The 72,089-nt window shown below is 44.4% G+C and overlaps 1 protein-coding gene across 1 annotated transcript; it reads right to left on the bottom strand.

The window, feature by feature from the left end:
* Positions 1-12,875: 12,875 nt before the first annotated feature.
* On the bottom strand, positions 12,876-50,239 carry SIAH3 (siah E3 ubiquitin protein ligase family member 3; the record flags this gene model as incomplete). The annotated part of the gene is made up of 2 exons (XM_079539202.1): positions 12,876-13,469; positions 50,105-50,239. 2 exons carry the CDS (start codon positions 50,237-50,239, stop codon positions 12,876-12,878), a joined length of 729 nt encoding a protein of 242 aa, XP_079395328.1.
* Between the last annotated feature and the right edge of the window lie 21,850 nt (positions 50,240-72,089).

Below are 72,089 nucleotides of genomic sequence, written 5' to 3'. Positions count from 1 at the left end.
ATTGCATTTTCAAAAAGAATCATCATCTCATTGTATGCATAGTATGTGGCAGGCCCTCATTAGCATCCCTGCCTATTTTTAGCCCCTGTTCTCACTATGCACAAAGTGGAGCTATGTTAAAGGATGTTCCATGCTGCCTTCCAAATGTCCACAGTCCACAGAAAGCCCTCTGCCCCTTCCTGCCTGTTTTTTTTTTGTTTTTTTTTTTTTTTTTAGGTACAAAATCCCTCTTTGCAAACAAGCAACTGCTCTGCAACCACCAGTTGTCCATGGGGAGTGGGGGAACATCACCTGCCAGCTCTTCCTCATCAGTAGCTCATTTTTTTTCTGCAAGAAATAAAACGACATTACTCCTTCTCTCCCAAAGCAGGTGTCCAAAGAGCTACAAGGAGTCATGAAATTACCTCCCTCCACTCTACAAAGAGAACTAAGGGTGATGTGTGCAGATGCAGACACCTTCCAGATAAGTGGAATCAGGAGAGATGGCATCCATACTTCATGTCCAAGAGGAGAAGTTGGTTCTTGCAGACCTTTGAAATCTGCTTTCATTTGCACATACGGTAGGGATTTTCAGATGTCTCCAGCCTGGATCAGATACATTTTTCTTTCACTGTTTTGCTGAATTATTTGACATGAGCTCAATGTCCCTTGCAGCCAGGCTCCAGGAGGAACAAATGAGTGATAATGAGGCAGAAATTTGTATGAGAGTCAACAGGTCAGCTGGAGGTACCCTGCTCTGGGAAGAGGGTGGAGGTGGCTCCAATGTGCTATGAATATCCATCTTGCTTATCTGGTCAGGTTTGATCACTCAGCTTTTTTCAAGGCAATTTCTATCAAGCTTCATGAGAGCCTGAAACAGGTTTTGGCAATAAGAGAGCAAAGAAAAAGATTGATGCTAAAAGGAATTGACAGGCAATAGGGTTAGAGATCCTTCCCAATTCTGATCTTGCAAATAGCCAACCTGAAATTAAGAAACTAATCTCTGAAGGTCCTTGACAATTTATTGGGTAATACTAATGTATATTCTTTGCCAATTCTACCAGAAGAAAAAAAAAAACAACAAACACAACTCCCAAAGCCTGCAAGCCATGAGGAGAAGCCTGATGTTTCTCACACTCACAGAATCACAAAAAGAATGGCCAGGATTGGAAGGGACCTCAAGGATCATGAATGTCCAACCCCCCCACCACAGGCAGGGCCACCAACCTCCACATTTAATACTGGACCAGGCTGCCCAGGGCCCCATCCAACCTGGCCTTGAACACCTTCAGGGACGGGGCATCCACAACCTCTCTGGGCAGCCTGTGCCAGCACCTCACCACTCTCTCTGTAAAGAACTTCCCCCTGATATCCAACCTAAATCTTCCCTCCCTCAACTTAAAACCATTTCCCCTTGTCCTGCTGTTATCTACCCTTTCAAAGAGTTGACTCCCCTCCTGTTTGTAGGCTCCCTTTAGATACTGAAAGGCTGCAATGAGGTCACCCTGCAATCTTCTCTTCTACAGATTGAACAAGCCCAGCTCCCTCAGCCTGTCTTCATAGGGGAGGTGCTCCAGCCCTCTACTCATCTTTGTGGCTCTCCTCTGGACCCTCTCCCACAGCTCCCTGTCTTTCTTGTGTTGGAAGCCCCAAACCTGGACACAGTTCTCCAGATGGGGCCTCGCAAGAGCAGAGCAGAGGGGGACAATCACCTCCCTGTCCCTGCTGGCCACCCCTCTTCTGATGGAGCCCGAAATACCATTTGCTTTCCGAGCTGCAAGAGCACACTGCTGGCTCATGTTCAATTTTTCATCCATCAGGACTCCCAGGTCCTTCTCTGCAGGGATGCTCTCAAGGACTGCTCCTTCCAGTTGAAGAAAAGAAAATGCTAAGAACCCCTTTCTTTGTTTCCCCTCATGATCAGCTCTGGGCTAGATACAGAAGCAGATTACAAAGCTCAGATGGCATGCACTTTTTCAGGCTGTTGACACCAAGTGCTGTGGGTGCTGAATCCAGCTCATGAGAACAACCGGGGGAGTCCAAGCTGGGCTTTGACTTTGCCATGTATTATGGTGATAGTGAAATTTTTCAGACTGATTGCAACTGCAGAAGATTAAAGGTAGACAACAACAAACTGTAAGGCAAGCTTTTGAAGGCAGTGCACTTTTACAATTGTTTCTTCCTAATACTTCATTTCTACCATTTCACGGTGCATCATTCTCTTCATAAAAAGTAGCTCTCCAACGCAAGTAGGTGACACAAGCTGGGAATACCAACTAGGACTTAATGGCATTTTCCTGTGCCAGATACTGTGAAGTGTTTTACAGATAGAAGGGTTTATTTCTTCTCTTTCAGGTAGTACATCATCATAAGAATTTCTAGAAAATTAAATATATTGATTCAGATTAAGCAATTCCTTCTAAGGTATCATTGCATATTAAACCAAAGCACTTCATATAATGTAATATATTAGGTTAATGTCAAATATTTGAGAAGGGACTGTGGAAAATGAACTCCAACAACAAAAGTGTATATCAAAAATATATGGAAGAGAACACTTCTTAGTACAGTAAATTTCTTATCCAGTCCTATATCACTTTCTTTACCAATGTTGCATAACTCAACTGGGTTCAGACACGTTACTCATACTTGCCTTTGTGCTTAGTCCTTCTGTGTTCACTGAAATGTTAAAGCATACAGAAAAGTCTCCTGACTAAAACCCTTTAAGAGTTGTGCACTGGACTTTAAGGAGCTGCTTAAAAATAGTGCCATCATAAGTCTCATGTGGCATAGCCATATATTGCCCAAGCAAGAAGAAGCAGATTCAGTTTCTCAGAGAATTTTATTGAGTTATTAGTAGAGTGATGATACTGTCTGAATTTTAAATAAAAAAATGTGCTTTTGAAGCTACTGTCCTTGATGCTCACAGACGGGCATATCTCGGTGTCTCAGAGGTTAAGTTAAGCATTTGGATTAGGTGACCTGAACTGTAATTAAAACATTGCATCCTCTTGTTAAGATCCCTCTTCTTCCCTATCAGCTGCAGGACTGCCCACCTGCCCACCTCCAACCACTCCTTATTGCACATCTTGATGCTTCTTTCTAATTGAAGCCAGAATCCTGGCTCAGACTCTTTCTGATTTTCTGGCTGCTGCATGCTTTGCAATGCCTTGTGCTCATTTGCCGTAGGGTTAATTGTGTCTATCCTGGGAAATGACACTGTGTTATGACATGTGGCATCTAACACAAGGCTGAAGAGATAGCTGGGATCCCTAACCCTTTGGGAGTATGCAGTCTTGTGCAATTATGTTGACAAATGCAACCAGTTCACTAAAAAAAAAAAAAGTGTCTCACAGAGTGGAGCAGGGGCTAAAAGCATCACACAATAAAAAAGGCTGGAACAGGCTCTGCTCTCATTAAGGACAGATGAGGAAAGATGTCCTGTAGCTCATTATCGCCCTGAGCTGCTGGAAATTTCCACATACCTGCAGCAGTGCAGTATGAAAACCAGCATGGACACAGCACTGAAAATCAGGGTTAACTGTGAGTGACTTGAAATTGCTTTGGTCCTTGTCTGCAGCGAGTGACAAAGTGTATTTAGTATACATGTTGTGATAATTAAGGGTAATGTCCCAGTGGGGACAGCAGCCATTGAGATTTTCTCATCCAGGAAGAAGCAGTAAAGAAGTGAACTGAGGGCCTTTGACCCTCACACATCACCATGAACAAAATCAACATCCCCCCTAGTTGAAGAGCTTTGGATAGAGTTATCACCACTGAATGAGAAGAGAGCAAAAAGCAACAGGCATTTTGATGATGATGAAAATGAGTCCTATCATCACCACTGCCCTTCCCTAAGAGGACATGAGACCAAATGTTTGCATAATGGAGGAGTTAGGAGGACCTCTCCTTACCACAGTCCCTCTATGGCATTTCTCATGGAAGACGAAAGCAGTCTCTATCTACACAGCCCTCTTCCAACCCAAGCCAGCTCAGTTAGCACTGCTCAGATCAAAGAGGACTGCCATTGAGTCTTTTAACATGCAATTATACTCTGAAAGGTCACTGCAAAACAGCTCTGCGAGGCCCCATGTTTATTGACTCTCTTCCCCAGCAATTTGCTTAGTTTACATGTAATGAGTAAATTCTGCTCTTGGCTGCTGCCCAGCCAATGGGTCTGAGAGCCAAGCCGTGCCTGCTTTCTGCCAGGCCATTATCACCAAACTGAAGGACAATCAAGAAAAACCTCCGTATTTTTAGCCTGGAAGTGTCCTTTCCTGTCATGTTTGCACTTGGGCACTGTATTGTAATCCTTCTTATCAACGTTCTCCCATTTCTTGTGATTTTCAACTGTGGATGAACTCCATCACTTCTTGTATTTGAGCTAGATTTGGGTGACATTTTGCACCATTGTTAACATTCGTGTGCAGTGTAGATCCTACCCCAGCCACAAGGGTTCCAACCTGTTTCTAGAACTGTCTGTTATGTCTGCCTAAGGCCACCAATAGAAGAAAACAATTACACCTGTGATCTGTAGGGTTAAACTAGCTCCAGGATGAACAGCTGACATACTGTGAGCTGAGCAAGTGACTGAGCCTGGTAAAGTGATGGGTCTATAATGGCAGGTTGGTTTCTGATGCTTGTTGGGGTGGCATGTCTGTAGTTAGATCCCACACATCACAGCAACACAGTGTGAGCATAATGGCTTCACAGTTTTTGAGCTGGAAAGGAATCTTTCTTGTCCTGAGTGGTTTAGGTATGTTTTTGTTTTTTTTTTTTTTTGTAGTAAGCCTCAATCTGGGGGATGCATCAGTTCTGGAAAAGAGCTGCACTCTGCCTATTCAGCACATGAATTATCACAGCCACTGAGGAACTGAAAGCCCAAAGTCTACGCCATCTTATCTGATAGCGTTGGAGTTGAGTGGGAAGTGCCACAATTCCTGCATAAGGAAATGTCATGAGCTGTAGCAGACCCTTCACTAAGGCTGCAGCTTGAGTGGATTCAGCAGTGACAAGTGCATTTAGCAGAAAGAAACCCTCTGTTTCTGCAAGCAAAGACAAGTTAAGATTTGAATTCAAGGACTTCTTAGCATCCAGGTCTGTGCTTTTTCTCTCTGTGCACAATGCTGGCCCATCTCAGACAGGTATCTCTGCCGTGCTTCCTGGCTGCTCTCAGTGGCCCAGCCACCTGCATGGCTGCTGACCCCTCTCTGGTCTGACCCTCCTGGAAAAGACAGATCACATGCAGAAATATGTTTTTAACAATAATTTTCACTATCTGCACAACCACAGGGCAACTTGTGTTGATTCACCCTATTGATAACACCATAGGACTGATGATGCTGCACGTCAGCAGCATCAGTTGGTACAGATGTACACCACTGGAGGCTCAATCTCCACTGTATTTCAACACCGGAGGTATTGCACACAACTGCCATACAACAGCAACAACATTTTACAGGCTGTCAGGAACCCAGCCAGCCTTCCTCAGACCAGGGGCTGTCCCAATCTTCTGCCAATCCGTCAGAGCAGCTGTGCAGAGGCCTGGCTGCAGGCTGTTGGATAAATCTCCTTGGCAGCTTTCACACTGGTCACACCTTACAGTGGATATTTGTCTTCTTTTTTTGCAGCTCTGGATAAATATTTCTTTGTAAATACTCCAGAAGTGGCTGAGCAGGGGCTATGATGTGTCAGAGTTCAGCCCTCTCTGGCTGCTGGAAATCCTTTCCCAAAAGCACACCACAAAAAAACACTGCCCAGAGGCAACAGCACTATATTTCTCCTTCACTCAGGACTCTCCTAGCTCGTTTTTTTTTTCTTTTTCAGTGCAGCATTTCTATGAATAATCAGGGTATAGCCCTGAGACTGCTGCTCTTCAGCATATCTTCTTCCACATCTCAATAACAAAAGCACAGGCATCACCCGAAGCTCATTTTGAGTTATGATTCCTTTCAGTATCAGCTGTTACTTTTAAGATGTTATCAGTCCTGATAGGTCTCACTGTATTATTATTTTATGCTAGTGAGTTATACTGCTATTTATTTAGATTACTGTATTTCTCAGAGACCTTTCTGTGGATCAGGACCCCAGTGTGGAAGATACAGTGTCACCTGCCATGTTTCGAGGAGTGCTCTCATAGAGATCTGAAATATGAAATTATGCTTCTGTTCAAGATTCTATTTAATTCTCAAAGCTAAGAGAGGGACTGTCATTGATTTCAGCTGCTGTTGGACTAAACATCACTAGCGCTTGTGACATCCAGCTCTGTGGTCTGTTCATTTGCCAAGATTTATTAGAAGAGAGCCAAACAGATCCCTGAGGGTATACCTAATGTTCCTGCTGTGAAAAGCAGAGGCAAAGGCCTAAGGCTTTCCTGCATTCCTCCATTTGCAAACATGCTGGTGAGACGAGCAGAGCCTCTATGGAACTGTGGTATCTCATGCTTTAAAACCATCTTAACCTGCAAGTCAATACTAGCAGGTTTGTAGAGAACAGCCTTAAAATCATCCAAAGCTTCAAGTCAGCTGCCTGACAGATGTTATCTTCAATAAATGAAGTAGTGATCAGGACATGAAGGAAATGTTTGCACAAGTCATGCTTGCAGCTCTGTATCAAGCCAAATGAGGCTTTGGCTTCACCCTGAGCAAGTGGGAGATGCAGCGCTCTCCCTGCAGTCCAGGCAGTCTACTTAGAAAAGAAGGCTCCTTTCCAGAGTTATTTCATCCGTGACAGTGTTAGCTTTGCTTTTTGGAGCAGTCTCCCTTAATTGAGAAAGCAAGAATACCTGCGTTTCTCTTGAACTCAAGCCAATGGGACTTGACTGGCACTGGAATTACTCTCGCTTAGCAGACTGTGGCAATAAAGAAAGTGCTTTTAAGACACTGCCCCACATTTCAGTTTTTGTTTGAATAAGTTTATTTCTTTGTCTAAAAGCCTTGATTTTTTTGGCCTGTGCTGCATGGATGTTCAAGTAGTTCTTCATTGTTGCCATGAAAGTTCAAAGCCATTTATCTTCAGTACGGTTACTTGATGCAATTTCTTACTGCACGTACCCTTCAGTCCTGGGGCTTTCTACAAGATTAAGTGATGTATTCAGATAGAAAATGTCTCAGGAGGATTTTCAGTATTTGGAAGATAGAGAGCTCATTCTATTTGAAGGACAGCAGCCTTTGTAATTGGTGTTTCCCATTTGCCTCCCTTGGAAAGAATGTCTTTGTGAGCACAGTCCTCATCAAGGATATGAGGTATTGGTGCGATCTAGTGTTGTGCCAAAGATTTTTTAGGGCAATTTGCCCACCTTGGGGGTAGAGGTGAAGAGCTTTTTGCCCTTTGCTCAGCTGGTGTGAGCACTCAGGACTAATTAAATCTAAAAGCAAACAAAAAAGAACCATTTTCTTGTGTCTGACTGTTTACAAGTTGCAGCTCCACTGGGAAAAGGCGTTGTGATCCAGCTGGAGCAGAAGTGCTTCTCTATGTCTGTTCTGACTCTCCCATCAAAGTGTTTTTCAGGTGTGTTATAGGCTGGAAACTCAGATAAATCACCCATACTACAGTATTGTCGATCAGCCTTCATTCCTCTGATACCCAAAAGAGAGTCATGTAGCAGTACCCAGCAATTTATTGTTACCCATTCGTTTTATTATAACCTTTTCATTTTTCAGAATTTACCACCTCTCCTTTCTTTAATAGCTTACTGGCCTGTATTCATAAAAGATAGTTTGAAATGTAGGATATGAAATCACAGTCCAGTGGGAAGGGGACTACTGCCCTACTTCTCAGCAAACCCTCCGGCTGGCACTGTTAGCTCGCATATAGCAAGATCCTTTGTCATCTTCAAGATGATGAGCACCAGAATGCTTCAGCTGATTTATAAGGAGTCATGGATATATGATGTGAGCTTAATTCATAATGGGATTGAGCTAAAAGCACTAATCCTATTTTACTGTAGACCTGGCATTAACATTCACACTGAGTCTGATGGATAGTGCAGAAGAACCAAAGTAGGATTTCTGTAGGGTCTGGTGGCAATCCAGCTGGCTCAGCCTAATGAAATTGTTGCAGTTTACTAATTTGGGCACAAGAAAGTCTGTTCATGAGCACAGATATGCAAAAACTTTAAAAATACTCAATTTTGTCTATTTAAAAATAAAATATGAAATGTAAGGACTAGAAGGAATGGCTTGAAGCTGTGCCAGTGGAGATATGACACCAAATTGGCTGGAAGCGTGGATCTGCCTGGGGGTAGCGACGCCCTACAGAGGGATCTGGACAGGCTGGAGAGCTGGGCTGGAGCCAATGGGATGAGTTTCAACAAGGCCAAATGCCGGGTCCTGCACTTCGGCCACAACAACCCCAGGCGACGCTACAGGCTTGGGGCGGTGTGGCTGGAGGACTGCGTAGAGGAAATGGACCTGGGGGTATTGATTGATGCTCGGCTGAACATGAGCCGACAGTGTGCCCAGGTGGCCAAGAAGGCCAATGGCATCCTGGCTTGCATCAGAAACAGTGTTGCAAGCAGGAGCAGAGAGGTGATTGTTCCCCTATATTCAGCACTCGTCAGGCCGCACCTCGAGTACTGTGTCCAGTTTTGGGCCCCTCACTGCAAGAAAGATATTGAGGCCCTGGAACGTGTTCAAAGAAGGGCAACGAAGCTGGTGAGGGGTCTGGAACACAGGGCTTATGAGGAGAGGCTGAAGGAGCTGGGAATGTTCAGCCTGGAGAAGAGGAGGCTCAGGGGAGACCTTATTGCTCTCTATAACTTCCTGAAGGGAGGTTGTAGTGAGCTGGGGGTCAGCCTCTTCTCTCGTGTCATTAGTGATAGGACCAGGGGGAATGGTTTCAAGCTACGCCAGGGGAAATTCAGGCTGGACATGAGGAAGTATTACTTTTCAGAAAGGGTGGTCAGGCACTGGAATGGACTGCCCAGGGAGGTGGTGGAATCACCGACCCTGGGGGTGTTCAAGGAAAGACTGGATGTTGCGTTGAGGGACATGGTTTAGTAGGAGCTATTGGGAATAGGTGAACGGTTGGACTGGGTGATCTTTTAGGTCTTTTCCAACCTTAGTGATTCTATGATTCTATGATTCTATGATTCAGGCTGGACGTTAGGAAATACTACTCTGAAAGAGTGGTGAGGCACTGGAATGGGCTGCCCAGGGAGGTGATGGAGTCATTGACCCTGGAGGTGTTCGAGGAACATTTGGATGTTGTGTTGAGGGATGGTTCAGTGAGAACTATTGGTTGGATGGTTGGACTGGGTGATCTTGTGGTTCTTTTCCAACCTTGGAGTTTCTATGATTCTATGAAAATAAACAATGATTTTTGCTGTCAGGTAGGTAAGAAATCAGAACTTTGCAACACCTTTGTAGCAACATTTTAAGCATTTTCTTCTGTACTGAAATAAGTTTACATCCTTACTTCACAGAGACGTAGGGCTGTGTTTTCCACTTTTTTCAAGGTGTCTGGAGTGACTGGATATAACGCATCAAAAAGATACAAAATATCAGAGTATAAAATTAACTCTAGAATCTAAAAATTCAGAAACTCATTTTGGAAACCAAATTACAGCTGCCTTGTATCCATGATCAGATAGCTGTAAAAAGCTCTATATTATAAGCACTGTAATAATGCGTGTAAACCAAATTCATTGTTGATCCTACTCACCAGCATTTCAGAATTTATGTTCCATCACGTAGAATATTTGCTTCACCTTTGCTTTATGGCAGTAAAGAGTTGTTCATAGGCTTTTATTATGAGGGAATTAGAATGTCTTCCATACAAGAAAGTCCTTAGATAGACCCTTAAACTTTCGAGTTTTATGTGGAAATGCTTATTAAGCGTGGTTTTTGGTACCCATAGAATCATAAAATCATAAAAATTGTAAAAGACCTCTAGGATCATCCAGTCCAACCATCAGCCCATCCCCACCATGCTTACTAATTATGTCCCTCAGTGCCACATCCGCACGGTTTTTGAACACCTCTATGGATGATGACTGCACTACCTCTCTGGCCAGCCTTTTACAATGCCTCACCAGTTGTTCTGAGAAGAAATGTTTCGTAATACCCAACCTGAATCTCCTCTGGCATGACTTAAAGCCATTACCTCATAGAGAGCAGTAAGAAAGATTTAAGAATGGGCACCCATAAGGCAGAGCAGGAGGAGTCTAGCAGCACCACAGACCATGAAAGGGAAAGCCAAGGCTGAGGGTATGAGAGAGGGCTTGAAAGGATTTCCACCAGAAAATAGGGAGGGCGTGGAAAGCAATAAGAAAGCTGAACTGTGTTTGGTTGTGTGAAGGCTCTGGTAGAAGGACATGTGGGATGTGAGGAGATCTGTGATGTGGAAGTCAGATATCCACGGTGCCTCCAGCACCGTAGGAATCAGAAAATCAAGAAATGGCGAGAGATGGAAATGCCCATCCCAGAGAACTGCTGCTGTCACATTCCTCCTGACAGAAATGTAACGGTGCTCTGGCTGAGATCATGCCCAGAAAATACCAACAGTGTACTTTTAATTTCAGTAGATATTTCAAGAGCCAAAGATGCCAGCTGGAGGGAAGTAATCTGAAACATGTGAATACCTGAGGAATATCCCTCCTGCAGAGCGGGTTGTGATCAGACAAAAAAAGCAGTACTATGTTAGATCTCTTCCACAGTGCACAAAGAGTTCGGGAAGTTTAGGCTAGAGAAACTGGGTTTGGTTTTTTTTTTTGGTTTTTTTTGTTTGTTTGTTTGGTTGGTTTTTTTGAAGCTTTATTGCTTTTTCTTTTAGTTCAGCAGCAGAATATTTGCCGGAGGAGCTGGAGGAGTTTCAGTTCACAAAAGTGCCAATGATTTATTTATTACCACCATTTAGGGAAAGGGCAGCAGTTGCTGGTTCTGAATATTTAACATTGCAGGGAAACAGCAAGCCACTCTGAAGGCTGTGCATTTTGGTAAAGTGCTGCAAACCAGAATGGCCCCGGAAAATGTGGAGACAGAAGAGCTGTGTAAGTATATCCCTGCATATATGTACTGCATACCAGACTGAGCCTTCTTGAGATCTCAGCCTCCATTCCTTTGTGGTCATGAGCAGCCTGCTGAAGAGGTCTTGGCTCCTCTCTGAGCAGCAGCCAGCTGTGAAAGCCCAAGTGAGGACATGAGGTGACTCAAAAGATGCATTACCAGCATTCATCGGAAATCTGCAATTTTCTTTATTCATGCACTATTTTCAGAAATTTCCAGGGGAGCAGCAGGTAGTGGAAATTAGCACCAGGGCTTTTCCTACCCAAAGCTAGCTATCTAAGATGCCTTACGAAATGTGGAAAGCTTGTCCTTAGCTCACTTGTCTCATTCCTTAGTTTTCCATGGGACTCAGGCAAGCAGCCTCAGCCTCTGCTGCTACTAGCTGACACAACCCACCGGCTGCTTCTCAGAAAAGCCTTCAGCAGCAGCCAGGCCGAGCACTGGGAGATGGCCAGCACCTCCCTCTGGTGCTCCCCAAGGAGACACCTAAGGGAGGATCTCCTGTGACCACTGCTGTCTGTGAAGTACGCTCAGCAGAAGAAAGGGACCACCCCCAAACCCAAGTATATAGAAGGAAAAAAATAAGGTTATTTTTAAAGCAATACATTACAGATCTCTTGGCCAATTTACAAGCAGATATTCCCAGCTGCACGGGAAAAGTTTGTCCAGAGAAGCTGTGGATGCCCCACCCCTGGAGATGTTCAAGGCCAGGCTGGATGGTGCTCTGAGCAGCTTGATCAGGTGAGTGGTACCCCTGCCTACAGCAGGGAGTTGGAACTGGGTGGGATTTTGAAGTCCCTTCCAACCTAAGCCAGTCTATGATTCTTTGATTCCAGCTGTGTTGTTTCAAGTCAATGCCTGTCAGCACAAGCTGTGGGGCTAAGGGGTAAAGAATTCAATAGATAGATTAGTACAAATTTAGGGCTATCCTAAATTTAATTTTCTGAAAATCTCTTTTTGAATACATGAGGAAATAGTAGCTAAAAGGTGAATACTCTGATTTTTTATTATGGATATCATCTCTACCCTGGCAAGTCTTTTGTTCCCCATCATGAGAAGTGAGTGAGATTTAACCATACTCACGGTGACTTCTCATTAAATGTTGTGATTGATTTAATGCAAGATGAGGCTTCCCAGGCCATGTCTTAGCAGAGGAAGTGACTTCTCTTCTACAGTGTTCAAAGTCCGTCTGGAGAGCTTTACCTCCCCAGGAGCCAAAGGGAACTATGAAACCACAAACTCCCTGGGGTTTGGTTGTGACCAGTATAAACATTACATCTCGGTTGCCGATGAGGAAAATGGGGATCATGGGGAGATAAGTAAACATTTCAAAATATAGGTGGGAGGGGAGGCACAGGCTTCCTCTGGTAGTCTGAGGCCTTTTGCAAACCAGCCCACTTGCAATCAGCTCAGTGCAGTACATCAGTTTCTCTGAAGCTGCTCCTGAATCAGTGATCAAGAAATTTATTGAAAATTGAGTGTTCTTGTACCTTAGTGGAATACTTTATGTTTACCAGACATGCAGGCCTTCTTAATACCTAGCAATTAGGCAAGCAATGGAAGAAGTGGCATTCTCAAACCAAAGGATTTTGTGAATCATCCTGGTGTACTTTCCAGGAGAGCAGCATCAAGCCAAAAGGCTCCAGTGTTGCTGAAAGGCGACAATAAATTGATCAGCCTCTTTAAAATTTCTCATAAAATTGTATTAACAAAACAGTAAATACATTACACAGAGACCGTAACCACGGGATGTTTACATAATGCCCACTGTGGACCAGTACTAAATACCATAAAAGACCTGAGACCCCCCCAAAAAGTCTGCAAGTTCTGGCTCTCACAAAGCAGCTAGAGCACCATTATTCCTCCTCCTCCTTCTCTTCCTCTTCTCCCTCAGATTTCAGCTTCACTGTTGTGAACTTTGCTGGTGGTTATTGCAATTCCTATTGCTAGGCTCCCATTATCAGCAAAGAGCTGAGCCAGGGAAGTGTTCAGCACAAGGCAGTCCCCATCTGAAATGATAGAGTCTACGCACTCCAGCACCGACCTCGGAGTTGCCTCCCACTTGAGGCGCCTCTGGTTCCTGTTGAGCTCGAGCCGATAGGTGAAGTTGTCAGCCTGGGTTTGCGTGCCAATCAGCATCATGGTGGCAAAGAACTGGGGGTGACCTTTGTACTTCTCCTGCTTCCTGAGAACCAGCAAAAACTGGTGGCCAAGGCAAGAGTGCATGATGATCCAGTCCGTGGGTGCGGGCAGGTGCATGTCCGTGGCCAGGAAGACAATCTCTGCCCCCTGAAGGATGTTGATGCGGTGAGTTTGCCTCAGGTGGGACACCACCACCTCCAGGTGCCCTTCCCATGGGCAGGAGAAGAGAGGACACATGCAGGGAACCAGCTGGGGGTCGTGCACTGCTTCATGGTGATGGCAGGGAGGAAGGCTGCCTTGCTCCGTGGATGTCTGTGCAACTGCACAACGGGTTGGTGCATACTATGAGAAGGGAGAAATCATAGAATCATCAAGACTGGAAAAGACCTCTAAGATCACCTTTTCTGACCATCAACCCATCGCCACCATGCCCACTGACCCATGCCCCTCAGTGCCACATCTACATGCTTTTTGAGCCTGCAGGGACGGTGACTCCACCATCTCCCTGGGTAGCCTGTGCCAGTTCCTCACCGCTCTCTCTGAGAAGCTGTTTTACCTAATGTCCAACTTGAACCTCTCCTGGTACAACTTATGGTCATTAGCTATCATCCTATCAGTAGTCACCTGGGAAAAGAGACTGACTTCAACCTCATGACAACCTCGTGTCAAAGAGTTGTAGAGAGTGATAAATCGCTAACAATAGTAGGTGGGCAAGGAACCAGTGCAGATATGTAGGGTGCAGACCCTACAAACACCAGTCACCTGATATCCCAACTAAAACAGCATCAGAGGGAGCCCCAAGAACACAACACTCCTGAAACCAGACTGAGATCAGAGGTGATACAAGCCTGGATTTGCACAGCAAAATATGCTAGCAGATGCCTTGTTCTCCAGAAGAGAGAAACCATTTGAGCCATGATAAGTCACCTTAAATGAAAGTGATGTATGTGTTTCAAGAGCAATTTCATTAGTTCAGGGGGAAAATCTGATTAAAAAGAAAAAAAAGCCCTACAAAACAAGGACAGCATGGGGCATTTTATATGGTTACAGCTCTTGCAGCTCAGAACAAGGAAATGAAATATGTACAGCTTTATTATGCTTTAATGAAACACACTGGCAAATACAGGCATTTCTTCTGAAATGATATGCTTTATAACACCCATAATTCGTGAAATAAAAGTCAGTTTTTATTGTATACAGTTCCTTCATTTTTTTCTGGTCAATGTATTTGTGCTTAACTGATGCACTTTCCTCCATAAATCCTAAATGGCTATTGAAGGCAGATAGATGGTAAATTTAGAATGCTAAAGTTAATTTGGATTAAAGTAAGGCAGCTAAATGGGAAGGCAGAGGCTCTAGCAGAATGATAGCATGTGATGACTAGGAAGCAGACTGCACTTCTTCTGTCAAGCAGGCATTGTTGAAGAGAAATGAGTAAGTTTTATCCAACCAAAAGAGTGTCCACATGTAATGGTATTTGGGAAGAGTAATGGCTCTGCTGCAATAACTCCATGCATAGGCAAACCCTCAGGCATCCACATGATGGTCATGATTCATCCAGCCTAATTTTAAGCATTTACTTCAGCCATCTGAGACAGAAACCTGGTTACCTTAGACTGTCTCTGTAGTCAATAGAGGGTTGCAGCCCTTTCCACCAGCTGATTCTGACCTTGGATGGAGTAATTCACCTCTTAAATGTGGCAGTGGCTGCTGCCAGAGAGACTAAAGCTAAGATCCAATTTGCCTGGTCAGACCTCAATTTTAGATGCTTCCATGTAGAGGAGAGATTATCTCCTGAACTGTTTTGGAGATGCTTGTAAGGTGCATAAGAATTAAGAGTATATATATATATATAAATGCATACATTTTGTTTCAATGTATGTTTTCTAAAGGTTCTTATAATTCCCAATACCCAAATGGTAGTGACTACGGTCTGCTATGGGTTTATTACTTAGAGTTGTTGGGTGGGATAAGTCAAGGTTTCTCTTGCCCATACACATGTCCTGCTGCTTGAGACCCTGTAATTTTGCCACCATCTTTCTCGAAAGATGTTTCTATACAGGGACTGGTGAGGGAAAAGCTTAAAAATACAAAGTGGGTATAACCCTGGGATGCGTATATCTGCATAACCGATAAAAGCAGAACTAGAAGGTGCAACCTGTGAGATGTGTGTCCATGTAATGCTGTCTCTGAGGCTCTCTGTTACTGCTGCCATCAGTTTCCACCTCCAGAATTTGCATTTTTTGCTTTCCAAGACAATTTGGAAGAGAAGCTCTTGTGTTAGCTATCCCAACTCTTAGACAGCCAGGGTTTCCTTGCCAACCAGGACAATAAAAGTTCTTGGTGCTCATTCAGAATCTCCATTTGTCTGAGGGATGTGATGGCCAGGCCAGGGTTACGATTGCTGTTGCATATTCACAGAATCATAGAACCGGAGCACAACTGAGGCTGGCAGGGCTCTCTGGGTCCCTCTGCTCCAAACCATGCTCCAGCAGGAACACCCAGAGCAGGATGCCCAGGGCCACATCCAGATAGTGCATACATAGCTCTTCCCAAGACCCTGAGCACAAAAGCGAGGTGTTTTTACGTTCTCTGACATCTGATATGAAGAATAATGTACTATTTAAATGCTATTATTGAACTTTCCAGCTTTTTCTTTGGAGAGTTATTACTTTAATAGTACTGTTCTGCTTCCTTCTTTCCTCATTTTTTATTTGTTTTGCTGTATACAATTCAGGAATATAAACTTTTCAACAAGATAATGAATTGAGGACAGATAAATGACTATCATTGTCTGGGAAATAAAGCAGGTCATTATAAGCTAATCGAGGTTTGTGGCTTTAGCTGCCTACTTATCGCTCTGGGATTGCTGCAGAGGACTGGTTCACACTTAATTCTACATTAATTTTTGCATCCCATTAAGATGAAAGTTATGGTTAATTTAAACTCTTTTGGTGAAGGAAGCTCTGCAATGGCAGATCGTAAAAGCCTTTTAAAAAATCCCTGAAATGCTAATTGCCTCGTAAAATGAATTCTAATCTCCCAATCTCATACAGTGGGTGTGAGCAATTACTTTTTCTCACCAAACTGTTAATGCAACATTAGTGATTATACTAATTAAAACTAATGAACTCATACTCACATGCTGATAAACCTCTCAACCACTCGACAAGTTCCAGCCTTCTATCAGTTTTATTTAACTCCTCTTTTGGAAGATGAATCTTAAATTAACCTCTTGAATAACATTCAAAATTGGGTTTTGAAATGTAAAGCTTTATAGACTGTGTATAATTTCTCTCCAAAGATTACCAGAGTCAGAGAAACCATTTCCACTGAGGGGCTGTAATTGAATTTAGAAATGCATTCTCCTAATTTGATAAGCATGGAGTGCATTGGTAGCTCATCGGTCTAAATTGTATTCAAAGTAAGAAAGTTGAGGTATCTCCAAAATCATGATATGACAATCATGTTTTTATGACTCAAGAACAAGAAAAATAAATTTCAGTGAGCGATTTATTCATCGTATATTGCTCCTTTCCTTCATTTGTGATTTCTTGGTGTGCAAATAAATGAGAATTCCCTCCAGCACGTTCCATTCCTGAAAGGTTCTTACGAATTGTTTCTGCAATTAATTTTTTGGTCCAGCCTCATTCAGCTCAAGTTTGTTGAAAATTCTAGAATTCCTGTGCAAACCACATGATCTATTTTTGTTCTCTGATTGTGGTGAGAAGGATTTTCAAAATCTGATTTCTGAATTATTCAACGTTCTTGCTTCCAACTTGTGAATTCTGCAATATTTTGACAGAAATATTTTAAAAATTCCCAGTCTCTGTGAAAAACGTTTCACAGAAAAACTGCTTTTTAACTTACATTTTTTGGGGTAGAACTGTAACTGCAGGGGTGCCTCTGCACTTGTTTGTCTTTCATATGGCTGTTACTTGAGCCTCTAAAACTAAAAGGTGGAACAGACATAAAACATTTCAAAAATCTCATTCTGAATAGTCTCTTATCTTCTTGGTCAATTCCAGCCAAATTTAAGCATGATAGAAGTGTCAAAGACTAGTCTCACTACTTTTCTGGGCAGATTGAGAGATTTAACCCTTTCATGTCTCCAGAGAAGTGCATCTTGCCAAATGGGCAAATAACATTTTCAGATAGGAGAACATAAACAACTGCAGCTTGAGTCCAAATATAATATCAGACACCAGAAAATCCACATGAGACAGTGTCTTTTTTAACAGGAGAAAAGCCTTTAGTCAGAATGATCCTCATTAAATGTAAGATAATCCAGTCATGAAATGCAAGCCACAGGAAAGCAGGCTCTGCTGCTTACAGACCAATGTCTTTTTAACGATGTGGTTTATTACAATGTAATTCTCTGTACATTAGGCAAAGAGCAATTTACAAATACGTGGTGCTTTTCTCTTCATGGAAGATACTTACATCTGAAGCTGAGACACAGCGTCTCTGGGTCCTGTCCCAACATTTCTATAGACTTTCTAAAGAGTCTAAAGACTTTCTAGACTGCTAAAAATTCAACAAACCACTCCAGGTATGACTCATCTGTTCTAACTTCGAAACATGAGGAGTAGGTGTCTAAGTCTGAAGTGCATCAGCTCCTTTTACAACTCAAGGAGAACTCAGAAGTGTAATTCACTTCATCTTGGGAGAGACCAAAGCAACGTCCCCCTAGGCACTGCTCTCTACATGCAAGAGGTATCATCCATCCTCAGGGCAAATTTGTATGATTTTTTTCCTTTTGATGCAGCCCAGGATACAGTTGGCCTTTTGGGCCGCAAGAGCACACTGCTGGCTCATGTCCAGCTTTTCATCCACCAGAACCCCCCAAGTCCTTCTCCATGTGGTGGCTCTCAAGTTCTCCTCCCAGTCTGGAATAGCCTCAACCCAAGGACAGCTTGGCCTTGTTGAACCTCATTAGGTTCTTGTGTGTCCACTTTTCAAGCCTGCCCAGGTCGCTCTGGAAGGCATCCTTTTCCTCTATTGTGTCAACTGCATCGCTTTGCTGAGGGTGCTCTCGATGCCACTGTCTGTGTGTCTATGTCGTTGATAAAGATGTTGAAGAGCATCAGCCCCAAGATGGAATCCTGGGGACACTACTCATCATGGGCTTTCACCTGGACACCGAGCCATTTACCACTACCCTCTGGCTGTGACCATCCAACCAATTCTTTACCCACCGAATAGTCCAGCCTTCAAACTCACATCTTGGGGTATATGACTTTTTGGGGATTTTGTCCAAGAAAAGGATGCAGCTCCCCTAGCTCCCCGTGCTCTAGCCCTTTAACCACAGCAGATGCTTTTGCTGGGAGCTTTACAGTTACTTTTGGAGACTCTCTTGCAACAAATTGGTAGTAAAATGTACTATTTCTTCAATTTTCTTACCATCTTCTTCCTTTTCCCTGGTTTTGGGGGCTCTGTCTCTTCTTCTCATCTGTACGGAAAATGCTCCAATAATTTCCTAATTCTCAGCTTCTTTCTGCCTCATAAAAGCTTCACCACCCACTAATATCTACCTCCATGCTACTTACACCCACCACGCGGGACAGATGTTCCAAAGAACTATAAAGGTGACATGAAGAGACTAGTCAGCCTTTAATCCTGGTCTTCATTTAATTTCTCTTCCCCTGTTTTTTTTTTTTTTTTTATTATGCTAATGAGATTTTGTAAATCTCTCAGATGAAAGAAAAGAGAAGAAAGAAAAAAAGCCCCTCAACCTATTTTGTAAAAAGCTCTACTTCCATATCTGAAATTAAGAAGCCCAAATCAGGGCTCATGTTGAGGATTTATTTAAAATTTTAATTACATAAAATCCTATTAATTATGAATGCATCAGTTGAATTTCTTAAGAACTGAATATTAGTTGCAGCTTTGGCAGTGGATATAGCTGTTTTCCCCTTTATCAAATGGCAGCAAGAAGACAACTTCAAGCTCATTCTGCTAATCTCACTTTAAAACATCACCAAGTGTGACTTGGTGACACAGCACATGGTATGTGTTAATGGCTCTCCTCATGCTAATGACACACCTCTAAACATGCAGTAGACGCTGCTCTAGTCCACATCTGCTCTGCAGCACCACGATTCCTGGTATCAGAGGACCCTGAATTTTAATTGGAGTCACACATCTTAAGAGATATTTTGTAAAATACAAAAAAAAAGAAAAAAGAAAATTGCTTTTAGTGATAGTTATGCATGTACAAAAAAGGAGTTGCAGCATTTTAAATGTATCCTGGATGGAAAGACAAAAGACAGACCATTTGCTTGTTTTTCAAAAAGCAAGATTTTCACAATAAACTATCTGGCAGTTTTGAAGTGCAAGAAAAAAAAAATCAAGAAACTTGAAATCCTTCAATACACTGAAACAATATCATTATAATGAAATATAGACAGGATCCAGTAAAGCATCTTAGCTGAGTACATGCTTTCCTAGGGAAACCCAAGCAGAGACATGAACCAGGTGGAACGAGGTCATGATCTCCAGCTCTCCTGCTTTAAAAAACAACTTTGATGAACCTCTCATGTGGGACGATAACAAAATTTCCCATTTTTCAGGCTGAAGAGAGATGAACCACCTCACTAGCCCTCAGCCAAGCTGCAAATGGGTTGTGACCATCCAGACAAACTATACCAATTTAGCTCCTTTTTTGATTGGTTCTTATTCTGCATCTAGTCTGAGATCACCTTCTGTGCTTTGAGGAATAAAATATCTGCATTACATACAAGCACAACTGCACACAAGAGTGATTCCTGTGGAGCATCTGTCACAGATACTTGCTAACCAAAATATATGAAAAACATGGAGATGAAAAAGAAGCAGCTTGACCTGTGGACATCTGGAGGGTTGACAAATTCATGGAATCGTAGAATCATCAAAGTTGGAAAAGACTTCTAAGATCATCTAGTCCGACCATCAGCCCATCCCCACCATGCCCATTAACCACATCCCTCAGTGTCACATCCACACGGCTCCTGAACATCTCCAGGGATGTTGACTCCATCACCTCCTTGGGCAGCCAGTTCCAATGCATTACCACTCCTTCTGAGAATAAATTTTTCCTAATATCCAACCTGACCCTCCCATGGCGCAACTTAAGGCCATTACCTCTTGTCCTATCACTGTTACCTGAGATAACAGGTTGATATATATCACCTGCTCTGCAGTAATTGTCTTGTGCAGACTATAAGGGCTTAACAAAGTATCAGTCTTAGATTTAAGATCTGCAATAAGAGAAAAAAAGGCATCCTGGCTTTGAATTGGCATGAAGAATGAAAAGAATTAAAAGATGTGCTCACAGAATCCATATAACTCTGCTCGCTTCCTACTCTCTGTTACTTGTGTTTAGTAACTGTTCAGAGGTTTCTTGAGAGCAGCTTCCTGGAAATTCTGAAGAGCTTTTGAAACTAAGAGGAAAACTGTTCTTGTTCCTCAAGAAAAACCAGCAAAGCCACATGGCCTGTATCCTTTAGCCTTTTACAGAGATATCCACGCGAGGTCAAGAGCACTCTTCTGCAGGAGCTGCTCTGCCACTGTGAGCATGCAAGGAGTGGGCATGGGCTCTGATTCCAGCCTGGGGAACTTCCCTGAGGTGCAGTTGGCTGCTCGTAGAATCAAAGAATTGATCAGGTTGGAAAAGACCTTAAAGTTCAACCACAACCTGACCATACTGCCCTAATTCTAACATCCTTCTGCTAAATCATGTCTCTGAGCACCACATCCAAACAGTTTTAAACACATTCAGGGATGGTGACTCAACCACCTCCCTGGGGAGCATATTCCAATGCTTAGCAACCCTTTCTGTAAAGAAGCTTTTCCTGATATCCAACCTAACTTTACCCTGGCACAACTTAAGGCCATTTCCCCTTGTCTTCACCTATCACCAGTGAGAACAGACCAACCCCACTCTTGCTGTAATCACTTTTTCAGGTATTTGAAGAGAGCTATAAGGTCTCCCCTCAGCCTCCTCTTCCCCAGACTAAACAGTCCCAGTTCCTTCAGTTGCTCCTCCTGGGCATATTCTCCAAGCCCTTCACCAGCCTTGTTGCCCTTCTTTAGATTTGCTGGGGACAGTTCCAGGCACAGAGCCTAAACTACAGCTACCACCAACAACAGAGGTGGGAAAGGTGGGCATTCAGAGGCCAGAACATGCTCTGCCTCCTCTCTTGGGAGCTAGGGGTGCCTTTATTGCAGCAAATTAAACTTCTGGCACAATATCCAGTCCCACAGTGGGGCTGGAGCTCTTGCAGATCTGGGAGAAGCTGGCCTGGGGAGTGGGATGCACCCTCAGTGCCTAAATTGCAACTTAAATTCCCATTGTGGTATTTTAGGACTGGTGCACAATGCTGGGACAATAGAACCATAGTACAGAGTACTTGATGATTCATTGCAGTGCTGATGGATTGGGGCATGGGGATGTCTACCCTCTTTGGGCTGGATGAATATTTTATACCTTATTGGAGTGATGGCATTGGTGGACAAAGGGAACACGTCCCATGTCATTTACCTGGACTTGAGCAAGGCCTTTGACATGGTCCCCCACCACATCCTTATCTCCAAATTGGAGAGATATGTATTTGATAGGTGAACCACTTGGTGGATAAGAAATTGATTGAGAGGCCGCAGACGTAGAGTGGTGATTAATGCTTCTATGTCCAGGTGGAGGCCAGTAACGAGCGGTGTTCCCCAGGGGTCTGTCTTGGGACCTAACTGCAGCCTTTCAGTACCTAAATGGAGCCTACAAACTAGAGGGGAGTCAACTCTTTGAAAGGGTAGATAACAGCAGGACAAGGGGAAATGGTTTTAAGTTGAGGGAGGGAAGATTTAGGTTGGATATCAGGGGGAAGTTCTTTACAGAGAGAGTGGTGAGGTGCTGGCACAGGCTGCCTGGAGAGGTTGTGGATGCCCCGTTCCTGAAGGTGTTCAAGGCCAGGTTGGATGGGGCCCTGGGCAGCCTGGTCCAGTATTAAATGTGGAGGTTGGTGGCCCTGCCTGTGGTGGGGGGGTTGGAGATTTGTGATCCTTGAGGTCCCTTCCAACCCTGGCCATTCTGTGATTCTGTGATCCCATTGGCAGGACAGGAAAAGAATTAGAAGCCAAGGCAGGTGCCATCAGCTCTTGCTCCAGAAGGGTACTGTGTAACTGCTTCTTATTACTAGATCTCTCACAATGCAGTACTGCTTGTGTCTGTGGGTGATATAGTGAGTGGTCTGCATATATAAAAAGAGATAATCCAAATTGTAGAATATCTGAGGATTCAATTCATCCTTTATCCACTTTGTATTTTGTATAATGCCTGTTAACAGAGTGCAAAACCATTTAAGGCTTTAATTAATAGCAAAGTGATAAAGTAGTTCCAGGCTTCATCTGCTGTGTCTGATAGGGAAGGCAGAGTTCACAGGAGCCCTATATCTGACCTGTTGATTTTTCGTTTTACATTTGCACTGAAGAAGATATTAATATGGAAAAGAGTAAAAGAAAAAAGAAGAAATGATTGCCCACTGTGCTCATAAACTTGCCAGTTCAGACTGGCTCTATTAACTCATCATCCAATATTCATTTACAAGTTACTACAGTAACAGCAGGTCTCCAAGAAGAGCAGATTTGCTACTGTCATCTTAGATAATTAGGCCAAATCCATCCCTAGACAATCAAAATGCTTCCCTTCCATCAGGCAACCTCCAGCTATCAAAATTACATGACATTTAAATTCACTAACTTCTCTCTCAGCAACACAACCAAGAGTACCAGAGGATGGCACATACATTGCTGATAAGGAGATGAGGGGTGGTTGCAGAGCAAATCTGCAACTTCTCATGGTGGGAGAGATGTGTCCAAGCCCATCCCACCCACAGAGACATCCTGGCCAAGCATTTACTCGATGGACCAAGTCACACTGGTCTCTCGGTGCACAGAATGCCTAGACCAGGTTTGTCACGGTTGGGTTCAGTACCTTACCATTTGCAGCAAGGAAATGGACATTTATGTGGGAACATTTGGTTTTATATCACACATACTTCTTTTAATTTTGTACAAATCATAGCCTGTTCCTTCTTCTTCCTCCCCCTCTAATTCTCAGATTATTTTTCTAGAAGTTTTCTTCACAGAGAGAGAATGCAGGTGGAGGGAAAGAACAGAAAGGGAGGCTCAGCTCAGCCAGAAAAGACAATGTTCCACCTACAGAAAGAAAATAATCTCTATTAATAGATTGGTTGAAAGGGTTTTGAAATAATCATAATAAAAATTACTTCTAAAATAACATTCACGCTTATGGAAAGATACCAGCTCAACATCTCCTGGATGTGCAATGCTCTGCCTACAGAAGTAGCAGAGCGGAGAACTGTGTTCATTTTTTTTCACCTTGCCCTGTCCGAACGCCTCAAATCTGAGACAAAAATTCTCCCCTGGCCAGGAGAGGCCTTGTGTTTCCCCTCTTGAAGCACTGTCCTTTTGTGGAAGGTAACCCCTGTCATCCCCTTGCTTCACCAGCACCTCAGCTTTGGCCTCATATGCTGCCAGTAAGAGAGTTGTCACCAGGGAATTATTCTATTGTTCATGGGGAAATTTGGTATGACCTAGATGTGAGGAATCCATCACTCATCAGGGCCACAGCTCCTGGATACTACTGAATTTTCATTGATGGAAATCCCATGCCGTAGCCTGTCCAGTACGTCCTCCCTTTGTTGGCTTTTGTCTCTTTGGCTCTTCATCCTACACTTAACGTCTTTGATGATTTGAGGTTAGGGTGGATATTTTTTGGTGTATTTTCAGAGTATTTTCTTTCTGCAGTTTTTTTTTTTTTTTTTTTTTTAATAGAGCTTTCTGTGACAATATTGAATAAGATGACAAACCACTCATTTCACCACATTAAAGGCATTCCAGCCTTTCTTTCCTAGAGCAAACCTCTCTTCTCCTTCCAAAGTGGCCTCCAGAGCTGGAGGGAAGATGTGTGGCAGCTCAGTGGTGGAGTATCAAGGAAACAGCATGAATACGTATGAGAAGCCACAACTACCCTGAGGTTCTGGCTGCTGAGATCCCAGATGCAGTCCTTGCTCCTGCAAATTCTGATTTCAGACAGCATGGAAAGCCTCCAGTGGAGAATGGCAGGGGAGAGGTTGCATGAGACATCTCAGCCACAGGATGAGATGCTTCTCCTCTTCTACTTTCTGTCTTTTTTGCTGGTATTCACCTGCCCTGTTTGGTGAGTTGCTTCAACTCTAAACCAGCAGAAAATGATTTCCTTTTTAAAAATTGATTTGTTAGCCCACTTTTATGCTGGTTTGGTGAGTTGCATTGGTCAGTGAGTTGTCAGAGGTACCTCAGCAGCAGAACTGGGCTAGGGAAATCATTGTGCTGGGTTAGAGAAATAGTAGGGTGGGCAGGACTTGCTTAGTGAGGGCTGTTACACACAACAAGTTTTGTGCTCTGTCTACACAGCTTGCATCTGTCCTTAAAACTCTTTATTTCCCTCCTTTCACCCTAAGGGCATGCAGTGGTAGCCCATCCTGCAGTTTCCAAATTCACAGTAAATCCACGCTATCTCAGAATAACAGCTTTTATACACACCGGGCTTCCAAGTCCTTCAAGAAGGACAGCATTTCTTACCAGAAAAAACAAGTGTAACAACCAGATACATTTTTTAATGGGATTTGTCTCACCTAAATGTGTATGTATAATGTGAAGTAATTAATCATTCCTGTATTGAATACCCCCATCTTCAGGAAAAGATGAAACTTCGGTATGGTACCTACACAAGGTGTTCACTTCTTTTCCTTGGCCTGAAGCAGAGCTGGGGTTGTGGCCATGAGGTTGGACATCAGCCTCAAAAAGTTTCGCCACATTCAGCACAGCAGGATCATCATGACTTGGAGCTGCAGTGGTGGCAGGAGACAGCCACAGCAACTGTTTAATGGGTGATTATGAGCTGCCTATTTGCCTAATGCAGAAAATCCCTTGAGCAGACACATTTTCTTCCCAGCTAAGGACTGAGAATCCTAATTTTCAGACTTCTAGATTCAACGGTGAAATAAAATTAATTTATAGCTCTTGCCATTAGGAGGACAAATTTTCATCTCCGTCCTCCGGGTGAGAGGCACTATAAGAAATGAATGATTACTGACCCATGATACCTATTAGAGATTACAGTTGGGTCATCTCATTTGTTGTTTTAACACAAGAAATTAAGAGCCCTAGCAGGGCTGTCACAAAAACTGAATCGATAATGAGATGAGCACAGCCTTTACCAGAGGCTCTGCCTGGAATTACCTGTGGGAAAAACTCAGAGATAACAGGACCTCGAGCTGCGGATCTGAATTGCAGGAGCCCAGCAGGATGTTCCATTTGCACCGTCTTCTTTCCATTACTACCTGGAAGTGCAATCTACCCACCACGAATTAGACTTCATATGGACAAAGGAGCAGTTAACCACGTCCTTGCTTGGCCCTTTTGCCTCCATCACTACCTGCGGTTAAATTGCCCACCAAAGAGATTTTGAATCAAAAGGAGGTAAATAGATAGGCCTAACGCCAGCTGCCTCACTAGAGCCTGCACACTTAGCATGATGCTGATTGCAGACTGGCTCCTGCTACCGGGTAAGGTAGCCGATCTGCTTCCAATGCATCCTCAGCGCTGGAAAACTGTTTCAAGTTTTAAGGGAAATATCTTTACATCATACACACAGTTCGTGTTCTCATTGTCTGAGCCTGGGCTCCATGGACCCTGCAATCTACTGGCCAACTCTGATCCAGCAGCATCGCTCCTCTCTGCAACATAGTCCAATGCACCAGGCATCTCAGACTGAGACACAGTGCCCTGACATTGCCCCTTGTATCAAAGGAAAAGAAATTGTCAGAATTGTCAGAATTAGTGGTGACTTAATCAAATACTAGCTAGTCACTTGCTATTCGTTTTATTTCTAATCTAATGTAACATGAAAAACTGTCCAAATGCCCTTAATTTATAGATCTCTTATTAGTACTTCAATAAACAATCATAGAATCACAGAATCACGGAATATCCAGTGATGGAAAGGACCCACATCATCAAGTCCAACCCCTGGCTCCTCACTCTGGACCATCTAGAATTCATACCCTATGTCTGAGAGCATTGTTCAAAAGCTCATTGAATTCCAGATGTTAGGGGCTGTTCCCACTGCTCTGGGCAGCCTGTCCCATGCTCACCACCCTCTGATGTAGAACCTTTTTCTGATATCCAGCACTCAGAGCAGTATTCTACCCTTATATTGTGGAGTTGGGTTATACTTTCCTCTCTCTGTTGAGGTTTCATCGTAGCGCTGTGACGGAAGAAAATCAGTGCTATAACCTTGCTCTGATTTGCCTTTCTTCTGTAGCAGATCAGCAAATCTGTCTGTCTCGTCTTCATGGGCTCAGGAAAGAACAAACAAGAGACTCTGCAAGGTTGTGATGTGAAGTTGTGTGGCAAGATCGGATTCAGATTTAACCATAGTCCAGAAATTAAGCAATCAGTGCCTTAAGGACTTTGTATTCCCACTGTTTTCCTCCATCCATAGCTTCTTAGGCCAGTGCACTCCAGCACAGTAGGCCATAGGAACACAACTCTGCCACTGTAAACTGGAATATCCCCACTTGTTACCAGCTTAGGATGCAGACTGCTAACCTCACCCCTGGTTGGGCTCATGTCAACACTTGCGTGAGCAGCTAACTTTAGGGAAAGCCATTGAGAACCTGATTTCACAGCAAATGCTGATGCAGTTACAACAAGAAATTTCCACTCCCTTCTTGTAGTCCCTGCGGTCCTGGCTCATCCATCACAAAATACTGTTTCCCCAGAGCTGCTTTGCCTCTCTGGAGGACTCAAGATTGTGAGGTCAGCATTGCAAAATCAGATGAGCAAATCACATCTCCATTTTGCTTCCCACATGAGATTTCTCCTAATTTATTCCCATTCTTTTTTTTTTATTTTATTTTTTTTTAACATGAAGATCTGCTTGAGTTTCTGGGTTAGCTCCAGCACTGTTCACTGAAATTATACAAAGTACTGATTGTTAGCAGATACATTACATGGGCAATACTATTGAGGATCCATTAAGTAAATGAGGAACAAACCCATGCTGTTTTTTCCTTTTGCTCTGTTGCTGTTTATCAGAATGGCAATGAATTGCAGCAGAGATGTACAAGATCTAAGCCAGCTGTGATTTAAGCTGGCCAGAGATCATCCAAATTAGTAGGTTATGGAGAAGTCTTGTGTTAAATAGTTGTGGGTCTGGTAGTGCCCTGGATTGTACCGTGGTTGCATAGATGACCTTGTGAAGGGAGAATGGTTCAAGGGAAAAACCCTTGTGATCCAAGAGCCTCAACATTGCATTCATCTGCCATATTGCTCTGTGTTTCATTTTCATTTATCATTGTTCAATATTTTATTTTCTTCTGTCCTTACAAACATGTAAAAAAACTGGTGACAGTGATGTCTGCCTGATGCCAAAAATACAGTAGAAAGGCCACTAACAGAGCAGGAAGGAGGGAACTCAGTCACAGCTGCAAGTAGTGGACACCACAGTGACAGTGACAGAAGATGGAAATGAATGTTTCAGGAGGAGAAATGGAAGTTGAAAACAGCTTTAAGCAGCAAATTTACACTAACACTTGAAGTAAACTACAACTTTTTCTTAACAGTCAAGTGTGAAAATGACAGTGACAGAATATCAACATAAACTAATGAAAGTATTTTTGCTGACGATCCTTATACAGGTGACTGTAGTTAAAGGAATGTGTGCTAGAAAGTTGGAGATACATGAAATAACACCAGGATTAAGTTAAATTGTTGGAAGCTGTAGAGTCAGAGTTAAACTTTCTTCCCACTTCAGGTTGGCATCATCTGAATATTTGTCTCCACTGACTGTGAAGCGTGCTGAGGGGGACTAAACTGAGCTCAGATGCAGACACTTGGCTTTCAACCCCCACCCTAAGGAGAGATGGATCCCACCTTACCCCCTGTCTTGGCTCCTGAGCTCCCCCTTCATCCCAGTTCTTCGGTTCTGCCTCTTCATGGTCCATCAACCTGGCCACTGCCTTGTCCCCTTATTTCCTCTCACTTGTCCCCTTGTCCCCATGTCCTCCTTCAGATTAGTGTTTTTATGAGTTTGAGTTCTCTTAATGATAACATGCTTTTCACTGAATTCTGTCCTTACCAAGCCACTGTCAGCATCTCACTCTGAATCCAAACTGCCCTTAGGATCTCAGCTAGCCTCCTGGAGGGAGTACTTCCATGTGCCCTCTCTACTGTATGAAAATGTATTTTGACACAGATCCTCTGGCTGATAAACTATAACTGGTGGTTACTCATATATGAGAACTCCACGTGACAAAGCCAGTACTCCTCACCATGGTATGTAGCTTTTAAAGGACGATGACATTCAGGGCTTATGTGCAAGGCCTAAATGCCAAATAAAAGAGGTCTAGGGACAGATCTCCCAAGCTTGGGTGACACATCCTGATTTAGGGCCTCTCCCTTGAGGGAGCACAGAGCAGACCAAACCTGATCAAGTGATGTAGATGATCAAGGTCCAGACCACAACCTAAGGCCTTATCTCTGATTTATTAGACTAAGCAACCCTTATACAGGTAGTAAAACAGACCAGAAGTCCTTTCCTGGCCCTAGGAACAAGTGGCACAGCTTGTGTTCATGTGGTTCAACTCATGGTTCACATGGGTTGGCCTCAGCATCATGTCCAAAGAGAACTTTCTGATCTCTCTCAGCCCTTGGCCATCACCTAAGAGATGCATATGATGCCATGGGGTAGATCTGGGTAGAGTGCTAGCTGGCCACCATGCGTGATGGATGATAGCAAGCTGGTGGCTGGGCCTTGGCCTGCTGCAGTTTGATGTATACTGCCATATCTGAATTTCCTGCACTCAAAGGAGGCTCTGATTTGCACTAACTTATCAGGAGAGTTCATGTGCTATTTGAGGGCTAATGGCTGTATTGGGACCGTCAGCTTTCAGGGTTGTATTTTGACACCTTTCCTAAGAACTTGGTCGTTTAAAAAGGGAAAATATTAAGACCTTTTCCATATTTCTTTTGACGTCTCACATCAGGATGCAGCTACCTGTCAGATATGTGTGTGTACATAAGGAACTATACAAAAAACATCTCTTCCTTGAAGCATACAATGTCAGCAACTCTTTTGGAACAGTCCCAGCTCCTCAGCCATACCACAGCTCTTCTGCAGCTGGAAGAGGGCACTCGGGCATTACCTTCCCTGTCAGCTGAAGAACACTGCTCTGCAAACTGCCCTTGAAATCCATGTGGCTGCTGTATTAGAAATACTTAGCACATAAATTGCAGGACATAGAGGCAGTGCACGTTACAAGGCATGATGAGCATGCAGTGAACCTGCTGTACGAGCTCTTTTCAAAACCCAGCACGGACTCTTCTCTCATCCTCTGGCTTGGTTCAGAGCTTTAAGAGTGGATGTGCTTGTGAAAGTGGGTGGCTAACCCCATACGAACTCTACCCAGAAAATGGGGCTGAACTTCCTCATGCACCATGTATATATATTTAATGATGTACCCATAGTGCAGATTTAATGTTGAAATGAATTTTAGCTATAATCTGAGGATGTCAGTGGGTGTGCAGTATTGGGAGAATAATAAAACAAGAATGAAAACACAGTAACTACAGAGTGATAAATAACAATATATGGGCACTTTACAGTGGAATAGTCAGATGGGGAGGGAAAGAATGGGAATTATCTGGGCAAGTTTTCGTATGTTTGAGCATCTGGAGACCAAAGAGAGCACTGTAAGGTTGTATTCAGAAGATGTTTTTATGTCTAAGACCTCCTAGGAGAGCTACGTTTGTAACTGTTAGAGCCATATCCTCTGTGTTCACAAACCTGAGCCTATAAAAAGACAAGCTCGTTTACCAGGGAAAGGATTTCTCTGTGAAAAACCTAGAGGCTCTTTCAGTGTGCCAAATTGATTTCTTTGTCTTCTCTTCAAGCACGAACATAAATTAAGCTGAGGTTATGTCCTAGCTTAAAAGCAGGGTGAAATTTGTGTTAACGATCAGTTTCAGTTACAGGGAATTAATCTTAAGTGTATAGTACAGGCATAGGAGTGCATTACTTTCCTTTTATGTCATTTGTTTCCTGATACTGGCACTTGGGAGCAAGGGTATCTCATGTTAAATTGGCTTCTCATTATACATCCAAATCCCACCAGGACAGTTACAGACACCTGGCAGAAGGGTCACATTCAACTGAACATGCTCAGCTGTATGTGGGGGACATCATGCTTCACCAGAGGCATCTCAAGGTTTTGTAGACATTGCTGGGAAAAGAGCTGCATCTCTGGGGGAAAACAGCAGATGCTGAGCAGCCAGAACAGGTCTCCTTTGCACTGGAGTGGTACATTTCTCACATGGCTGCACTACTGTTGTGCCACTTTCATTATTAATGTTGTTGTTATTTCTCCGAGCAGAAGAGGTGCCTTGTAAAAGGATTGTTCAGAAAAGGTGAATCACCACAGACCCAAATTCTTGGCTGAACAAAGCTACCTCTGAAGCAATTTCTTCTACTCTAACTGTGCTGCTATAAGCACAGGACCACGGAGGCTTTCACAGTTTGGGTGCTGATGTGAGAGAAGATAAATTTAGGACCCAGCCGTAATTTCTGTGGATTGTGTTTTACAGGAGACAGTGAGTATCTAAAAAATTCAGGTTGCAGTGCACTGTTTCTACGAAGACAAAGACATGGACTCTAGTCTCTTCTAGCACCAAGATGACTCTGGTTTTGGCAGTGTTGGTCTTTCTTCAACAGGAACGATGGAGCATGACCCCTGCCCTGTCCACATTCAAGGCACTACTGTGCCTTCCTTCTCATGAGAGGAGCTTCAAGGTTTCTCTGCAAGTGGTAAATGGAACATAGACTGCTGCTGCCAGGGAGTCGTGTCTTATCCTGCTCTCCGTGCTAAAAGCTTACAGCATCTAAGTAGTCTGGAGTCTTAAGGATCAAATAGTATCCAGTAGATGGATCTTGTTCTGAGTCACCAACAGGTAGTGTTTATGGACAATAAAGGATATACCAAAATTTGTGCTTACACTGGCTAAGGTGCCATCCATCATGGGAACTTATCCATCTCCTGTAGGTAGGATTGCTGAGTTGAGGATAGGTACCAGCTCAAGGATTCGGGGAAGGGAAAAGGAAGATATGAAGTCCTAGATGGCAACATAGACAGAAAATGGTAACCCAGCACCACTGATAGGACCTGTCATAGCTGTAGTAGAAACAAACCTTGGCTCATCTGATAGTCCACTGCCTGGACAGTGAGGGCACTTCAGCTGTCTTTTTGGGGACACAGAGCATACTAATGTTTAGCCTGGTGACACATAGAATCCCAGCTGTCTCTCATCTGTATTAGCCAATAAATAACTGTGTTATACTTCAAAGTTTTGTGCATCCTGCTTTGAGTCTATTTGTGCATAGCAAGAGATGAAAAATGACCTAGAAAAGAAGGGTTATACCTTCTTTCCAGCATAGAAAGTCAGCGTGGTCAGTAGAAAAAAGTGCAGTTGCTTTGTTCATGGGTTCCCTCTTCATCTTCATCCTCCCTTGAGCCAATGAAAAGACTTATGTTGTGATTGCTGGAGTATGGGGTTAACCACAAAAGCAAAGGGGTACAAAATGCAGTTAGGGTTGTATGTCTATTTGAACACAAGTGGCAAGTGCTGCATAGTCATGGTGCTGACAATTTTTAAGTAGGACAAGATTCTGATTTTACTAAGAGTCACAGAGTAAAATACCTTTGAAAACCTTGACCATGTTGTTAGCAGAATGTGCCAGTCTGCTGAGCTAGAGTATCTACAGTCTCAAAAAAAGAGATCTGGTTAAATTTTTTATGCTTTATGTTTCAAAGTTGGGAGATCACAGAAAGGTTTCCAAAACAACTCGTGGAAAAAGAATGATTCATCTTACTTAACATCATCAGTTCACAGATGTCTGCATATGAGCTAGTCAGTGTAGACACTCCTAACTGTCAAAGGAAATTGCACAGTCCTCTGGGTTTCTCTTCTGATCTGCTTTCACCTAGATGTGTCCACTTGGTAAAATGGGACCTTGTGTTTAATAGAATGATAGAATCATAAAATTGCTTGGATTGGAAGGACCCTTAAAGTCCAGCTTCAGCTCCCTACCATAGGCCACGTCACACCCTAGACCAGGCTGCCCTGGGCCCCATCCAATCTTAACCCCATTTAACTAGATATTTCACATGAGAAGAGAGTAGTAGGCAAGAAAAGTGGAGTCACCAAGACTGTGGAGTAAAATCACAGTAAGAGTACGCTGGCACCAGCTGGAAATAAATTACCTTCCTTCACAGTAGGGTCTATGGTGCTGCACTTTGAATTTATGACCAAACCTGTGTAGATGAGACAATGATGTTTTGGTTATTTTCGAGCAGTGCTGGCGCAGCATCAAGGTTTCTCTGTTCCTCACTTAGCCCTGCAGCAAGTGGGCTGGGGGTAGGCAAGAGGCTGGGGAGCACACAGCTGGGCTCTTATGGAAGAGACAGTTCAGAGCACTAAATTTCTGCACTCAGCTCAGTAGAGGGGACAGACCTTGCAGTACAACACTGACACAAGGCAGAAATGACAAGCAACAAATGAGCCAGTCCCTGCTATTCACCACCATGGCATGGAGATGATACCAGGTGAGTAGTAAGCCCAATCGCAGATCTACAATAGAGATACCTACAGGGAAAAGATAGTAGGAAACATGTGAAGAGCTGATGCACACCAATGGACTGCAGAGGAGGAACGAAGTGAGCAGCAAGTGGTGTTGAGCACCGTCGGCTGGAACTGCCAGGCTTGCAAATCAAGAAGGAATGGCTTAGGTCAGTTTCCCCTGCTTTTGAATGTACTGAACGAGGCTGTACTTACAAGTCCTCTGGCCACAATGTTAACACATGTGAGCATGGATCCATTTCTGGCACCCTCATTGCCTCCTTTCCCTGCCTTCTCTGGGACAAATTGACCCTGCCTAAGTAATAAATGACTTTCCCAATCACATTAGGATCAGTTTAGATGATGGAGAGGGTAACAAAATTAGAGCTTTTAAAACATTATCTCTTCTCCACAAATGTCTGCATTGATATAACGTCCACAGAGAGGTAAGGGAAGCTGAGATATGACTGATCTCATTATAGCTTTCTAAAGAAAACAAAGTATGTGATGGAAAGCTGGCCTATAGCTGTAAGAAAACCCTTAGACTTTCTGTAAGAGACGAGAAAGGGCAGAGAATAGTTATAGTCTGATACTTGATTTAAAAAATAAAATAATCTTCAATCTCTCATATCTTTTCTCAAGCCCCTTATACAAAGTAATGTATATACATGCACTGAGACAGGCAGTATGCCTCTGATTTCATGTTATATGTGTAATGCCCTAGTGTTTTAATCCTGTTGTCTGCATCCTGTTTAATGTACTAATTTAATGTAATATTTTACATGACCACACTTGATATATTGTATAGAGAAGCCAGGGAGCGTGTCTGATCTCCTTGCTATGACAGGCAATAACTGAAGTGACATGGTTATCGTACTCAGAGAGAAACATGTACTCTGCAGAAAAACTGGACTGGACTGAAGTAGCAGAAAGGACTGGATTTTGGATATTGCAAAATAGACAGCTGTATACTGATGATGCTGCGCTCAGGAATTAAGTTCATCATTCAACTTCCTTTTTTTTTCCCCTGAAAGCACTGATTTCTTGCATAGGAACTACTCACATATTTATTAACATCAATGAGGAAAAGTTTATAATCAGGCATCACTGTTGACATATTCAAAGTGTAACTTACTACAGAAAAAAAAATCTGTTCATTTATAAATTTCTAGTAAATTAAGGTCAAAAGTAAAATCAAAATATTCTGAAAATACCACTGTCAAATTCTAGAATCATTGAATCATTAAGATTGGAAAAGACCAGTAAAATCATCTAATCCAACCACCATCACCATCATGCTCACTAATCATGTCCCTCAGTGCCATTTCTACCCTTCTGATTGGCTTAATTATGTCACATATGGGCCCAAAACACAAAGCCAGCACCAAAAGTTGGGCATGTTCAGTGCAGAGGGTTATATGCCTATGTGCAGCAAAAGAAGACCATGGGGTCCTGATTGTCCATGTGACTGAGTCTCTCAGACATAGGGTTTGAATTTTGGATGGTCCTGTGTGGGGCCAGGGGTTGGACTCAGTGATCCTTGTGGGTCCCTGCCAACTTGGGATACTCTATGAGTCTATGGTTCTGTGAAGTTCCTACAGCAGAAGGTAGCTCTAACCAGGTGAAAAAGCCAATGATGTTTAGCTTTAGGCAAGGCACTGCTCACTGCCCCTCTTGTGAATCTTGGACTTCGTGTGCTTCCTATGTGCAAGCATCACATCTGCAAAGCATCTACAGGGATATGAATGAATGCACACATGCACACTTGACACATACACAGCTTCATCACTCCAGTTTGGCAGGAACCTGAGCCTACTCTTGAAATGCCACAGCTCAACAGCTCAAATATAATCTCCTGAAAGAGTTTGCAATGCAAATCATCCCATCAATCTGGTTTACAGCACAGCCACCAGCGTGGTAATACTTGTAATGGGCTGTGACACAGGGTTAGGAGTTTCTAAGCCAACCTTACCACTTGAAGTCTACTATGAAACTACCCTCTCTATCTACAGAGATTTAATTGCTACCTGACTCTTGGCCTCATTAAATTCCAGAAAATGAATCCCCAAATACTAGGTTTTCACTCTGCCCCAAGACACTTCAACAGGTTTGCTTTGCAGTGGCCGTGAAATGATCGTTTCCTGCTCTCGGTTCTGAACATGCTGTGCCAAGCAGTTTAATGCATGCCCATTAATAGCAGACCACTTTGCTGTATTAAAAGGGGAGAAAAAAAAAAAAAAAAAAAAAGATGAGAAATACAAGCCCTGCATGATGATTAATTTTGTTGTGAATTGGAATGATCAGGGTAAGGCAGATTTGACCACCTGTAGGAACATTACTCTATTGCTTCGCATGGAGCTCAGTGTGCAGGAGGGCTAACAGCAGCAGAGGCAGAGCTGGAAGGCAGCATCCTGCAGTGATGCCCAGGCACTTGCCTCAGGGACAAACAGAAAGCATCTTGCATGAAATTTGCACTTTTGCTCCTGGAGACCCAACAGCATCTCTATTTTCTCTATGAGTTGAGTGACAAGTGCAGTGTACTGCTGGGACAAGTGCCATGCAGACTTGGAAGTAATTTTCACATTTATTCTCTGGTCTTTTAGAGCTGGGATGACCTCTCCATCATGAGATGGCCGTACACAGCTCACAGTTTGTGCACTTTCAGGTGGGACAGAGAATAGGGTTTGTCCTCTAATACAACCGGCTTGCATTTATTTGTCATTTACTTTAGCACAACATCTCAGCTTGTTCTATGTAGCAGGTGTCTGGACTGATTATCTCACAAAACAGCATAATTAATGGGTTTCTGTTCCTTCAAAATCAAATCTATTTTGAGCAGCTTCAAGAAAAACCTTCTTTCTGCTTGCACGAGGTGTGAAACTGCAAGCATGGAGCCCCTGAGATTTTCCTTGACATCAGAAGACGTTTTGTCACTCATTCCACAGAATTACTGAGGACGCTTCCTTCATTAAAAGGGAGCAGAACGTCCGTCTCCTCTCTGCAGTGCAGAAGTTGTTCTAATCTCAGAAAGGCTTTGGATTTTCCAGCTCTAAAAGGAAGGTAACAGTATTTATAAGTGGTCTGGGAATTTCTGCTTGATGAACATTTTATGAAAACCTGGCTATTCACCAAAGACAAGCATGATATTTTCCAGACCAATGAACCATGGCCTCCCTTCTGCAGAATTAAACATAAAAATAAAAAAAAATAAAAGCACAAGGAGATCCAGGCCATGGAAACAGGAGCTCTGATACTCAGTGTGAAGTGGGGTACTAAGGCTGGAAGTAGACTGGTACCCCACAGATGTGGAAGCAGAGAGATCACAGCTGGCCCCACTGGTGGTCCCAAGGAACAGCACCAGGGATGCTCCAGGGGCTGATATTCTACAGGGAGGGGTGCTCTCTGCCTGGAGAAACTAGGCAGGAATCTACCAGAGAGTGAAAAGTGAAACAGCAACCAGACAAAATGTGAAGAAGGCTGGGATGCTGGTGCATGGGTGGGGTAAGGGGTGACTTTCAGACTTTGCTACCTTTTACAGAGTGCTAAACACTGCTGAAGACGGTGGTTTTGCAAGGGGGGGGTGACATTCACAAAGCCTCAGAGGACAAGAAGTGCTGATCCAGCAGCTGAGACGGGTTGTAACTGCACCTGCAGAGCTGGAAGGGAAAGGGGCACAGGGACAGCCACTGGGGAGGGAACAGGGGAACAGGCCGATGTGGTGAGCACAGAGGGAAAATAAGACTGTTGCTAGCAATCCCGATGAAGGGAATCTCACGGAATCGATACGAACCTCTACTGCCTATCAACTGTGATTGATTTTTTTCCATTTTTTTCATTGCTTCCCCCCACTCTTAGCAAAGTTAGTTTGGGTTTTACAACAGACACAGCATTTCTGTGGGGATATTGAACTTCCCCTGAGCAGGAGGAGAAGGATACTTGGGTTTCCAGGCTTTTGTGTGGGATCTCAGGTTACTGTTATTTCTTTAGCATTCAGGAAAAATAAAACACTGAACAGCTCCTCCCTGGCTTCCCCAAAGCCTTTCCAAGGTGCAGCCTTCTTTTTTCTGACATTGAAATTTCTAAAATATTATGCTCTGAAAGTAATGCCTTCTATTTATTTCCACGTATAAGTGGCAACAGATGAAAAGAGAACAGTAACACTATTTGATAGATCAAATTCTCAGCTGCAAAACACTATTTTTCAACATAGTCACCACCATTAGATGATTTGCATGGATGAGCTGATCGAGACTCTTCATTTTGTGGCATGACAGCTGTGTGTGGCTGTCTGGAATGTGGCTTGTCTTTCACGTTGCTGTTGCCACTGCTGAAACACAGCACCCATTGCCTCGCTGTGCTCATATCCACTATTTGGTCTCCATAAATGTTCAGCAAGTGTAGATGAATATCAATGGGTGCCATTTTTTCTCATCATGGGGGAATTCAGTAACACACCTTTGCTCATCTGTATTTCCATGTCAGATCCATTTCAGGGACCTGTCAGACTGCTTTTCTGCTGCCATCTGTCACATGGCAAGAAAATGTAATGGGATATTGGTGGGAAGGTTCAGCTGCTACTGCCATACCACCAACATCTGCCTCTGGCACTGTGGGCCAAAATCATAAATTAGGAGGCATTACTTTCAGACCAGCCCTCATATATTTTGCTCGTAGGCATGTTGTGATCTCTGTCAATGGCAGATGCTGTGTCTAACCTGCACACCTTTCTAATTGACATCAGGAAGCTGAAGTTATGGCTCTAAGCTCCTGAGAAAGGATCTTATCTTTGTATTTGTACAGCTGGCCCAGTGAGGTTGCTATAAGAGCCTCTTCTAGCTTAAAAAGTTGTGATTTCAAGTCTGGGAGGCAAGAAACTTTTCCTGTCCCCTCATGCAGCTTAACCTTGTTATCAGTCAGTAAAGTTTCAGAAGAGGATCCCTGTTTTCAACCACCCAGCTCCGCGCTCCCCTCCAGATGCTCATATCCTCATCAGTGGATGAACCATGCTGTGAGCGCACAGAGTCAGTGGCCAGCAGCGGAAGATGCTTGGTCATGCAGCTCACACTGTTTAGGCCAAGAAAAACACAGATGTGATGCTCAGCAGTTCCTGGGGTTTGTGGCTAAGAGATTCATCAGCAATCCCTAGGGACTGTGGTGTGAGCCTCATGTGAGGGATTGGTGCTGTATTTCCCAAGAGAACAACGTCCCTGAGCATAGTGCAGGAATGTAGGATATATTTAACTCATTCCTCAAGGAAATCCTGAAGAACCACATGACAGACACAAATTCTCTTCCCCATTAATATTTACTTATGTATTGCTTAGTATAGATCTAATGCATTTTGAGCTGCACGGAAATGTGTTGTTCCTGATAACAGTGTCCTCTTCTTTGGCCACGAGCTTTCAGGAGCTTTATGAAAGTCATTGGTATCTACTGTGCCAACAGAAGGGTTGATTTATAGTCTACTTAATGAATGCTGTTCTATTGCATATTGATATGCTATGTGGTTAATAGCTGAACTTTAAAATGATGTGAAGGCCATGACTATGTTAAGCTTACATGAACAGCAGAACACTTCAACATAATAAAGCCAAAAAAATGTTACTGGCTTGCAGTTGGTGCATCCTTTTCCTCAGGCCTTGCAAAGAACCATAGCTAAAACATTTTCTGAGGTAATTTCTTTCAGAGATGAGCTAATTAAATACCAAATTGGTTATTGCAGATGCATTTACTGAGATTGAAAAAAATGATGCATTCCTGACATTCCCCTCTGTAAATATATGTTAAATAAGTTATTGGTAGTTAATTACCGTGCTGTAAAATTAAGGCAAATAGAAGCATTTCAGATGTATAAGGCAGCTGTTTCGTCGTAATTAAATAGCATCGATGGATTATGCTTAGATAAAAATCCTGGAAGATCAGGAGTCTCGTATCATGGCATGGCATTTATTGCTTCCCAAGGAATTTCTTCTGGCTTAGAAGTGAAAGAGTATGTCCACATGAGCAAGGAGAGCAGTACAGGGTATGAAGAAAAAGCCTGATGTGCAGAAAGCTGTTGTATTTTCTAAACAACCTGTCCACATCCCATGTTTCTTGCTCATGGGTTTGGGGCAGCTGCTGATGCTCTGGATTCACCAAAGGTCACTTCCCATGAGGATGAGAGACACACGGCACAGCTTCAGGTGTGGACCATGGGGTCCCTCCACCTCATCTCCCATCTCCAGAGGAGGATTTTACCACATGAAGCATATGCATTTCTTTCTATCTTCAGCTCCATCACCAGTTCTGAGGGGCAAGCTCATCAGAAAAGCAGGCTATCTTATCCTGCTCCTCTGGCTGCTTTGGAAAAGGAGCAGCCACCATGATGAGGTTTGTCCTCTTTCTGAGCTCTGGCCATGTGTTGTGTTCAAGGTGATCACATACTCTGGCCAGAACATAGAACCATAGAATCATAGAATCGTCAAAGTTGGAAAAGACTACTGAGATCACCAGGTCCAACCATCAATGAAACCCCATCATGCCCATTAAACCATGTCCCCCAGTGCCACATCCACACGGTTCTTGAACACCTCCAGGGACAGCGACTGCACCACCTCCCTGGGCAGCCTGTGTCTCACTACTCTTTCTGAGAAGAAATTTTTCCTAATAACCAACCTGAATCTCCCATGGCATAACTTAAGGCCACTGTTACATGGAGAAGAGGCCAATCTCCCCATCTCACCACAGTCACCCTTCAGGCAGTTGTAGAGAGCTTTCCTCTGAGCCTCCTCTTCTTCAGAGTGAACAATCTCTGTTCCCTCAGCCTCTCCCCATAAGACTTGTGCTCCAGATCCCTCACAGCTTCACTGCTCCTCTCTCGACATACTCCAGGGTCTCAATGCCTTTCTTGTAGTGAGGGGCCCAAAACTGAACACAGTATTCAAAGTGCGTCCTCACCAGTGCTGAGTACAGGCAGATTATCATCTCCCTGCTCCTGCTGGCTGCGCTATTTCTCATACCAACCAGGATGCAGTTGTCCTTCTGGGCCACTTGGGCACACTTCTGGTTCACGTTCAGACAGCTGTCAGCTAACACCCCCAGGTTCTTTTCCTTTGCACAGCTTTTCAGTGCACAGGGTTCTTGTGCCCAAATTGCAGCACCTGGCACTTGGTCTTGCTGAAGCTCACACAGTTGATCTCAGCGCATTGGTCCAGCCAGTCCAGATCCCTCTGAAGCCACGTGAGTATAAAATCTACTACTGCCTTCATGATGCTGTGTAGTGCTGCAGTGGTGTGATTGCTCCATTCCCTCCCAGCAGTGGCTGCTTGCTAACCACGGATTAATGAGCCCTCTAAGTATCACTTAACACTCCTAAAATGCATTATATTTTCTAAGTACAGTATAATCATAATTAAGTGATTAAGGTAAAGAAAAAAAAAAAAAAGAAAGAAAGAAAAGAAACTTAGGTGGTTATAATTTAGCTTCATCGTCCCCTTTTTCATCTTCCATATTTACATCCTGACTGTGAGATAGGAAGAGTACAGCCCCCAGCATCATTGACACCAAAGCATTCATTAGCAGCCTCACAGAATTTCTGGCAACAGGACTCATTTTGCAGATGGGTCCCCCATATATCTATGGTTCACCTATGGTGGAAGATTTGAGTATTTGGCTTGCATCTCAAACTACCTGCCTGATGTCAGGAAAGACTGCTCAGCAAACCTATGGCACAAGCATTGTCTTCTGAACTGTCAGCTGGGCCCTGGGATCTGAGTACCAGGTCACTCACCACTAAGGGCTCCCCTGATTGCTAAGCCTGGTTTTACTCAGGATTCGAGAATGTGCTGGAAGGATCTGGGAGAAGTCTGGTGATGAGATCACCCCAAAGAGGTAAAGACACCCACCAAGAAAATCAGAATCATTGAATCATTAAGGTTGGAAAAGACCTCTAAGATCATCTAGTCCAATCATCAGCCCTTCCCCACCATGCCCACTAACCATGTCCCTCAGTACCACATCTAAACAGTCCTTGAACATGTCCAGAAATGGTGACTCCGTCACCAGGGTTAGGGTTGAGGTAAAAACAGATTGTCTGCAAGACTGGATTTGGGCAATAGGGCTTCTCCACATTAGAGGGCTGGACTGAGGTCTCTTTCAGATCTCAGGTGTTTGCAAACCCCAGGAGGCACACTCCTTACTGAGCACCCAGGTTGCAGATACAGCAGCGTGCAGCTTGCCCTTTTGCATGAAAGCCAACACAGAAGCTACTTGACCTACAAGTTTCTTTTGTGCTGTAAAAGCCACAAAGCAAAAGTTACTACCACAAAAAATGCTGAAAGGCAGCTTTCAGCATCAATTAGTTTTCCCTTTGAGTAAGTAGAGAAAAGGTCTTCCATTCTCCAGCATCTGCTTCATCAGAACAAGTTCTCTTTGCTATAGGCTGTTGATTGGTCTCTGGCAAATTAAAGTTGCTTCAATTAAAGCAGCAAAATATCAAAATACGCAAATACAGCCTGGATTTGTTTGTAAACTGGGATAGTTTTTCCTACTCACTGATTTATTATTTAAAAAAAAAAAATCATTAAAAGCTTAAAAATTATTAAGAGACCTCCCTAGTAAGCTCATGTGTACCTGCAACACTAAATTATCTCCAACCACCTTGTGAAGCAACTGGAGATTAAGCTGGCTTCAGATCTGTCTTCTGATAGTTCTTTCATCTTCTACCAACAGCCTGAAAGAAAATTCAGCCTGTATAATCAGTTACTTACAAGCCATCAGTTACATTTGTCCAACCTTGCATGACCTCAGTACTTTTGAGTCTCATTTTTGAAATATTTTCTGTGATAGAAGAAACCCAGGAAAAGTTTTGCTTATTTTTAAAGTTTCATTATTTCCTCCCCTGAGATTCAAAAGAGGAATTGCATCTGGAAGAAAGATTCTCATATCTGTCTTGGGAAAGCTACTTATATAGGATACTGTTTGATTCACCAGTAGAGTTGTCCCCCAAAAACATCTTCCAGAAGGATGGCAGAGGGGAAATTCAATGAGCCAGATAAGCCTCTGGCCACACCATGGCTACACTGTAGGAATATGAGTGGAGGAAGTGAAGTGCAAACATCTCCCCCTGGCCACCAAGCCTTAAGAATCAGCAAAGCACGGCTGAAGGAGCGATGCTCTGGGCTCATGTCAGATACCCTTTGATGAAGCTTGCTGCAGTGGCCTGAGATATTCCCCATCCCAGTGCCTTCACCACTGAAAGCTCCATTCCTACAACAGATGGGAAACACAAGCCCACATTACAGCTGCCTGTGCAGTCTGGCATACCAGAGCCAACTCTTTTATTCAACCAGCCAAGGCCTGTGAAATGAGTGGGGGTGGAGTGAGGAGCGGGGTTAGGCTCCTCTCTGTTGCACCTGCACCAGTGCAGAGACAGCTCTTAGGGACCAAGAAAGTCATAGAATATAGGATTGCTTGAGTTGGAAGAGACAATCTAATTCATCCTTGCAATTAAGAGGGACATCTTCAGATAGATCAGGTTTTTGGAGCCCTGTACAATTTGATCTTGAACGTCTCCAGGGATGGGACCACCTCTCTGAGCAACCAATTTCTGAGTCATGTAGGCTGACAATATTTTAAAATGTCCCAGAAAAACACAGATCATCCGTACACATTCATGATCTACAAACCATGAACTAGCCTAATAAATCAGAGAAGTCATCAATTTTTCATCTTAAGTGATGCTATTTCATCCTAAGTCCAGAATTTGGGCAGCATCCATGGCTTTCATTGATTAAGGAGAAAACACTCCACTGAGCCTGGGAACACCAGGAGCCCTTCAGTGCTGTGCAGTGACAGAGCACTGGCACAGGCTGCACAGAGGCTGTGGGGTCTCCTCCTTGGGGATATCCCAGAGCCTCCTGGACGTGGCCCTGGGCACCCTGCTCTGGGTGTCCTGCTGGGGCAGGGGATTGAGAAGAGGGACCCAGAGGGCCCTGCCAGCCTCAGCCACACTGTGTTTCTATGCACAAAGCCAGAATCCAGGCAGGGAAGGGAAATGACACTAACTATGTCGCCTCTCTGCTTTGTACCTCTATGCATAGCTAATTAACACAGCACATGCACCGAAAACCAGCTCTGAAGCATTAGGGATCCTGCTGGAGGGGGAATGTAATCAAGAAGCAGTTAATTGAATAAACTGAGTGTAAGTTTGTTCTGCTGGCAGCTATCCCATAAGGAGAATGAAAGGCAGAGCTGGTGGAGAGGATTATTTGCGCCACGGAAGTCACTCAGTGATCTTTAGGAAGATGTTCAGTGTTGTCCTGGGGTGAAAAGTCTTTGCAGACAGATGTCAAACAATCTATCCTCCCCTCTTCAGATAGTTTTTTTTTTGTATTGCTTGTGATCACCAACGAGGGTGCTTATCCCACAGCATATTTTGAAATACTTCTCACTCTCTTCTGACATCTTTTGCTTGCCAGAGTGACTTTCCTTTCAACTCAGACTCTTTTTATTAGCTCCTACTATCCCAGGGCTGTGGATACCATAAAGACTTGTATTTCTGATGAGTTTAAATCATCAGATACTTGTGTAACTAGCATTGCTCAATCCTTTTCCACTAGTGTCAGTCTTCTTTGCTGATCCTTGGATTGTTGAGTGCCTCCTTTGTATGGGTCCACCTCTCATTTTCATTAGGTATTTTCCGCGCTCGTCTGGCAGTGGTGGCAATGTCCATGGTTTATTTGCTTGCTTTGCCTAAAGCAGGCCAGTTTGAATGCTATGAGAATAGATGTGTCTGAATAAGGGATGTGATCCTACAAAACAGATATATTTTGGAATCTGTGCATGTGTTTCACCCTGCACCCCTGGGTGTTCCTGCCAAGCTCAGGACAATACTGACTGTCACATCACTGCCCTATATGATCCTCATGTGATGGTGATTCACTCTGTTGTCTCTCTTACTTCTTGGCTTATTTGCCACATGACAATCCCTGACAGCGGAAGAACATTTTCACCCTTCACTGATGTGGTTTTCTGATTCCATAGCAGCCACCTCCTTGTTTGTCTCAAGTGTTTATTTGTTTTCTGCACAAGGGGAGGTTACTAATTTCATCTTTTTCTGTCTCATTTGTGCTCCATTTCTCTGTTTCTCTTTCCAATTCAGCTGACACTCGATGCGACACACTGTGTGATCCTGTATTTGAGAAGCTCACAAGGAGCTGTGTCTCATCTCTGCCATGCAGTGCCCGGAGGTTGATGGGCATTTCACTCTGGAGCTCAGTGTTTGCGTGTTTACGGTACCAGTTACAACACCAAAGCTGAGTACATGATATATTTTCTACTGAAGAGGCCAAACAGGAGGGAAAACACACATCGAAATAAACATGCAAAGCACTTGGAGGTCTCCAGCATTCTCTTACAATGTTTTTTTGTCATTGTTGAGAGTAACAAGACGAGCTAAAGATAAATCTATTAATGTTACATGTGATGCTCAGAAATGCCTCTAAATAAATAAAACTTCTATGACTCGTACATGCAAATGTGTCGGGCAATTCATCTGCAGCACCTGAGTGCTCTTCCCCTCCTAGATGAGAGCACTGGGAGAGCTGAGCAGTGCTGAAGGTGGCTGTGGGCAGCAGGTCACTCCAGAGTTGGAACAGGCTGAGCTTTAAGGTCCCTTCCAATGTAAGTCATTCTATGGTATAATTCTATGAATCCATGGTTCACCAACACTAGTGAATAAACAGTGGTCATGGCTCCCTGCCCTGTGTGACATGTGGCCATGAGTCCGCCAGCAGGATCTGCTTGCTGGGATTGCTATCCGGTGCCTAAGAGCAACAGAACTTTGCAAGCATGTAAAGTATGGATTTAAGCTGAGACAGGGGAGGTTTAGTTAGATACTGGGAGGATGTTTTTCATTCAGAGGGTGGTGACGCACTGGAAAAGGTTGCCCAAGGAGGTTGTGGATGCCCCATCCCCGGAGGCATTCAAGGCCAGGCTGGTTTTAGTCTGAGCAGCCTGGTCTGGTGGTTGGCAACCACATAGCAGGCAGCTGAAACTAGATGATCACTGTGGTCCTTTTCAACCCAGGCCATTCTATGATGCTATGATTCTATGATTCTGTGATTTCTTGTTGGAATAAAAGTGGTGTTAGCAACCTTGCTTTTAATTCCGTAGCTCTCCCCATCTTGCTGGTAACTGTTTTAAAACAGGACTTCTACAGTTAGTGTGGAAATGTGTCACCAAACAAGCTGAGGTCTGAATGACTGTGGTTTCTTCTGAAGGAGCTTAAGGGCACAGAAGGGACCCAAAGTTGCAGTAAAGTTAGTGATGCTTTCCTTCAGCAAGAGTAAAAAGAAGAAAAAAATAGGCAAAACTAGCTTACTGAATGACAGACAAAGAGAATGTTTTGCCTTAAGGGTTTTGTATAGGCAGCAATGTGCAGCATGAGGATAGCTCAGAAGAAATGGCACCTAATGAAAAGAGACAAGCTATGAAGAAAAGGAAAAATAAAGCAGCCTGATGAGGTGTTTAACTTCCCAAATCCCTGTTTCTCACTTCCAAATGAAGCACATACATGCAGAGTTGGGAAGTTGCTCCCCTGATCAGAGAGAGCAGGGGATGGAGAGCTGAGGGCCAGGAACAAGCTGGCATCTCAGGGGTCCTCGTTACAACCATAAAAGCACATCTTTCCCACTGCCTCGCTCAGTCCTGAGTAAAGCTGGGCAAAGACTTCTGCAGGATTCACTGATTTTCTCTGGTCCATACCAAGCCAGGAGATGCTGACAGAAGAGGGCATGGGGGATGCCAGGGCTACCTAAAGCCTCAGCTCTGAGCCAGGGAGGACAAGATGAGGGATTCCCTATGTGCAGGGAGTGCCAAAGCCCTGGGAAGGCAGGGCACAGCCAGCAGCTCCTTTCCTTCATTCTAAACAAAAACTGCACTATTTGCAAATTCTGACTCTGAGTAGTTTAGTGATGCTCAAAGACCTGAGCCTGGACTTCTGAATGTCTGGGTCTTGCAGGACCATGCTCAGTGCTTGGCTTCTATCCAGAGACTACTGCCAAATCACACAGATTTGTGCTAATGATGGAAATCTCTGGGTGTAACTTACATCTGTTTGGAAGCACGCTGAGACCTCACGACTCATTTCACAGAATCAAGGCTTTTATTAAAACATTCTGATTTCTTCTGCACCCCATGAGTCTGCAATGGCAATAGCTTTGGGGCAGCATTGCTCCTGAGGGAGGTGTCAGGACTGTTGTGTATGGCTCATGTATATGCATGTCTATACTGAGCCAGCTCAGAGCAGGAGGATTAGAGCACAATGTGATGTGTCTGATTGCTGCTCCTAATCCCTGCTGCCAAACATCCCACGGGGAGGGGGGGAGAAGGGTTTCTCTAGCATTACCATGACTGCACTGTCTCCCGTGGATGACAACTGATCTGATGCATCCTGCAGTCAGGTCGGGTTCAGTATTAAAATTCATACCAGCAGTTCCAGCCCCAAACCAAAATCTCCATCCATACGTAGGGAAGGAAACTGATGTCCCTTTGTCCCTGTATCCCTCTAACCAGAGCTATAGCACCCATCAACTTGGGCAAGGAGCATATTAGCATAGAAACTTCAGGAGCAGTGGCTTTTCCCCTCACTTCCCATCCTCCCAGAGGTTGCTGTTATTTCTGATGATGGAGCTTGGAGTTGCTCTGCTTTTCCATGCTACTCTGCTCTCTCATGCTATGGACCATGTGGAGTGCATGTATGGGTCTGCAAGATCAGTGAGTTATGGGATGGAAGAACTCCTGGTACCCATCATTATCTACTTGCTGCTTCCGTACAAAAGGATTTTGGAGTTTACATTGCCCAGTGTTCCCTTGTCCCCATCACAGGACAAGACCCTAGGTTTGCAGGCACCCTGGGCTACCAAAGCCTCTCTTGCCCTGGCTGTTAGATCCAGTTGCTTCAGATGGGAAAACACCATTTGATTTCCCCAGACTCCAGCCCTGCACTGAGATGGTGGTGTGGGCTGGCTAGAGGCTGTGAGCTGCACATTGCAATGCCCATATCCTTGTTTACACCGAGTGTAAGAGTACATCTCATGGGGGTACTGTGTACCATAGCATTTTAATCCTGCTGGGGATAAAATAGATTACAAAGCCATTTGACTGCCACTGTGCACAGAACCAAGCAGTTAGAATAGGATTCAAATGCACTCACTCAGTGCAGATATGCTTCTCACATCAAATAATTCTAGAATGCAGACTGGCCCAATAAACAGCACTGAGATCCTTGCTGAATGTAAAGTTAAACTGTTTATGCCATCCTTCACATGTGCGTCTTCTCTCAATTTAATGAGTTATTTAAGTCTTACAGAGATGGGGAAGAGTGTTTTTCACACGAACGTTACACTTCTTTCCAGCACTCAGGAGAGTTAAAACCGCTTCCCAAGGCAGGAAGGTTGGAACTTGATGATCCAACCAAAGTCATTCTATAATTTCATAAGCTCATAACTCTTGGAATGAAGAGGATGTGTTTAACAGAGCCGTATGCAGCAGCTGGCCAAACATGGGTGCTGTGACCGCAGTGCTGTGCAAGACAGGCCCTGGTGGATGCCTGTCCTTTGCCTCCCGCTGAGATCCATGGTGCCAAATCTCTGGTGCACACTGTGGTGGCCAACCGCCATCACAATCAGTGGGGGTTGAGATGCCAACCACATCTCCGAGCCTTCCGTGGGTTCTGCCGTGTTTGGACTTCAGTGGGGTTATACACACTGACGGGGGACCTGAGCTGTGTGTGAAATGTCAAGGCGCACAATCACAGCAGAACACGATGCCCATCATTCATCATTTGCACAAGTCAGCCAGCAGTCCCCTCACCAGAGTGCTGTAGAAACACAGAAGGAGATAATCCCTTTGCAAAGAGCTTACAATTGTGGGGTAAGCACAGTCATTAAAGCTTTGAAGGAATGACTTTGCTCCCGGCCCTTGTTTCCTAGCAGGCTCGTATTCATCAACTGTGAACCTTAATACAGTTTTCACTCCGCTTGTCAATTGTTAAGGTAGATGTGGAGGCTGTCAGCAAAATGTTACAGATGCAGTGACCCAGTTGGAAGTAATAGACTCCAAAACATCAAGTAGTCATAATACCACAATCCACTGCAGAGGAACAGGTTCAGCCCCAGGGCAGAAGCAGGTTCCTTTGCCCAGTTTTTGGCACCTTTTGGACAATGTGCCCTGCCCATGGAAAGTGACCCTTCTGCATGCTAGGAGGGAAGATGAGCTGACTGCTTGGGGTGTACCACTTTTTTTTTTCCCATCCACGGTGGTTTTGTGTCAGCTAATTACGTTTGCCTGCTGGCACAAAGGGGATGTATGGGGGAACGTGAAATTTCAGCCTGATCACTGTGCTTCATTTGCACATTGCACCTTTCCTAAAAGCTCCTGTTTTGTTCCGAGGGAGCTTTGCACTCAAGCAAGGCTGTACTGAGATCACTCACCTCTCTGCTGGGCTGAGTCCCAGCAATGGGGAGATTGGCTATGAGGAATTTTAATGTGCTGAAATATCCCACGTGTTTAATGGAGGGGAACGGAAGCATCACAAGTTGAACTCAGCGATCCCTAGGGGTCCTTTCCAAATCAGGATATTCTGTGATTCTAACTTTTCTTCTGGCACTTTTAAAGGCAAGTGAAGTGAATCTGCAGCTTGGGAGGTGTCCCAGGTTCTGTCCCAGTTATCATGGGGGAGGGAAGTGGACCGTGTGCCTGTGGGGTGTCTCCTCAGACTGTGCCATTGTAACATGACCTTCAAAAACCATTGGATGCCAAGGGCTTTTTTTTTTTTTTTCATAATTCAGATTGCAGACAAAAGTAGCGGGAGGCAATCATTTAAAAGGGGTCAGGAACAGAAGAGCTCATTTACCAAATCTCCCTGTGCACTCACAGAGGCAGCTGTTTCTTCCAGCAGCATGCTTTGCCCATCTGCATGGAAAGATCCCTTTGAGAGAAGGAGAGGGCTGTGGGATGTTTGAGCAGTGCCAGCAGTGGCAGAGGATGTGATGACATGAGAGGCAAGCTGTCCCCAAAACATCCCCTGGCAGCCCTGCAGGAGAACCCTCTCCAAGCTGCTGCTGTGCTGGGAAATACCTCTACCTGCCCCACACTGCAAATACAGCTCCAGAAATATGCTTTCTTGAAGTGTTGCTATTCCCATCAGGGGGATGCTGCCCCAAGGAGGAGGTCACCCTGCCAGCAGACCTCTTGGTGTGGGAAAGCAGAGCCAGACATACTAGAATCATAGAATCATAGAATGGTCTGGGTTGAAAAGGACCTCGAAGATCATCTAGTTTCAACCCCCCTGCTATGTGCAGGGTCGCCAACCACCAGACCAGGCTGCCCAGAGCCACATCCAGCCTGGATGAGTTGTCCTGAATTCAATTCCCTGCTGAGTCTGCCCTGCAGGTCAGGTCTGCGAGGGGCTTTCAGCAGGACAGGAGTCACTGTGCTAAAGGTGGACCCTCGTTGCTGCCATGCAGTCCCTGAAGCCCCCCAGCCACCGCCTTACCCACTGCTGTGGCTCTGTGTGAAAGCATCAGGGCTTTGGCGTAGATGGAACTGTTGACACTTTGTCAGTGTAAATCCAGAACCACGCTCACAAGAGAAGTGTTTTATGGGCTCTATAAATAGTTTTGCATTAAGGCAAATGTATTCTCCAGCCTTAAAATAGCTTCACCTTGCAGAGGGCGAAGGAGGCTTTCGGTGCCCAAAGAATGCCTTCAAGCTCCCCTTGGGAGGCAAAAACTGCTTTTTCTGCTCCAAAGAAAGCATGGACAACAGGCAGAGATCCCTGGGCTGTGGGAGAGCCCCCCTCATCCTGCTCCCTAGCATCACATTGTCACACACCAGCAGCACACTGTCACACACTGGCAGCACTAGCCACACCAGAGCCCTTTAAAAGAAAACATGCTAATTCATCAAACTAACTTTTTACCTCCCCCCCCAAAATGCTCACAGCATGCCTTCTTATCTCGTGGATGAATGGGAAACTTTGCCAATGTGAGCACCGGTGGCTGCCTACAGCTACTCTGGCTGCGGGATGCTCTCCTTCCTTCATCCCCAAAGTGCTCCTGCAGCACTGTGAGCATCCATCCCTCTGCCGGGGCTGCGTGGTGATAACCACGCTCTCCCCACACTGTTGGATCATCATGCTTCCCCGGGGAGAAATGGCAGCAGCAGGGAGGAAGGGGTAAGGGAGCAGAGAAATGGGGAGAGAGCAAATCTCTTTGGCTCACCTTCAGGCTGTGCGTTGGGTTGACGACGCAGACGAGCTGCCCGGCGGCTGAGAAAACCCTCTTCGCTTTGTAGTGTTGAAACCGCAGGTGAATGAGATCTAAGACAGCCCCAAAGCACTGGGTGAAGAAAAGCATCCCAACTTCGGGGGTTGCTGCTGCCAGCGGCGGGCAGGGGAGGCAGCGAGGCAGCCCCGCAGTCCTTGAGGCTGGGAGAGAGTGCAGTCGGCGAGCGCTGCGCTCCGGCACGGCTCAGCATGCCTTCATATTCATCATCAAAATAAGACGGGAAGAGGCTTGCAGCAGTGGGTCGGCCAATGGAAAGGACAGAACTGTTATCCTTGAGGTCCGGAGACAGCCAATAACGAATGCCTCCCCTCCAGAAAGTCCCTGATGAATCGAGCCTGGCGGAGAATGTATTATTGAACATTACCATACATCAGCACATCGCATTTATCTTGCGATTACAGCCGGGAGTACGCAGGGCTGGGGAGATAGGCAGGCACAATTGATTGCTTAACGTCTCCATTTATTAATTGGCTTCATTTAGCGAAGGGCTCCCTAATACCGGAGATAAATGGAACGGGTAGGAGAGAAACCCACCAACAAAACTGTAGGAAAGTGGCAGGAATAGGTGAAGCAGGCTTCACTGTGCAGCCTGGGAGGAAAATCACATATGCAGAGGGAGTTACAGCTCCTCTCAGGGTGAAGCACAAGTAGCGCTCGCTATATAAATAGATTCACGCCTGTGCGGTTGCGGGCTTTGCTTTCAGTTTTTGTCACTCTCCGATGCTTTGTTAATGTTATATTCTGCTCCTTTACAGGAGAGACATTTCCCCAGTGCAAAAATAATGCGCCCTACCCCCGCAAACAAATGAACTAATAAATAAAAACCAGCAGACATCAGCAGGCGTGGGGTCCGCTGTAACTTGGGGTAACTCCTTTTAAAGTCAGCAGCGTGTCTGGGTTGGATGCAGAACGCTGTAGGTGCGGGATGCTGGAGCTGCAAGAGCATGTAAAGGTACAGAGTGTGCTCCTAAAAGTAATGAAATGTGTGATGCATGGGAATACATGCACGGGGAGGGACTGCGCTGGGAAAAAGTGGCTTCTAAATCAACAGAATAATTAAACATGCTGAAGGCTTTTGCTTCTCATTCATCCGCATATTGGTGGGCAGGAAATTACTAATTAGCCATTAGGTTGTGTTAGGCATTAAAAAAGAAGGAATTAGGGAAGCATAGAAAAAAAATAATAATAAGATGCTGTTGTGTATCATTACTGGCATGTATCTGTGCTGGTGGGCAGGGAGATCTACTGAGCCACTGGGGCTCGTCAAAACAGAGTTCCCACCACCGGTTATCTGGGGGGAGGCAAATGCACTAAGCAGCCAAGGGAATAGGAAAGCACGTTCGTTTTGTGGGACAATCTTGTGTGTTGTGCTGCTCTGCTTGTTAATAAATCAAAGAGGGCTAATTTAATTAGCTCTCTGCCAGAACTTCCTATCAGGGTGCTCTTTAGGATTGCTCACTAAGTACTCATATGGCTCGTTTAGCCTTTGTAATCCTCCCCCCCTTCAAAACAGATGAAAGTAGCTTTCTTTCTTCTTTTGCCTCATTTTAAAAGCGATTCAGCTCTGGGGGTGAGGGATGGAGCAGTCCATGTACAGCATCTGCATCAGTGTGGGACCGGGTGGTCACTGCTGTGAGCTCCTGAATCAATACAGCAATACTGGCTCTGCCAGGCTGCAGAGAGCTGTGCATAAAAATAGATAAATAAGTGAAATTTTGCAAACATTGGAACAGCTGACAACACAACCACCCCAGAAAACATCAAAGCTGGGAGGAATATGTATCTCTCAGTTCCTCACATTCACTTGTAGATGAGGAGATAATTTTTGCAGCGTGGAAGAGATTTGGAGAATATTTCCAGACAGGCTTAAGGACAAGAGAGTGAATTGATTTGCTTAAATGTCTCCTTTTCTCTGTTCCCAAAGTAACGGCAGGCATCCAACTATTTATTATTTATTTACTGCCAGTGTGCAGTCGGTAGCTGCACGAATGCTTCCAACCGGCAAATCTCACACTTCAAGGCATCGGTGCAAGGAATCTCGGGGTGGGTGTCAGGAAAAACTTCTCTGAAAGAGTGGTTGGGCAGTGGAATGGGCTGCCTGGGGAGGTGGTGGAGTCACCACCCGTGAAGGTGTTCATGAACTGCGTAGATGTGGCACTGAGGGACGTGGTTAGTGGGCATGGTTGGGATACGGTTGACGATTGGCCTGGATGATCTTAGTGGTCATTTTCAGTCTTCATGATTCTACAGTTTGATGACTCTGCCATCAAGCCTTAATAAGCAAAAGGTGCAGCCTCTAGCTATATTCATTATTGCCACTGGACTGGTTCACTCAAACTGAACAACAAATTGGAACTCCTGGGCTTCAATCTAATGTTTTTTTGGCTGGGCACTTTTGGAAAATGACCTTCCTAAAAGCGGATCTTGCTCCCTTCAAATAGCAAAGTCAAGCTTCTTCCCATCCCTACATCTGGGATGACTACTTGCTGGTGCACATGGCGCCAGGGGTAGCCCATACGGCGCCCTGAGGATGGGAAGACCCCAGTTACCCCCTCAGGCCTACCTTTGAGGGATGCTATTTGGCCACTCAAAAAGTCCCTCCTCTCTTTTAGCCAAGTCTGTTTTCTGCCTGGCAAGAGGCTGTAGGAAAAGCATTCAGGCCACCTTGGCACCTCTCCTGTAAGCGTCTACATCTGAGTGTGTCAGTCCAGACCTCTTTACAGGTTTGGATGAATGGGGCATTTGAGGATGTATTCCCCCTGAGCCAGCTGGTGAATCAGGCAGCTTTCTTCATCCTTTGGATGTAAGCTTGCTGTGTGAAGCTCTGTCTGCTCTCCTGGGTCTCACAGTAGGTTTTGAGGAGAGGTTTTTGCACTACCAGTTCACATTTTCCTCTGACATTCACCTGAAATTTTAAGTAAGAACGCAGGAGATGTTCTGCTGGCTCAGGGCAGTGTCCCCTCCAGCTCAGTACTGTGTCCCCAGCAGTGAATTCCGGAGACAGAATTTTGGGATGGCACATAAGCCAGGGTCAGCATCTGCCATCCACTCTACTGGTATTCCACCAGCATTTACTGCAGCACAACTGGGGCACTGGATAATATCAGCAAAGCAGGGCCAGTAATTTTTGAAGCTGGAAGGAGAGTTGTAGGCCTCCAATCTGTTCTCAGTAAAGCATTTGTCCCTTCATGCTAACTGCTGCATGCCCATCCTTTCTGAACAACCTGGGTTCGAGGTTCCCCATGAAGGATGTGCTAAGGTTGTTTATCTTTGCCACTAACATTTTGCAACACACTTTCAGTTTGAATTATTTTTGCTGCATAGGCTTCTATGTATAGAAAGTCATTCTATAAAGTGCTTTCTCTTGCTGGGCTGACGTGGCCTCTGATGTTGCAGACCTTCTCCATCTGAAGATACAGCTTTACTTGAACTGTCCCCCAGCAAACCAAACAGACCGATAATGTTTCCCTTGCAAAGCACCTTTTGCCTCAGATCAGATCACTGTTGCAGCTTCTCTATGCATTTTCTCTGCAGCCTTATCACCTCTTCCTGAGCCTGATCCACTCCTCCTAGCTGATGTGTGCAGAAGTAAAATGGCCCATCCGGCTCACAGCCTCATGGTGTGTTAGTGATGGGCACAAAATATCCACTGCCATCCTTCCTGCCCCATTCCTATACCTCCTCTTGTTTTCACACCTTCAACACAGCTACGTGGGAGACAGAGCTGCTGGCAAGCAGTGAGGGTGGCTTCAAACCTTCCTGCAAATTGCCCAAACTGGGCAGCAGAGAGGTGTACTCTCCTATAACCTTCCCCAGTATCTACTTAGTGAAGTGGAAGAGAACATCAACCAGATTATTTCTTTTTTAAAAAATGATTTGTTTTGGTGGTGGTGGTGGCTTTCCAAAGTGAAGTAATATCAAAAGTTGTTTACCAAAATCTTAATTATTTTACCAAATAAGTTTTCAAAAGTCCATTTAGATGACGTACAAAGATATAAACAGTAATCACACTGGAACTGCATGGATCTTTTTGTGGAATCACAGCGTGGTTGAGGTTGGAAGATACCTTTGGAGCTCATGTGTTTAACCCCTGTGCTCTAGCAGGGACACCCAGAGCCAGTTGACAAGACTTAGCCAGGATATGATCTTAAGCATCTCAACAATTTTCATTTTCTCAAAAGGCCACATTTTGTCAGGCAAGAAGTATCAGAAGCAGCCTTTAATGCAATTAAATAACATGTCAATTAAAATACACACAATAAATGCCATCAGTAATTCTACTGAGCTAGGGAAGAAGCTGAACTTGGTGAACTGGAACCAATTTTGCAAAGATGTGCTTCTTCACATTTCTTTCCCCTCAGCCACATGCAGTCATCACCCTCAGAGCTGTATATAAGAGCAGGGCATGCACTCACACCTGGCCACATGTACGCCCATCCATCATAGGGCAGAAGTCTCTCCTGCATCTCATGGCTGCCCACAGATTGTGGTCACCGCACAGCTGAGCCTTCCACATTAACCTTCCCTCTACAGAAATGGACATTTCCCTCTGGCATTGAGGACACTAATATGACAAGAGTCTTTTTTTATTATTCCTTTCAAATATGTCCTTCCTACATTACTATTAGTCATACATGAGTTTTCTAGATCCTGGGTCAAGAGGGGAATTCTTCATTTCTCCCTGGGGCACATCTGCTGCCTAAGGAAGGAGGTTGCTGCCTCCATTTTCTTATATTTTTCCTTCACCCTGCTGCAGTTGGTATGCTCTCCCTTCCTCTGCTTGCTTATTAACTGGGGAGCTCGTGGCAATATCTCATGCTGCTTCTCTCTGCAAATGTTATACTCGAGGCTGCATCTCCTTCAGCTCTCACCAGCAATCCGGCAGCTCAATAAAGACACATTACACTTTCATGCTGTTATTAGATAAAGTAACTGCCATCACTTCCCATTCAGAGTGGCTGCCTGGTGCCCGCATTACCATAAAGATGTATTTCCACTGCAAGCTTAGAGAGTGCCCAGTGGAGGATCCCAGTGCTCCCAGCCATGACAGCACAGAGGAGGGCTGGGCCATAGCCACCTCCATTGCTTGGTACTGGAGAGAAGACAAAGCACCAGCAGGAAGTGGTGAGAGATGAAGGAGGCTCCATCTCCTGCTGACTGCATGAGCAGCAGCTTGTTCAGATGCACCCTCTAACTCTGAGTAGGTTTGAAGAGATGGAGTGTTTCTCATTTTCTAGGTCATGAGAATAATGAATAATTCAGGCTCTCTTCAGAGCTTCGGATCCTATGTTTACGTTTTCCTCACCTTGGATTTCCTGTCCTCACAATCTAGTCCAGGCGAACTGAGAAGTTCACTGAGTATTTTCCAGCCACCAGAGGTGACGTGCAGCTTCCTCTGGCACATGCCAACGTCTGAGTTACCTGGCTGTGTTTCCATTAGATACCAGGAAGAAGCTGATCAGGACATTGCAGGTTAAAGCAGATATCTAAAATGGATTGGATGACTCTCCACCAAATCACTTCCGCTTACTGCACATTTGCAGCTCTCACAGGCCACAGTCCTCTGTAACCAGCTGAGATGAAGCCCACCTGTATTCTAGATTGTACCTATTGCCTCTTGTCTTGGCTCTGGGCACCACTGAGTAGATCATCCCCCTTGCATTCCCCTAGAGTAGGCTGCAGAGCCTTGGTGACCCCAAATCACTCTGGGCACAGTGGGTGCATCCTATTGCAAGTACCCTCGTGCCCCCTCCAGATAAGAATCTCCAGGACAAGACTGTGGTGAGCTCAGCAGCCTCCACCATGATGTGAAAATCTCACCAGCTGCGATCCCAGGGCTTGTGAGTCCCATAGACAACCACCTGCCAGGCAAGACAAGTAGCTTTCCTGAATCTGTATTTACTCATTTGAAAAACATGCCTGACAGTGCCAGTGCTGCCGAGGCATTGCTGCACAGCTCAATTAGCTAATGGCACAAAGGCACAGAGAGCAACGTGGACAGGAGGCAGCACACAGTGCCAAGTGCCATTGCAATGATTACCACATGTCAGCGTACCTCCAGAGGCAGCCATCCTTCATGGTGTGCACCAGCTACCTGCTTGCCTGGATCATGTGCCTTCACTTTTGTATGTGGCATCCCACAAGCCAGTAGTGTTTTCTCTAACCTTAGGTAGTTAAGGCTGAGCCCACGTAGGGCAGGGATGGTGCAGAAGATCTTGTCTGCCAACAATCATGAACAAGAAGGATGTTAAATAGGGAAGATTTCACCCAAAGCACCAAATCTTCTTTTCATGTTCGCACATGGTACTCCAATCACACCAATTGCATGTTTAGACAGCTGAAATGGCAACGGTAGAGACAACATTTCACTCTTAGCCAACAGTGTTGACTCTGGCCACAAGAATAGGCATTGTTGCTTTTTCTTCCCTTCATAAATTTAATAAAATTTATTTGATCTGTACAGGCAATAAACAGGAGCTTCTTTCCTCTGTTCTCAGATACCATCATCTGGGAGGAGAGGAGAGGAGAGGAGAGGAGAGGAGAGGAGAGGAGAGGAGAGGAGAGGAGAGGAGAGGAGAGGAGAGGAGAGGAGAGGAGAGGAGAGGAGAGGAGAGGAGAGGAGAGGAGAGGAGAGGAGAGGAGAGGAGAGGAGAGGAGAGGAGAGGAGAGGAGAGGAGAGGAGAGGAGAGGAGAGGAGAGGAGAGGAGAGGAGAGGAGAGGAGAGGAGGGGAGGGGAGAGGAGGGGAGGGGAGGGGAGAGGAGGGGAGGGGAGGGGAGAGGAGAAGAGGGGAGAGGAGAGGAGGGGAGGGGAGGGGAGAGGAGGGGAGGGGAGGGGAGGGGAGGGGAGGGGAGGGGAGGGGAGGGGAGGGGAGGGGAGGGGAGGGGAGGGGAGGGGAGGGGAGGGGAGGGGAGGGGAGGGGAGGGGAGGGGAGGGGAGGGGAGGGGAGGGAAGGAGGGGAGGGGAGGGGAGGGGAGGGGAGGGGAGGGAGGGAGGGGAGGGGAGGGAAGGGAGGGGAGGGGAGGGGAGGGGAGGGGAGGGAAGGGAAGGGAAGGGAAGGGAAGGGAAGGGAAGGGAAGGGAAGGGAAGGGAAGGGAAGGGAAGGGAAGGGAAGGGAAGGGAAGGGAAGGGAAGGGAAGGGAAGGGAAGGGAAGGGAAGGGAAGGGAAGGGAAGGGAAGGGAAGGGAAGGGAAGGGAAGGGAAGGGAAGGGAAGGGAAGGGAAGGGAAGGGAAGGGAAGGGAAGGGAAGGGAAGGGAAGGGAAGGGAAGGGAAGGGAAGGGAAGGGAAGGGAAGGGAAGGGAAGGGAAGGGAAGGGAAGGGAAGGGAAGGGAAGGGAAGGGAAGGGAAGGGAAGGGCTCTACAAAGATCAGTGAGTGCAACAGTAGATGTCTTAAATGAGTTAAATGCCTTGCAATGAAAACATCCCTCTGCCAGCAGTAACAGCTTAGGAAGAGCTCCCAGAGTGGTATACACATAATAGCACTGGGACTGAAAATGTGTATGCTATTAATCATGGTCCATCACAGGGTCAGGCAGTAATTCAATGTTTGATTTCTCTTCTTTTTCTCTTTTTTGTTTTTAGTGAGGGGATGGGGGTAGGGATGGGAAGACTGGAGTGGGGGGTGGCACTCAGTATTTCAATTTTACAAAAATATTCTGAGCCTTTGTTGTCTAGTAAAACTGAGCACACCATTAGCTCAACACAAAGCATCAAAGCTGGTAATCTGGGGGGTCTGCAGAGAGACTTCATTCTGGGGTATTTTACATTTTAAATGGCATTTTATAAAACCAGGATACATTCAACACTGAAAAACTGACTTATTTGAAAGTAATTTCTGTGTGACAATGGCACGCCTCAGGGTTTGCCTTTTTTTTTTCCTTTTAATGTAAAGATATCAAATCATCAAATGAATAACCCCGTGTTATTTCACCTCTCTGTATGAAGCAAGCCCATCAGAGATACTTTTCTTAATTACTCAGCAATCCCACTGAGATTAATTTATCTGCAGGGTTAAAATATGCCAGGCATTTAAAGTGCAAAGCAAATGATTGTATTAAAAGTTTACCAGAAGGACTATCGACATTTCACGTGTGTAACACCCCTGTTCGAATGATTTGGAAAGGTGGCTGTGATATATTCCATTTAATTATTTCTTTCAATAGTTTTATAAATGTGCTCTCTACAGTCTGCAAGCAGTGTACATCTCGATCATATATGACATGTTTGTTTTTAACTAAAGGAAAATCAATAAAGAGACTCCTCTTTTTATTTAATGTCGCTGTTGGATTGATGCTCACAATGAAAAAAACCCGCACAAATATTAGTCGAATAATAAAAATCCTAACAGGCTACTTAACAAAGCATAAAGAATAGATGTTTTGTTTTGGAGTTGAATTAGAAATGTAAAAGCTAGAGGAAAAGGCACTGAGCAGTGCCTTCGCCCTACTGCCATAGTCAGGGAGCCATCTCCTCCAGAGCCCATCATAAGAAAAGACCTTTAAGAGTCCCTTCCAACTCAAACAATTCTACAGTTCTATGAACAGCGACAACATGCCATCCTGAGGTGCAGATTTGGGGTTGGATTTGAACTTTCTGGCTCCAAATCTCATTTTTTCCCTGGTGTGCATTTCATGGGTTACCACCTCATATGTGCTCCTGCTAGATGTGTGCTGAGGAAGAGATTCTCCAAGCGCAGTTCTTGGACATATGGTCTGATTTTTGGGTGGTGCTGTTTTGAGCCAGGGGTTGGGCTCGAAGATCCTTATGAGTCCCATCCAACCTGGAATATTCCATGGTTCTGTGCTTCTCTGAAATGCTACTGTTAAACCAACCTGGCAGGCAGGTTCAGCTATGTATAAATTGAAGCACCAAGCTGTCATTTCTCCGCTCATTCGTGGTGCTCAGTAAGGTTATGTACAAGAAAACACAGTCACACAAGGGCAGAAGACAATTTCTTTCCACTGATGGGGTCTGTGAATCAGAGCCATCCCAAAGGATAAAGGTAATAGTGAAGAGAGCAGCAGAGGAGAGAGACAGCACCCAAATGAATTCACACTTAGCAGTTATTGTTAATATTACTGATTCATCTCAGGAGAAAGCATGAACAAAGAGGATTTCAATGTTGTTTGGTTCTTATGCCACGGTCTTTTCCATTGTTTGCAGACCCCTCCGATTAACTTCTCCTGGAAGAGAGGGAGCCCTTCTAGATGGTTTTCTAAGGCTTTGTAATTAATGTAAGAAGAGCCCTGAGGGCGTTTGATTTGTGTTAGAGTGTCAGTCTCATTTGCAGTTCATTTGGGATGGATCCACTCCACTTTGCTTTGCTGGACTGTAGCACGGAGTCAGATGTGTTTATGAGATGCACTTTATTACCAGCAGAGATACCCTAAGGCCACTACATCAATTTACAAGTATTTAGTTGCTGCTTTCCCTTAACCCTCTGCCGGCCGGCATATTTGCATTTTGTGAATTTTATAGGCAGCAGTCCATTGCTGACTGTGTCAAATAGCATTTTCCTTGGCTAGTGGATCCTAATTAATGAGACAGGAGCAAGGAAGCCACCTGTATCCTCGTCATTCTCTCATGGCACCACAGCACTTCAGCTGAGCATGCCAGAGCTCTTTGTGTGATGATGCAGGGGGGAAAAGGGCACGGGAATGGCTTAGTAGTAAGCACACGAGCTATTTCAGCACCCCTGTGCCCTGGAAGTGCTGTGAGCACTCATATGGGATCACATAACCATAGAACCATAGAATAGTTCGAGTTGGAAGGGATCTTAAAGCCCATCTGGTTTCAACTTTCTGCCACGGGCAGTGTCACCCACCAGCTCAGGCTGCCCATGCCCCATCCAACCCAGCCTTGAGTGCCTCCAGGGATGCAGTGTACTGGGAGGGGGGCCTCTGAGGGGAAAGCAAACAAAACCAACAGAAACAAAGCTGTGTAAAAAGGGAGCTCAAGCTCAGACATTGCTCTCGATTCGCTAGAGTGGAGAAGAAAATTGATCCTGATGTTTTCCAATGAAGAACAGCATTTCCACTCAATAAAAATTTTGAAGAACATGCTATTCTCAACGATTTTTCAAGATCTCAAAAGCTTTCATTGCCAACAAGTTCCAAAATGTTTCTGTTCCTCAGGGACAAACTTGAACAACATCAGCACAGAAAGTCAAAGTCCCTAATTCTGTGAAGAAACACATTTGGCCATCATCATCTCTGGCTGGAATCTAGAAATGGCTCTGCAGACAGAACCCAGGAACAAGTTCCCATCCTGTCCTTTAACTCCACTGTCAGGGAAAGTTTGCACTTTGTTTAACTGCAGAGCAGTTTCCTTCCTGTTTTATCATGAGGGGAAAGCAACGGTGACACTGCATGGCACTGGGCACAGGAGATGATTTGATGCTCTACATTAAAGTCAGTCTTCTGGATTCTTTGCAGAAAGTAAAGGAGATAAGTTAGCAGCTTTTGAACCATTTTTCTGCTCCCAACACATTTAGGTCAAAGTTGGGTCAAGTAAAGTCCTGAAGAGAGGGCAGTAAAACACAGATCTGCAGGAAACGCCAAGAGAGTGAGTGTGTCAAGAGAGCTTAAATGAGGAGCTTACATCGGATGGGAGAGTAAATACGGCTAACACAAAGCACTTTAAACCAATGGTAAATGACAGCTATGTTCCTTTGCTCTTTATTATTAAATCGTGTTGAGTTAATCTGGCATTAAGTGGTATTTCTGTCTCTCTCCTCTGTCACACAGATTCATCATTCCTGGGCAGCACTGGCCTTGATAGATTTCATGGGATTTTTCGGCCAGCAGAGTGGGACCAGCCTCCATCTGCAGAGGGCAGAAATATTCCTTTTCCCTTTCAGTCTCCTCACCTTTGTTTCTAGACAGTGTGTCTAGAAAAAAAGATGCTTGCAAGACAGGAACATATTCTGGCTAGACTCACCTTGGCTTCTTCTCTTCTTCCTAATCAGAAGATATCCATCTTGAAGGAGCTTTCTCCTTGTGAAAATTGCAGTGTACCATCGCTGTCCCAGACAAAATCATGACATTCAATTTTGGAGAAGGCAGTAATGAAGAGGTGATCTATCAGAACGTATTCTCTCAAATGCCTTGCACTGTCTTGAGAAATAAGGAGTGACGGGCATCAGCTACATGCAGAAACAAGATAATCCCTTTAAAATGCCCACTTTTTTCTATAGCCACCCTGGATAGTGTAAGGAACAGTCCCAAAAATTGCAAATGAAAAGTTGTGGGTGCACTGCAAGATCTTCCACCCACCTCTCATGTCATTTGGACAGCTTTCAATTATTTTCATCTCGACCTCAAAGCTGAACTAAAATAGGAACAATTCCTGGAAATCCTCCTGAGCTTTCTGCTGTGGCTCCAGTATTATGCTTCCAAAAGTGGAGAATGACTGCATTCAGTAATTTAGCCTTGATTGAAAATATGGATTGGTCTTGTCTCAACTTTTGCTTTGATCTTTCCATGACCTATGTTTTTTCATTTGTTTTTTTTTTTTTTTTTTTTTTTTTTTTTTTTAATAGGGAAAGCCTTATTATTTCAAAAACAATTTCCATCAACCTTGGAATAGATGAGAGGCTGCAAAATCCTAATGGAAGGTAAATTACTGGGGTTTTCACAGCCAGAGCCTCTCCATAGCCTGACAGAAAGGTTAACTGTTTAGCACCTGCCCAATCTGAATTGAGAATTCTGAATGCTCTTTTCCAAGTGAATGAGAATCTGACAGAACTTGACACGGTGCTTTAAATAGCAGGAAAGGCTTCTCCACGTTTCTCCAGCAGCTCTGTTCCATTCTAGCTGAAATGATCCTCTGGCAGCACGGGAATATAGAACAGGTTTCCTGCTTACCTGTACGCTCTTCTCTTCGGAGCTATATGGCAGATTTTTGGACAGGACCCGAATGGGCCCATCTCTAGTTCCTCTTTCATACGTTTGATAGTTGCTGTGTGTATCCATACTTGTGCCCTTGCAGTGTGACGTTTCTATGGGCATCTGCATTACTTCCACAGCAGGCCAATAGGAGAGCATCTGCTGCAAAGAATGGTTATTCCATGAAATAGGAGGGTGCATTTTTAAGAGTGGGGAAATCCCATATGGGGAGGGCATCTGGCAGGTGATTGATCTGTAGTAGACTGACCCATCAGTAGTCAGCCCATCCATCAGTGTCAACACCCTGAAATGTGACAGGCTGTGACACTACAGGACTGAGGGCTTCTTCCCATTGCCCAGGCCATGGTCATCTCTCAGCTGCTAGGCAGGGGCTCATGGCCACTGAGGCAATCTGTTCTCTGAAGCAAATGAAAATTTCGCTTGTGCACTGAAATCAGATTCCCACCGAGGTGTCTTGATGGCAAAGCCAATTGCTTTAATCCATTAAGCTACTTTAGCTCCCTGTCTTTATCTGAAACTCACAGACAGAAAGTGTCACCGGGAACCTGATGGACTTAAACTACTTAGTGCAATCAGCCTTCCTTGGTGCAAATTGTGTTTTTCTTGGTTACATTTTTTAAAAAGGAAATTGGGAAGAAAAAACCCCTCTATTGCAACACTGTATACGTCAGTTTAGAACTGAATCTTCATCAAACAACCTGTGCCAGCCAAAAAGCATTTCGGAAGAGCAATGGGACAGAAGTGGCATATGGTGCTTGATTTGAAAGTGGTTGCAGCCGGAGAGCCCATTTACTTTTAAAAGCAAAGCTATTCCAACACATGCACTAAAAAGTGTAGAGTCTGTTAAATCAGTCAGACTACCAATAGATACTCGTGTGACAAGTTGATTTTCCTGTCTCTCCCTGTCATTTGGGAGAAAGAGGAAGCATCCCACATCTATGTGCTGAATCCGGCCATCACAGATGTGTAATTTAAGGTATGCACTGGCACTGCTGCTTTTTGAAGGCTGTGAGCAGGGTGATGCATAATGAAAACCGCTTTTGGTGTCTGGCTTTTAAAGACCCCAAGGCTATTATTATGCTGAGATTTTGATGAAGGGCAAAGCTACAGTGATGACCCCCTCCACTTCTGCCTCTCACTGCTTCAGCTCCAAATTACGAGCTCCAAAATATGACGGCAGCTCCCAGTCTCTAAGTCAAAAATCTTGCAGCAGCAGGACCTTGCCCCTAGCTGAGCTGTGGGAGACCTTACTCTCCATGGGCTCCTACTCAAAGGCACCTTGAAACCTTGACCATGTTCTTGGAGGCCAATATAGCAAAGGCTGAGGAAGTCTCAGGAACAGCATTTTCCCAGTGAGGAAATAGTCGATGCCACAGTAGATATGGTCTCAGTGGTGGTGACAAAATGAGAACTTGGTGTCTCAGGTGTCCCAAAGCCTTAATGTCTCAGGCCCATCCCACTGGCCAGATCAACATGAAACCTGAAAAGCTTCATTACTCTTCATGATGTTATTAAAGGCAATGAAGTGGGGAAGTATTAGAGGTGAAGGCTATTTCCAACACCACTAAATCAGGGAGGGATGTAACATCTGCATAAGGTGCTCTCTTATAAGACTTTGACAGACAAAGGCAGAAGTAGCAGGAAGATTTATCCTTACTCTGTCTTTTGTGAGTCACTCAGGCATTTTATTCCATCTCTTTCCCTTTTTATAGACATTTTGCTCAACAAAAAGCTCTTTTTCTGCCACCTGACCACAGCATGGAACGCTGGGTCTGTTGCTCTGCAGTAGAGACTTCCAGACCTTGCCCTGGGTTTTATGAGCCAAAATTAGAGGGGTCAATATTTTATCCATATGCAAAAGGAAGGGGGTGAGATGTGGGTGCAGGATTATGTCATCCAGGAATAATATGAGCAAAATGCCCAGACATGCAGGGATGGGGTTAGGAAAGCCAAAACTCACCTGGACATCAGTCTGACAAGGACCAATGAAGAGCAACAAGAAAGGCTTCTCCAGATACATGTGCAGAAGGAAGACTAGGGCAAACCTAGGTCTGTTTCTGACCGGGACAGGGTCCCCAGTGACAAAGAACATGGAAAAGGTTGAAATCTATGCCTTCTCCTCAGTCTTTACTGGTAAGATCTTCATTCAGGAACCTCAGGTCCTGGACTCAAAAAGTGTGGTATCAAAGAAGATTTGCTCTCAGGAAACGTTCAGATTAGGGAATGTTTGAACAAACTGGGCACAAACTAGTCTACAGCGAATTGCATACATGAGTGCTGCAAGAGATGGTCAGTGGCATTGTGAGGCCATTCTCAACCATCTTTGAAAGATCACAGCAAATGGGAGAGTTTCCTAAGGGCTAAAAGGAAGTAAATATCACTCCTATCTTCAGGAAGTGCAATAACGAAGTTTTGGGGGCCCACAGCCCAGTCAGCTCACCTTGATCGCTGGGAGGGTGATGGAGCAACTGGTCCTGGAAGCAAAGACAATTGGAAGTAGTTAGCCTGGATATAATTAGAGAGGTGAAATCATGACTGATTGACACAATCCAGAGCAGCAGATGTTGTTTATCTCAATATCATTAAGGCCATAGACATCGTCTCCCATAATATCCCCATAGACTAACTGACGAAGTATAGTCTGTATATGTGGGTAGTGAGGCGGACTGAAAACTGAATAAACAGATGGGCCTAGAGGGCTTGGTTGGTGGCATGAAGTCCAGTCGGTGGCAGGTTATAGCATTGGATAAAATCTTCATAAATTACCTAAATGATGGGATGGACCATACCCTCAGCATGTTTGTAATTGATACACAAGTGAGAGTACTGATTGATGCTCTGTAGGTCAGTACTGGGACCAACAGTGTTTAATATCATGATTAATGACCAGAATGATGGGATGAGTGCATCCTGAGCAAATCTGCAGATAACACTGGGAGGAGCAGTGGGTAGACCAGATGGCTAGGGTGGAGAAAGGAGACAAAAGCAATGCCATGAACAAGGGAAATACAAAGTCCTGCACCTGGGAAGGAACAATCCAGGCACCAGGACATGCTGATATCTGACCAGATACAAAGCAGATCTGCACTGCATATCCTTGGGTTCCTAATAGAATTTGCTTTGTCCATTGAGTCTCTCTCAAATATGTTGTCATTACTCAGTTTCCTTTCATCAGCCCCTCCTGAATTCCTTTGCCCTGTATACTCAACCATTTTTCCTCCTTTCATTCATTTTGCCCTGGGAGCTGCTGCTTTCTGGGTTCTCTGGCCCTTCCTTCCCTGCCAGCCTAGAAATGGGCTGGCAGCAGGGACAGATCAGAGATGTGCTGGGGGAAAGACTAGAGCCCCTAGCAGGACAGCTCCTCACGATGTTGCCCTGAGCCCAGCTCCAGGCCTGAGGACAGCACAGCTTTCCCCAAGTTTATCCCATTGCCTGTAAAAAGTTCTCCAACATTTCCTAACATCATGGCTGTTACAATTGTCCCTTCCAAAAAATGAATCCTACCATGATCAAGAGGCTTTTATTCCACAGCCCAAACTCTGTTCCCCAGATCCAGGACAGCACTAGCTAGCTGATGGTTAATGGTGATAGCTGCATGGATGAGAACCAGGAGTAAATTGAAGGCCCCCTTGAAAACAGGGGAAACAGATGTTCATAAGGCTCACACTCCTCATCATTAACTTCAGAATGTAAATGTCTGCTAATTCCTTGTTTTATTACACAGCCTCATGCTCAATGTCAGAGAGAACAATCCTGCAGGGATGCTCCATATATCAGCTCTGAAGGTCGTGGCAATGTACCTAAACTGGAAAGGGGGAGTGGGAGGGGGGAAGGTGGCTGGGAACAAAAGGGGCTTCTGAGGGACTAGATGAGAAAATGACTCACAGGGTGTGACAGCAGGGAGGGAAAGAGGAGCCCTGTGCCAGCCACACAGCACTAATGATGATCATCTTCAGCTGGATTCCTAACTTTTTTGCGTGATCATTTCTTAGAATCACAGAATCATAGAACGACTTGGGTTGGAAATGACCTCAAAGATCATCTAGTTTCAACTCCCAGTGGTCTCCAGGTAAAAAACAAAACAAAAAAACAAACAACAACAACAACAACAAAGCCAAGATATACCTTTCATTGGGATGGAGTTTGCAAAAGACAATTCCATGAGTCCAACATGACTGCCAGGATATGGGTCTGTCTTGAAGACCAAAGGATTTTTTCTATGTGTAGAAGGGAGATACTTGCTACCAACTTTTAGCAGCTCAGCTGGCCACTGTAGCAGCAAGGACTTGGTGTTGTTCATGAAAGAAGGTGAAATAGAAAGCCAGATCCTAGAAGATGCAGGATGTGCCTCGAGTCCTCCAGTCCACAGCATGGCAAAGTGGTCTATGGAATCTTGGTGCACAGCAAGGAGCACTTTCAACACTGGATTTACAGTGCCCAGGTTTAACAACTGAGTCTTATATCTATGGAAATAGATGCACACATGTCTGGCAAAACAGAGGCATGGAAGAGCAGAGTGGAGCTAGGACAGGGAGATGTGTGCAGTACAAGCAATTTATTGTGTTACCTCTGAGACCAGCAGAACCTCTTCTTGTGTTCTCTTAATGTCTTGAATTTCGCTTAATAAGCAAAGAAAACATGCATATTTATTCTAACCCTTAGCTGTGTGCATGAGGTATAGGTCAAATGCATATTTGAAGACAGCACGATCACAGTGGCATCCCTTGGATATCTGAGTAATAAAAAGACACCTAAAAGTTTTCCACTTAAAAAGCCTCCATTTATCACCATGGACACTTGTCTGCACTCGAAATGTGACAGTTTAATAACTACGATGCAACTGGAAATAATAATTGAGAACATGGCCAACTAGAGCAATATTAATTATCTGTAACAAATACATCAAGTCGATATGTTGTTGTAGCCATAACATTAGCTTCAGCTAGTACATTAAAAGGTCAGCAGGAAATGAGGGATGGGAGAACAACACGTCTGATTTGTGGATGTGTGCTGTAGAGAGTCACGAGTGAGATATTCCAGCCCTCATGCTGATGTTTGTAAAAGCACAGGAGTATGTTATTCTAATCAATCACTTCCCATTCATGAATTCCAACTCATACTCGCCAAACACAAATCACCTGTGCTTGTACAAAGACTTTTTTGATTAGCAGCTAGGACCTAATCCTGAAAGAGGCCACAGGCACAGAGAGACTCCACAGCTGTGTCTACAATGGTGATAAAAATCTTGGCTGGGAACAAACCTTCATTATCCTTTGAGGAATAAAAAAATGCACAGTAATCAGGTGAAGGAGACGTCCAAAGTACAGTTAATTTTGGTGAAGCATATTGATCATTTTGCAGTAGTAATGAAGTGAGGCAATATTTAGAGGTCTCCAAGGGTATGCTAAACATGAAGGTTTTGCCCTGCTGCACTGATGTGATGCATCAGAGACAACATGGACAACACAGAGAAAACAGTCAAGTGGTGATCTGTACCATGACCATGTCCCATAAGTGCAAGACTTTCATCAGTATTCAAGTATGCACAAGAGACTAAAAAATAACATATAAGATATCAAAGGCTAGTGACAAGGCACGCAAGGATTTAACCTCATTGAGACAACTCCAAGCTCTTGGTGAGAGGAGGGGATTGCAGTATGTTAAACGTGGAGGCAGAAAGAATTCAGGCAAGATAAAACCCTATCACCAAAAGTGTGGCTATGCATGATCGCACTTTGTCATATTTCAGCTCTCATGTACTAAATGCTTTGCTTGGTCTTTCTGAGAGCATTTTATATAAAATAATGCAATCACAAATTGGGTGTGATATTCAGATCATGGGATACACAGAGTAGAAACCTCTGTGTCAGGTGTGAGGAAGGAAACTGGTTTCATGGGGAACAAGGAGAGCCATGGACCAATATCCCTTCTGAATTATTAACATCAGACATTCAAGGGTGAATTATCCCCATCTAACCTTTTTTTTAATGGAATCTTTCTCTTTCCCTGAAAGATGTAATGCATGAGATAGGAGGCAGTTGAAAACAGCAGATAATTTCTCATATCCCTCATACAGGAATTATCATGCCTTTCAAAACAAAGGTTTTGTATTAACTATGGACACCCTATCTTATGGGTAAATTCCGAGCTCTCCCTACTAAAAATGCCATGTCACTCTGAGGCAATCTGTTCACTGCCTTTAACCATTGCTTCAGGTTGTACCAAGCACAAGGTTTATTTGACTCATTAATATGAAGAGACTTTTGATCTTGTCTGTCTCTTTCGGATAAGCAGACGGCACTCGTTTGCCTCAGCTCCTGCCTTCCTGATGCCTGCTTACTGCAGATGTGTGACAGCTTTAATTTATGCTGCAACAGAACGGTGATGAAAAGGGCTGAATCTAAATCAGACTTTTGATGAAGCTTCCTTACCAGGAGAGAAAGGAGTGTGGTAATTCATAAACACACGTATGTTCTCTCATAGACTCACAGGCACTGAATCTTGTGGTATTATAAATGAAGATGCTTGGCTTTGTTATTTTTAATGCCAAAAATATCTTCTTTGTTGGATGGCTAAGTTTAATGTCATACGGGTCTCTGATTTCCCCCTGAGGGAACTCACAATCTGTATTAACAAATCAGTGCAACAGAGAAGCCCATTTAACACTCTTATTAGCTCAGTACAAAGATTAATTAAGCAATAATCTCTTCCAAGCAGCTCCTCATCAGTGGTTAATAACATGTTCGCTAGTTAACTTCCTAAGGGTAGGCCTGAGATGGGGTATGTTTGAGTGAGCTGGTTTTTCCCTTCAGCAATTGTTAAAGGCTTTATTGCTGATGTAAATTGTACTTCAGGATTTGTAGCAGGAGCACTGTTCATAAAGAGCCACCCGCAGAAGGCAGCCATTTAACCAGCAGGGCGCTGGGGCAACAGAAAGAAATCCACTTTTAAGGAAACTGTATCTTTACAATGGCCTTTAAAATATTCTTCAAAATGTACTTATAATAGTATCTAAGACTTCTGTTGGCTTTTCCTAATGTGTTTACTTGAAGCAGCTCCCCAGTGACAGAATCACAGAATGGCTTGTGTTGGAAGGCACCTGAAAGCCCATCCTGTCCCAGCTCCCTATCATAGACAAGGTTGACAATTCCATGAGCCCTCTCTCCAAGGGACAGGGTGGGCTGGGGGACAGCTCATACATCACGAGCTGGCCGCACACTGCTCTGCCCACCATTTGACCAGGTCAAAACCTACATACAATTTAATTTTCTTAAGTCTGGAAAATCTTCCCCAGCTCTTGAGCAGCAGTGCGTGATGAATCACAAAGCGACTTGAGCCCTGCAGAAAGGAGAGGGGAAAACAACCCTGCAATTCAATTTAGTTCAGGTTTACATCGATTTCTCCTCCACCCTTTATGGGACACAGTGTCAGAATGTATCACTGTAAAAGTGCATTGCAATGTCTTGAGGTCAAATATCTCATTCAGTGCTGCAGACCTCCTGAGTTCACATCAAGCCCGCCAGCTCCAAGGAGGTACCCAGCTCTGGGCACATTTCTACTGTGTACTCAGAATCACAGAATCACAGAACGGAGGCCTGGGTTGAAAAGGACCACAATGATCATCGAGTTTCAACCCCCCTGCTATGTGCAGGGTCACCAACCACCAGACCAGGCTGCCCAGAGCCACATCCATCAGGAGAGCCTTGGGCAGGTGTCTATGCACTTAGTGTTCCTTTCTGCAGCCAGACAGATCAATCACCCACTGCAAACTGTGGCAAAACCACAGGAAGGTGTATCAGTAGGGGCAGAAGCTAAGGGAGATCCTGCTGTTCCTTTTTTGATACACAAATAAGCAAGACAACGATTAAGTGCTTTTAGAGAAACAAAATATTCAAAACCCCAAAACCAACACCTGGTAAATCTTCCTCTGCTATTCTCTGCCGAAGAGCTGAAAACCAATTTCTACGGTTCAGAAGCAAGCAGGGAAGGGAAACATCTTTCCAGATACTGAATTTATCACTTTGGGAGTATATCAATTTAATCATGTCATTCTCTTCACACTTCACATTGGTTTAGATGAGTGAAAATTGGAGCTGAATCTCCCATCCATAACTGTGGTTGTTCCTTTCTATCCAGAAATGCACGGCTGAGCTGAGGTTGGAACTGATATATGCCTGTTGCCAGATGGAAAAAAAACCTCTCCACTTCCAAATTTCTCCATCCTCTCACCTTATTCATTACCTATACAGTAGATTTTCTTACAGGCTCCACCAATTTGATGTAAAATCAGACCTTTTTATGCTCCTATGTGGATCAGTAGAATTAAATTGTGCTGTGAAGGTGCTGAAGTAGGACCCAGCTCCTGCGTTCCCTACGAGCAAACCTTGAGGCCGTGCAATGCTGCTGCAATTTCCATCACTGCAGTGATGCCACTGAGGCTGAGCTCCAGGAAAGTGAAACACATAGGATTCTATGCTCTTACCTGGGTCGGAGGAAGCCATGATTTATGTTAGGATGTCATCAGGTGTCACTTCCCATCTTTTATGTGCAGTTGTGAACATGGTGTGAACAAGATCAAACAACAGGATCGAAGCATGCATCACACACCACACACGCTTTGAGGCCACTGATGAATGGATGAGCCTTCTTAATTTGTGAGCCAAAAAAAAAAAAAAAAAATAGAGGGTTAGATTTTAGCAATAAAAGTGTAAATGAAAGGCATGAGCAGAGCTAACAGATTACACTATTGTTCCAGGGCAGACAGCAGAGAAGCCACAGTTGCCCATTTATGTTTTGACAGTTCATGCATCAGATGAGACATGCCAAGAAGGGCACCGTGCTTTGGGGGAAGTGGAGGGCAGAACAGGCACTGTTAAGTGTGAATTTAACAGTGCATCTGTTACATGGGCAGCGTGGTTTTGGGGAGTTGGCAAGAAGGCCTTTTGCATGGAGCAAATAAAACCCCTCAAAACCAACACATTCAGATTAAGCAGGAGATGTGCTGCAGCTGGGCATGCTGGCTGTCAATTTGTGTGCCTCTAAAAGTGGTCCTGCACAGGGTTTTCAGTTTACTCTGGGAACAGCCCTGTGTGAGCACAGCGTGCTCAGTTCTTCTGAAGCCTTGCAAAGTTTCTGCACTATCCCACAGCCCTGAGCTTGAAGCCTGATGAGGTACTGCAAGGAAAAGGATTTCTGTTTCATTGCTCATCTGCCAGCCTTTAATTTCAGTGAATGCATACGGCTGCCATGCAGAGCAAGAAAAATGTATTTTCCATTCTGGCCCTGTTTCATACATTTGAACCATTATCTGCTATTGCTTCTTTCCCTTCTCAAGTCCCAAGAATTCCAATAACCTCAGAATGAAATCTTCCAACTTCTCACCTGTTTTGCACTAAGCTTTCTTGAACTTTTCCATACAGCCCATTCTGCCTTAGTATACAACACTTTTTCCTCCGTATTCTTCTATGTCTGGCTTTATGCACGCCTTTTTTTACACCAGTTTGAGGTCTCCTGTGAATTGCAGGTTTCCTTCTGGCAGATGCAAGGCCTGGAAGTTGGGTAAAACATCTCCCCCTTCTGCAGCATCAGTTTGCACAACCTGATGTAGACCAGCAGAAGGACTTGAGAAGAGTCAAACCAATGCACAGCATGGAGCTCCTTGTGGCATTTTCAGGTTTTAACTTTGTTTGGCTAACTTTCCCTTCCTCCCTTAGTCAGCTCCTTCCCAAAACTGCAAATGTACTGGAAAGCCACCCACTGGGAGCAGGTTGTACTGAGACTTGATCGTTTACTCCGCTGATTCACCTTCTGTTTCCCACTTATCTTTTTTTAAATTACATCATTTCTTTATCCTTCACTCGCTACAGCTGAAGTTCTTCAAGTAACCTTATGTGAGACATTCCCAAAGCTTTTCTGTGAGCATGCAGGAATGATGCTTGTTTAAGACAGCAGCAACCACAGGCTTCATGCTGATTCAGTGTCTTTGCAGCTCAAATAGAAAGTAAATTTTGGCT

This window comes from Tetrao urogallus (assembly GCF_951394365.1).
Source record: "Tetrao urogallus genome assembly, chromosome: 1".
Lineage (NCBI taxonomy): Eukaryota > Metazoa > Chordata > Aves > Galliformes > Phasianidae > Tetrao > Tetrao urogallus.
This window is presented reverse-complemented; position numbering and strand designations above follow the sequence as displayed.